The sequence below is a fragment of the Lynx canadensis genome, chromosome X, assembly GCF_007474595.2.
Source record: "Lynx canadensis isolate LIC74 chromosome X, mLynCan4.pri.v2, whole genome shotgun sequence".
NCBI classification, from domain to species: domain Eukaryota; kingdom Metazoa; phylum Chordata; class Mammalia; order Carnivora; family Felidae; genus Lynx; species Lynx canadensis.
This window is the reverse complement of record NC_044321.2, coordinates 76,050,505-76,122,593: the sequence shown is the minus strand read 5'-3', so window position 1 is coordinate 76,122,593 and position 72,089 is coordinate 76,050,505. Positions and strand designations below refer to the sequence as shown.

Sequence of the window (72,089 nt, the reverse complement as noted above, 5' to 3'; positions counted from 1 at the left end):
AGTATTTCCTTTCACATTGATCTGTTTCAGAGTTGAGTCATAAGGCACCATTATTCATTTAATTTGGTTGTCAGATCTAGATGTATGCCTTGATTCAACACATATTGGTTGTGTACCTCTGGTAGGCTAGGTTCCCATCTAGATATTGAAGATACAGTGGTGAATATCACTAAGGCCCTTTTCTGGAAGATGTTGCATTTGAGTGGTGGCAATATTTAATGGATACCAGTAGTTCATTTGTCTTTACAAAACTGGATTTTCTACCTTAATGGCTTTAAGATAATAGTCAAGCATTTTATTATTGGTTTCTATTGTTACTTTTATGTATTTTTAAGTTGGAAGATTTATAAAAACCCAAATACTTTGAACTGCTACATTTTAATGACATTGAACAGTGCATAGGATACTGAAGTCCAGCAAATGGTTGACCAATTATTATAATTTCTCCTTATATTTGCTGTGGTGGGAAATATTAGGTAATACCACACACTCAATTTTCCACAATATTAGCTATCATCATAGCCACTGCTTTTTTTAACCACATTGAGTAATTACTTTATTTGGCTATTAATAATCAGATATATTAATTTCTGCAGCATATTTTTATAATTATTTTATAAGATGCTCAAATGTAGAGTTGATTTTGGTTCAAACTCTGTTGTTATCCTGCCTTCCATACAGTATGGACACCACTGGCTAAATATAGTCTGATAACATATTTTTGAAATGGAAATCTCTTGATGATATAGCAAATGTTTAGGAAACTGTCTTGTCACCAAAACATGATTAATCCCCCAGATTAATAAAATATCTGAGCTGTTCTTATGGGAAAAAAAATGACCACCCCAGGTACTGACATTATTTTTATATCTGTTAGCTTCAACATCACTTTGTTCCCACTGTCTATAGATTCCTTGTAGTTTTCCTTTGTTTTTAAATATTTTCTTTGGCTTTTATTTGTTTGCTTTAGAGAGAAGTAGGGAAGGAGTTCCATCTTTGCTAAATTGATTTCCATCTGATAAATAGATATAGCAAAAACTTTGTTGCATGCATTAATTTTTACTATACTGGTTCTGAAAGAGATTTGAATATGATGCAGCTTATATATTTCTAAAGAGAGATAATGAAGACTACATGTGCATTTCTTTACACCTGTGTTTTAATGCTGGAGATTTTTGAAGATGATACAGACACACACTGAAAATTCAACAGATGACCCTAAAGTGTACTAACATTTCAACTGACATTTTTCTACATGATTTATACTTTGCCCAGTGGTCAGACAGTGAATCAGTCAAGCTGTCTTATGCTGATTTATGAAAAGGTGAAAAGGTGTGTTCTCTGTGATTCAACACCTTCCCTCAGGTGATTTTGAAAACAGTTTTCAAAGATGTACTCTTTCTAAAGATGATTCTAAACTTCAAAGCTCTGAAAACAAAGAAATAAAAACAACAAAATGATAAATAATATTTGGTTATATTTGTAAAACATTTCTTCAAGACCAGATGGTATTTTTAAAATTCATTATCTCTTTCTCTCCAATAAATATGTGCATTTTTTATTTATTGCAAGAACTGGTCTAATGACATTTTTCCTTCATAGTTTGGATACAGGCTTGGAAATTATGCACATATTTGGCAATCAGAAAATATTTAGAATTCCACAAAGATTACTCAAAAAAAGGAGGTGCAAAATAATTTGGTGTTAGAAAACAAAGTAACTTATTCCTAGGAAGAAGTAGAGAGCACCAGGAGGATGAAAACTCAAATACATTTAACTGTAAAGAAGACTTTATATTTTTCACTTTTACAAAAAGAATTTAATCCAGACAGCAGCTATAAATAACAAGGTCATTTACTTAGGTGAGAGAAGCCAATTTATTTTCTCTGAATAAGCACACACATGCAGCTACTCTTGCCAAGTGCAAACGCTTTGGGCGGTATATGCAGAAAGAAGACAGAGGCTGTCCTCGCCAATAAGAACCTCAAGAGTTAGAAGCTCCACAGTCTTCAGGAGTAATGAAAAATGTATTTGCTACCCTGAAAGAGTATGTAGGTTCATTAATAAGAGTTCATTAGTCAAGATCATATAAAGTCCTTACAAGCCTTCTCTTCCCCTCTCCTAGGGGCGGGATTCACTGTGGGGTGGCGTGGCCCGTCTGGGCTACTTGCACACTGCCAGGCTTGTGATGCTGGGGATCTGGCGTATTAGCTGGGGTGGGAAGGCAAGGTGCACGGCGGCAGGGGGGGCAGGCTTAGCTCGCTTCTCCTTAGGTGATCCACTTCAGGAGGGGCCCTGTGGCAGCCAGAGAACAAACTGAGGGTTGATGGGGGGTGGGAGGGAGGGGAGGGTGGGTGATGGGTATTGAGGAGGGCACCTTTTGGGATGAGCACTGGGTGTTGTATGGAAATCAATTTGTCAATAAATTTCATATATATAAAAAAAATAAATAAATAAAAAATAAAATAAAATAAAATAAAAAGAAAAAAAAAGAAAATGAAAAAAAAAAAAGTCCTTACAAGCCAATGGAAAAAAGACTGTATTATGTCAAAGCGAAATCTAATGAAACGAAAAAAATTTTCGAAAAATGAAAGAAAAAAAAGCTCTAAATCTATAAACAACACACGTAACAGAACAGCTAAAAGCATACAAGAAAAAAAAAAACAATTTTCCCCCACATCACCTATATGACCTTAGGATTGGAAAGCAAAGCAATATACAGCACTTGCTTACTAGAATGTGTTATGGTACAGTTCATTGCCATAAAAAATAGCAGCAATCTACCTCATCATTGAAATGAAATAGAGATCAGTAAATAGGGTTCATAATATCAAAGGGTTTCAATAAGTGGATTTGGATGTCCACTGAATATCAGCTTTTTAGGGTTTAACTGATTATATACATTTAATTGGGCAGCATGTTTGGGCTTGAAACACATTTCAGGTTTAGTCCATTCCTCATATTTGATAGGGGACATCAATTTCATTAGATATATTCTATTTTTTAAAGAAAACTAGCAATAGTGTTTCAAATGATAGTGAACGCTTATTGTAATTTATCACTCTATCAGTATGTAAGGACTGTAACTTTTTGTCTTGGTGATAAAATTCAGTCTTATGTTTACAACAGAAATGGAGACAACATTGCATTATGAAAGAAGTAATGTCAATGGCTTTTTTTCACTCTGCAACAGAATCATAATTTCAGAGTGGAGAGTAGGGGTGCCTGGGTGGCTCAATCAGTTAAGTATTGGAGTCTTGATTTCAGCTCATGTCATGACCTTGTGGTCATAAGATCAAGCCCCACATAGGGCTATGCACTGCGAGTGGAGTCTGCTTAAGATGTCCCTCTCCCTCTGCTCCTCCCTGGATCAAACTCTCACTGTCTCTCTTTTAAAAAAGTGTAGAGTATATGGGGTTCCTGGGTGACACAGTCGGTTAAGCGTCCGACTTCGGCTCAGGTCATGATCTCATGGTGCATGAGTTGGAGCCCCGCGTCGGATTCTGCTGATAGCTCAGAGCCTGGAGCCTGCTTCAGATTCTGTGTCTCCCTCTCTCTCTGCCCCTCCCCCGCTCATGCTCTGTCTCTCTCTAAAATAAATAAACTTTAAAAAATTAAAAATAGGGGCGCCTGGGTGGCGCAGTCGGTTAAGCGTCTGACTTCAGCCAGGTCACGATCTCGCGGTCCGTGAGTTTGAGCCCCGCGTCGGGCTCTGGGCTGATGGCTCGGAGCCTGGAGCCTGTTTCCGATTCTGTGTCTCCCTCTCTCTCTGCCCCCCCCCCCGTTCATGCTCTGTCTCTCTCTGTCCCAAAAATAAATAAACGTTGAAAAAAAATTTTTTTTAAAAATTAAAAATAAATAAAAAATAAAAAATGTAGACTATATCTCTGATTGTTGATACAAGTCTTTTACTAGACAGTTGCTTTGAGCTATAGGCAACATGGGTTAGCAAAGGGATTGGGGGGAGAGAAAGCAATCAAATATCCAAATAGTGAAACATTGTAGAAATTACTGTAGAAAACATGGAAATATCAAGTTGATACCTGACTTCCATTTCTCAGAAATGGCGATTCAGGGTTTATTACATATAAAACCATATTTTTTTTATTTGGCATGGAGGAAATACTATTAAAAGACATTTTCCTCAAAACCCAAATTGTTTTAGGACATCAGGTACCTATAGAATCTATTAATGTTACTATTCTGTGACTCTATTTTCATCTTCAGATCCCAAACAAAGAAAAAAAGGACAAGTTTGGAATAATTTCTTCTCAGTTTAGGAATATGAAGGCTAAAGACAGAAAACAGCAGCTTTATTAGTAATTGAATCTTCAGTCTTAGGAATCATGAAAGCCAAGATTTTTTAAGTTTCAAAGCTATTTTCTATGGTATTCGACCTGGTTCATATACAAAATGGTGGGTGTGATGAAAAACATAGAATAGATCAGATGTAGCCAAAGGATAAAACCCAAGCCTGAGAAAGAAAAATGAACAGAATAACAATGTAAGTCAGCCAAACTGAGCTTAATTTTTATATCAAAGTTGTATGCTTTAGATAGGTCACACGAAGCTTAAATTGCAAGGGCATAATCTTGAATATCAATAATTTATATATTAGTAATGAATTTTGAATCTTCCATAAAGTACACTCTTCTTTTCTTTCCTATTTCATATTGTGGTCTCTGGAAATAGACTGCCTATGTTCGAATCCCAACTCCACAACTTATTGGCTCTGCAACCCTGGAAAAATCACATAATTTCTGTGCTTCAATTTCATAAATATGGGAATACAAGTTTTGTTCTGAGTGTTAAATGATTTAACATACATAAAACACTTAGAATAGTGCTTGACCTATAGCACATAATTTATATATATATATACACACACACATATATATATTACATATACATACATACTATATATATTATATATATATAATATATATACTATATATATTATATATATATATAATTGAAGTCTTGATTTCAGCTCGGGTCATGACCACATGGTCATAAGATCATTAATGAACCTTTATACTCTTTCAGGGTAGCAAATACATTTTTCATTTCATATATATATATACATATAAATTTGTGTTACATATATATACACATACATAATATATATCATATATATCATAATATATACATACATAATATATATCATATATATCCAATATATATCATATATATAATATATCAAATTTATCATATATATATACATACATAATATACAATATGTATACATGTATACATGTATACATACATATTGTATATTATGTGTATATATATATATATATTATATATATGTGTATATATATATTATATATATGATAAATTTGTGTTACAATTGCTAGCAATATATCCATTAGAAGGGTAGATAGTAGAAGAAAAGTAAGAATAGATTGAAATATAAGTTTATATTCATTAATTTAACATTTTCTGAGGTCCTAGTGTGTACTAAATGTGATATTAATGGCCAAGAATACATAGGGTCAATGGAATATTACTAAGCTATAACTAAGAATAAAATCTTACCATTTGCAATGGCATGTACGGAGCTAGAGGGTACTATGTTAAGGAAAATAAGCCAGAGAAAGACAAATGCCATATGATTTCACTCATATGTGGAATTTAGGAAAAAAAACAAATTAGCAAAGGGGAAAAAAAAAGAGAAAAATCAAGAAACAGAGTCTTAGTTATAGAGAACTGATGAATACCAGAAGGGAAGTGGGTGGGGAGATGAGTTAAACAGGTGATGAGATTAAAGAGCGCACTTTTTGTGATGAGCACCAGGTGTTTTATGGAAGTGTTGAATCACTACACTATGTTGTACACCTGAAACTAATATTACACTGTATGTTAACAAACTGGAATTTGAATAAAAACGTAAAAAAGCTGTCAGGAGGGTGGAGGATAGTTTGAAGGTAGAGTATAGGGGAGCAAAATTAAAACCTGAAGTTGGAGATGAGGCCATTTCCATAATAAAGGTATAAAATGACAAGGGTCTAAATTAAGCAATGATTATAGGGATAGAAAGAAAAAAACTAAAGAGATGTTTAGGAGACATAATTCATAGGATTTGGAGATCAGTTTGGATTGGTGGGAAGTGTGAGGGAAAAGTATTAGTGAAAGATGACATCAAGAATTCTACCTCAGGTAAATGAAATAGAGAATATAGGATGAAGAGGAAATTCTGGAGAAGAAATTCACCATTCATTTTAGGTCATGTGAGTTTAAGTTACACATTAAAATATTCACATACTAGACAGTTCTATATATGAGTCTGAATGTCAAGAAAGAAATCTGAGTTGTATATAAAGACTTGAAAACTGACAGCATGTGGTGATAGCTGAAGATAAGAGAAAGTGTGGGTTTAGCTACAAAGAAAAAGAAAAAATTACTTGAGAAATAACACTTAATTGGATACATTTAAAAAGAGGAAATCTGAGAGCGAGGAGGGGTATACAGACACGTAAAGAGAAATCCCCCGGTTTCTCTTAACTTTGTTAAGAGAGTCAAAGAAATAAAAAATTATATAAAAGGTTGAGGTGGCAAATGATGCTATGGTATTAAATAATGCTAATTCACTTCACATGCATTTACTGAGTACAAACAAAATGCCAGATCCTGTTGTAGAGATACAGAAGACAGAAAGAATCCATTTGGTTCATAGATGACCTTCACTAAAGCAGATTTAGGATTTGAGGGCCACATAAAGGTGGTACAAATGTCAATAGGCCAAGGAGAGAATGGTACTAAGGCAGTGGATATAAAACAGAACAATTCTGGAACCTTGATGGACTAACTTAGCATGGAAGGCTTCATACCATAAATACCTAAGAAGACTGGATAAAAGATAATCAGAATTTTAAATATATGTTTAGATATCTATTTTCCCAAGAAACAAAAGGAAATCCCTATGTGCCAGAAGAAATTGAAATGTAGATTAGTAAATACACAAAACCATACTTTGCCAGCCATGTAACATGGGCTAGGATCTTCATGGGATGAATAAGCAGGGAGTAGAATAAAAAAGAGCCCATACTAGCTAGGCAATTTTGTTTTAAATACCCACAAAAAGGACTGTAAACACGACCTTGGGCCTACTCAAGGTGGAGGCAACAGAACTAAGATGTGTCTGATTCCAGAAGGCATAGAAAATCAGAATAGACCAGTAAAGAAACTGAACATGCCATTTAAATACCTACCCTTCCACATATAAACACAATAATGAGCATTATCAAAAATAATGACATGGTTTTAAGTTTTTTACCCACACGTCAATGTGTGTCAATGAGGAATGGATGACTAAGATAAAAGACTTATACACTGGAGATCTCAAGACTAAATAAAGTTTAGCACAGGTGTTAAATGGATGAGTACATAAAAATTGTGTTATTACTTTTAGCGAATAATTATAGAAGTTTGATAAAATGTATTAGGATGTATTGACCTATTACCTAGATTCAGAATGTTGAAGTACCAGAAGTCATGCCTATTGCATTTGTTTTGAGGGGTTACATACAAACACAAAGGCATGCAGAATGAAAAATTTATTGCATTTAAAAAACATTGAAGTCCTATACTAGATAAGTGTATTTTACCTTCAGTTGTAATAATAAAGAAGAGAATTAAGCTGTGCTAATTTTGTTGAAAATTAAAAAAATTTGCTAGCTCTTAAAAATTGTCTTCTAGTCCATTCTATTCGCAGACTATCCCACTTAAATTATAAAGGAAGACTACAGAATCAAAGAATCCTGTTTTAATACCTTTCCATCATCATTTGCTAACTCTAAGCACATGTTTATCTGTAAAATTTATTCCCACTCTATTTATGTGGATGCTATACCACTGATCTATTCAGAATATTAATCTCACAAGCTATAAATACTATAACAAAGGAGATAGTAAGTGTAAATCATGAAATTTTCCTCTGATTGGAAATAGTCTCAAATAACGCCCACATATTAAAATGGAATAAACAAACTGCCTCCAGTCTTATAAGAAAATTTGTATTAAAAAGCACAGAAATAAATTAGACTATTCCTAAGACTTGTTAAATGAAGTGCATAGTGGGATGTATTTGGAATAGTATGAGCTCTATTAAAAAGAGCTTGTTGCTGCAATAGTAGCTATTTACAGTAAATATTTTAGGTGAGAGTCTGGGATTGCAGTGTTTTACACTTCAGAACATATATAAAATAATTATTTTCCTGATACCTTGACATCAGTGATTTTACTTTGGTTTCTTGAATCAGATTTTATACCTTGTGACTAAGTAGGTGGTAGTCATAGACTTAAATAGTTATATACCTCTCATAAGGGTCAAAATCACCCAAATTTTACTAGTTCCTGCTCCATTGAAAGTAGTTTATATGGTATTATGCATGACTCTTGGGGCTTGGTTAAGTGGATTTCCAAATAACTTCTGTTTAACCCCATAAGCACCAATGATTTTTTTATTTTTTTACGTTTATTTATTTTTGACAGAGAGAGAGAAAGAGAGAGCGCAAGCAGGGGAGGAACAGAGAGAGAAGTAGACACAGAATCCGAAGCAGGTTCCAGGCTCTGAGCTGTTGGCACAGAGCCCAAAACGAGGCTCAAACCCACGAACTGTGAGATCATAACCTGAGCAGAAGTCTGATGCTTAACCGAGTGAGCCACCCAGGTGCCTCTTATTTTGTTTAACCTACTTATTCTGAGATGGATACTTTCCAAAATATATTGCATTCTATAAAATTATGTGAAACAATTTAATCTTCTATTAATTGCTTTGAGTTATCATTATCAAATATATGACTACAGATATATATTCAATTGCTCAATAACATTATATAAGTACTGAAGCTAGGAACTCACTGTCTTGAAAAGTCACTTTTATTGGACTGAGTTTTGGTCATTTTTCTCTTTCTCATAAAGTGAAAGAAAAGATTGTACAACTGTCTGCTCTGTGGGGGTAGCATTATCATCGTTCCTTAAGGTGATCAAAATCCAAAGAAGCCTTCTCCTAAGTCATTGCTTTACTTTCCAGAAATCTTTACTGTTGCCTCAAGCCACTTTTTGACTTGTCAGCAGAATTCTGAACATTATCTGCTAATTTTTAGACACCACAATGTATGAAAGTTTGCTTTTTCATTAGAACTATAGCTCTTCAAATTGAAAAAAAGAAGAAAGTCCTATGACTGATATGCGTACACAGTGATGTACCTAAGGACTATTGAGATATATGTGGCTGTCCACCCCTACACACACACACACACACACACACACAGACTTCTATCCCTGCCAAAGAACCTGCTGTCTTAGTGTTTACAGATCTCTTGAGAACTATTGACAATGAAATGGCTGGTAAACTCAGAAGACTACAGAGCATGTAACAATATGATGTCTATTACCTTTTTGTGACTGGTCTTCTTTGGTGTCAAAGTCTCCACCATTTGTTTTCCTTTCTATGTTAATGTTTTCTCCATCCTTTCCTTATGACTTCTATTTCTTTTTTTCAGATTCTTTACCTGAAATATAGATTGTTTTTTCACCTGATGAAGTTTATTCTTTATTGATGAACCAACCAGTAACAGTATGAGGGGGTGACTTGTTCTTGGCTCTTTGCTGCATTTATTCCTGTTTATTGCACAAAGGCTATTCTTTTTCTGTAAAAGACATTTTCTTTCAGCACCCTTTTAGATATTTACAATTTATAGATGTCAGTAAAGCATTTCTCTATTTTCAAATTTATTCCCCCTTGATATTGTGTATTCATTTAAAAGTATTTATTAATTTTCTACCATGTGTCATGCATTATGTTAGATATTGGAGATAAAATCGAGGCCAAGTTAGTCATGATGATTTTTTTCATAAAGCTTCCAGTCCCATGCAAAAGATAGAAAAACACATATTGGCACTAAATTATAACACTGCATGTACCTTTCTTCCTTTCTTATGCTAACAATAAAATAAGTTGTCTAAGAGTGATAAAGAGTTGCCACACCTTTGATACAGCAGCTCAGAATTAATTTTCACATTAATTTACAGGAGATTTTTGTTTTGGTTTTATCAGAAATGCTGGACATAACAAACTTAAAGAAACTCATTGGTAATAATAAAATAATAGTAAGGGTATTTAACACTCCACTTATACCAATGGATAGATCATCTAAGCAGAAAAATCAAGCAGGAAACAATGGCTTCGCAGGATACACTGGACCAATAAGACTTAACAGATATATCAGAACATTTCATCCTAATTAGCAGAATACACATTCTTTTCAAATCCACAGACAACATTCTGCTGAATACGTCACAAACTGGGTGACAAGTCAGCCCTGAACAAGTACAAAAAGATTGAGGTCATACCTTACATATTTTCAGTCCACAATCCTGTGAAACCTGAAGTCAACCACAAGAAAAGATTTGGAAAGGCCACAAATATATGGAGGTTAAAGAACACCCTATTAAAGAATGAATGGTCTAACTAGGAAATTAAAGATGAAATAAAAAGTACATGGAAGAGTTTAAAATGGAAACACAACAGTCCAAAACCTGTGGGATGCACAAAGACAGCCCTAAAAGGAAGTATATTGCAATACATGTCTACCTCAAGTAGCAATAAAAGTTTCAAATACACACCCTAACCTTACATCTACCTAAAAGAGATAGAAAAGAAGGAGCAAATAGCCTACAGTCATCAGAAGAAGAAAAATAATAAAAACTAGAGCAAAATAAATGATATAGAAACAACAACAATAAAAAACAGTACAACAGATCAATGAAACTAAGAGCTGGTTTGCAAAAGAATTAATAAAATTGAGAAGCCCCTACACACACTTATCAAAAAGAAAAAAAGACCCAAGTAAATAAAATCACCAATGAAAAGGAAGATATCAAAACCAACATCACAGAAATACAAACAATGATAAAAGAATATTATGAAAAAAATATATGCCAACAATCTGGGCAATCTGGAGGAAACAGATATATTCCTAGAAATATACAAGCTGAAACAGGAAGAAATACAAAATTTGAACATACCCATAACCAGTAAAAAAAATGAATCAGTAATCAAAAATCTCCCAGCAAGCAAAAGTTCAGATACATACGACTTCCCAGGGAAATTCTACCAGACATTTAAAGAAGAGTTATTACCTATTCTTTTCAAACTATTCCACAAAATAAAAATGGAAGGATAACTTCCAAACTCATTCTATGAGGCCAGAATTACCTTGATTCCAAAACCAAAGACCCTACTAAAAAGGAGAATTACAGGCCAATATACATGATGAACATGGATGTAAAAATTCTCAACAAGATACTAGCAAATCGAATTCAACGGTACATTAAAAGAATTATTCATCATGATTAAGTGGGATTTATTCATGGGGTGCAGGGGTGATTCAATATTTGCAAATTAAACAACATGATAAAATGCATTAAAAAATAATAAAGGGTGCATGGGTGGCTCAGTCAGTTTAGCATATGACCCTTGATTTCAATTCAAGTCATGATATCACAGTTCTGTGATCAAGCACTGTGCTGGGCTCTATTCTGGGCATGGAGCCTTCTTAAGATTCTCTCTCTTCCTCTCTTTCTGCCTTTCCCTACTTGCTCTCCCTCTCTCAAAAGAAAAATAATAATAAAAGAAAGAATAAGAATCATATGATCGTGTCAATGGAGAAAGAAAAAAAACATTTGATAAAATACAGCATCCTTCTTGATAAAAACTGTCAATAAAGTAAGAGTGGTGGAACATACCTCAACATCATAAAGGCCTCAACATCATAAAAGCCATATACAGAAGACTCACAGTTTTATCCTCAATGGGGAAAAACTGAGAGCCTTTCCCCTATATTCAGGAACAAGACAAGGATGTCCACTCTCACCATTATTTGACATAGTACTGGATGTCTTCCCTCAGTAAGCAGACAACAACAACAACAACAACAACAACAACTAAAATGCATCCAAATTGGCAAGGAAGAAATCAAACTTAGTCCTCAGAGATGGCACAATACTCTATGTGGAAAACCTAAAAGACTCCACCAAAAAAATTGCTAGGATTGATACACGAATTCAGCAAAGTCACAGGATATAAAATCAACATACAGAAATCTGTTGCACTTCTATACACCAATAATGAAGTAGCAGAAAAATAAATCAAGAAATAGATCCCATTTGCAATTGCACCAAAAACCGTAAGATAACTAGGAATAAACCTAACCAAAGAGATAAAAGGTCTGTACTCTGAAAACTATGCAACACTTATGAAAGAAATTGAAGATGACAGAAAGAAATGGAAAAAATATTCTATGCTCATGGATTGGAACAACAAATATTATTAAAATGTCTATATTACCCAAAGCAATCTACACATTTCATGCAATCCCTATCAAAATGCCACCAGCATATTTTGCAGAGATAGAAAAAAAATCCTAAAATTTGTATGGAACCACAAATGACCCTGAAGGGACACAGCAATCCTGAAAAAAAGAAAAGCAAAACTGGAGACATCACGGTTCCAGATTTCAAGTTATATTATAAATATGCAGTCATTAAAACAATATGGTACTGGCACAAAAACAGACACATAGATCTGTGAAACAGAATAGAAAACCCATAAATGGACCAACAACTATATTGTCAAGTAATTTTTGACAAAGCAGGAAAGAGCATTCAATGGAAAAAAGACACTCTCCTCAACAAATGGTGTTGGGAAAACTGGATAGCAACATGCAAAAGATTGAAACTGGACCACCTTCTTACACCATACACACACAAAAAATTCAATATGGATGAAAGACCTAAATGTGAGACAGGAAACCATCAAAATCCTAGAGGAGAACACAGGCTACAACATCTCTGATCTCAGCTGGAGCAATTTCTTACTAGTCATGTCTCCAGAAGCAAGAGAACCAAAAGCAAAAATGAACTATTGGGACTCCATCAAGATACAAAGTTTCTGTACAGCAAAGGAAACATTCAACAAAATTGAAAGGTGGCTTCAGGAATTTGAGAAGATATTTTCAAATTACAAATCTGATAAAGGGTTACTTTCCAAAAGTTATAAAGAACTCATCAAACTTGACACTTAAAAATAAATAATCCAGTGAAGAAATGGACAGAAGACATGAATAGACACTTTTCCAAAGAAGACATCCAGATGGCTAACAGACACATGAAAATATGTTCAACATCACTCATCATCAGGGAAATACAAATCGAAACCATGATCATATACCACCTCACACCTGTCAGAATGGCTAAAATTAAAAACACAAGAAACAGCAGGTGTTGACAAGGATGCAGATAAAGGTGGACCCTCTCTTGCACTATTTGTTTGAATGCAAACTGGTGTAGCCACTATGGAGAACATATGGAGGTTCCTCAAAAGTTAAAAATAGTACTACCCTACAGTCCAGCAATTGCACTACTAAGTATTTACCTAAAAGGCACAAAAATATAGCTTCAAAGGGGTACATGCACCCCAATGTTCATAGCAGCATTATCAACAGTAGCCAAACTATGCATAGAGTCCAAATGAGGTACATCAAGTACATCAATTAATGAATGGATAAAGAGGTTACACACACACACACACACACACACACACACACACACACACTGGGATAGTACTCAGCTATGATAAAAATTAAATCTTGCCATTTTTAACTAAGTGGGTTGAGCTAGAGTATATTATGCTAAGTGAAATAAGTCATCCAGAGAAAGACAAATTCCATATTATTTCACTCATATGTGGAATTTAAGAAACAAAACAGATGAACATATAGGAAGGGGGAAAAGAAGGAGGGTAACAAACCATAAGAGACTCTCAAAGATAGAGAACAAACTAAGGTTGATACTGGGGGATGGCCTGGATGGGTGAGGGGTATTAAGCAGAGCACTTACTGTGATGAGCACTGGATGTTGTATGTAAGTGATGAGTCACTGAATTCTACTCCTTAAATCAAAATTTAACTGTATTTAACTAACTGAAATTTGAATAAAAATTTGCAAAGAAAAAAAATAATTAAAAAATATTAAAAAAAAGAAAAAAGTCCTGAATCGAAGTTTGATATGTCTTTATTCATTAGAAAAGTGAATATGCCCATACATAAAGTCTTGCTTTTAACCTTTCTTTCTACTCTCATGTGTTTCAGGCACTTGTCATAGAGATATTTATTTCCAGGCATAATTTTTAATGTTTGCGTTTTATGGCCAAAAAAGCAGGTAATAGGTTTTGAAATAATTTCTGGAGAACCTGAAAATTATATTCCTGAATACATGAGCAGCTTGATGAATTTAAAAGAAGAAAAGTAGCGACGCTGAACATCTTTTCATGTGCCTGTTGGCCATCTGGATGTCTTCTTTAGAGAAGTGTCTATTCATGTTTTCTGCCCATTTCTTCACTGGGTTATTTGTTTTTCGGGTGTGGAGTTTGGTGAGCTCTTTATAGATTTTAGATACTAGCCCTTTGTCCGATATGTCATTTGCAAATATCTTTTCCCATTCCGTTGGTTGCCTTTTAGTTTTGTTGGTTGTTTCCTTTGCTGTGCAGAAGCTTTTTATCTTCATAAGGTCCCAGTAATTCACTTTTGCTTTTAATTCCCTTGCCTTTGGGGATGTGTCGAGTAGGGGAAGGGAAAAAAAAAAAAAAAGAACAGAGGTTAGAGTGGGAGAGAGCCAAAACGTAAGAGACTGTTAAAAACTGAGAACAAACTGAGGGTTGATGGGGGGTGGGAGGGAAGGGAGGGTGGGTGATGGGTATTGAGGAGGGCACCTTTTGGGATGAGCACTGGGTGTTGTATGGAAACCAATTTGTCAATAAATTTCATATAAAAAAATAATAAAATAAAAAAAAAGAAGAAAAGTGTTTATAGTTCTTCTCTGTAAAAAAAAATAACAGTGTATAAATAAAATTGATGTATCTTATGGATGGTTTTAATATCACCTATTCCTTAATTCTAGAGTCTCTTTGTCAAATCAAAAAGTCAATGGAAATACTAGCAGCTTAGTATATTATTAATTATAAGCCTTTGGGTAGTAACTGAATCAAATAAGTATTTATTGAACATCCATTGTATATCTGTGGCAGCCTATTGTTAGGAACTATGAATGATCAAGGATAAGATGTCTGGTAGATGATGCAATCAGAAATGTAGTGACCTGAAAGACAAAACTAAAATTGATGAAGCATTTATATATTATCTAGATTCTGCTCTAAATCTACAGCTTGGATTTAAAGATAACCATATTCAATTTGACCTACTTGTGACTTCCATAATTTTAGGAGTATAGTTGACAGAAAAGTATTGAACTTGTATCTAGAGACCTGAATTTCAGTTGCAACTTTCTCTAATTTGGGGCAGTTCACTCCAGCTCTTTGAGCTTTAGTTCCTTTGTCTTTAAAAGAGGGAAAATATAACTTGCCCTGCAAACCTCACAGGATGGCTCTGAGAATCATATAAATGAAAGTGCTTTGTGATCTAATGTTATGTCTATGAATGTAACATCTTCTTTTCATATATTTATTTGTTAACAAGTGTATTGTGGTTACTTTGGAGTATTTACTTGAGACGAAACAAATGTGGAACTCTCTTGTACTATTTATTATATAGCCATTCCATCCCTTTTGCAAATTTGATCAAGCTTGTCATATTCTAGAATTCATAATGGACACTACACTGCTATGTACTTTGTACTTTAAGGAAAATACCTACAAAAATGATTTCACATTTGAATTATAGTTTCAAGTTTTTATTTTTTTCTAATTAACAGAGAGGTGCTTCAGTGCCAAACACGTGTGTGTTTTTTAAGCATAAAGTGAATGTGTCATAATCCTCCAAAAGTAGCCAAAATGCGATTTTTTAAAAGGTAAGGCCTAGTGGTGTTCTCTGCCCACAAGAATATGTATTGCTATTTAATTGCTAACAAATTGTCAACCTCTGTCTCTGTGCATTTTTTATCCTGAAAAACTATGTGCATAATTTCCTATGTTTAATGGAAGTTATAATACTAATCACTAAGTGTTTTGATGCAAGAGTATAATTTACCCATTTTCCAGCCATATAAATAAATAAATATCCTTTGACATTTGTGGTCTTCCTTTTATTTACTCTTTTTCCTTTTTTTGGTGTTCTTTTTCTTGTTAAAGTTATCTTTTCTGTAACCATCCCACCCTCCCCCATGCCCCAGCCACTCCATGATATTTTTCAGTTTCATGTTTTATTGTGTTTACTAAATTTAATTCTTCTCCAGTGTTTTCTACAATAGGCTTTTCTTTTCAAAATAAGACTTTAATTAAAATTAGATTGTCTTCTGGGCAGTAGGGGTTTGCTTCATTCTACTTGGATTTGTTTTGCTGGATGCATTTGTCAAGAACATGCAAGTTGGGAAAATTAAACCAAATAATTTCCCCATTAACATTATCTACTATTTAATGTTTTCTCACTCAAATGATTCGAGTCTCTTTTACCTTCCTTCCTTCCTTCATTCCTTTCTTCCTTCCTTCCTTCCTTCCTTCCTTCCTTCCTTCCTTCCTTCTCTCTTTTTTTTGCATGGGGGAGGAAGAGAAGAGGAAAAGAAAAGGAAAGTAGGATTGCGAAGGATCAAGTGGGGCCAAGGAATGCAACCCACTGCAATGGAATGCTGACCACTTCGCCACCATTCTAGCAAAGAAGGGCCAAGACTCCCACAGAATCAAAAATCTAGGGTTCGTTCATTTTGTTTCCAATATAATTTTCATAGAAGAAAAATAAGGTGAAATATGATCTCTGACATAACTCCCTTCTTTCCCCACATCCCCAAAACTATATTGGCAGTAGTTACATTATTATATAATGTCAGATTGTTTCCATAGGAGTGTCCTTGCTTCATGCAGTGATGCCCTACATAACTCAACCTATCCAGGTAATAATTTTACAGAGCTCTTCATTTAAAGGCTGCCGTGGATATGGCTATAGCAAAGATGGTATAGTTTCTAATTGAGATTTGCTTTCTGAATATATTGTTGGTATTTATTTCACTAGGCAAGTGTGATCCTTCACAGTAGGAAACATTTTTTGAATGCCATTTTGAAAAATGATATAAAGTTCATTTGCACAGTTTATATTCTCAACAACATCTTTTTGGAATATATATATAAGTGCAACCATGTATATGGACATTTGAAACAATTTGGGGTTAAACTGCCTGCCAAGGACATTTGGAGACATGAGAGACACAGAAATAAAAACCAAGAAAGGAGTAAGTATGTTTAAGTGACTCAAAAATTGAGTAGCCATCTCTCTTTTTTTTTCTTTACAAAAAGAAAGAGAGGATATTCCATTAATATTTCTCCTAAGTAAATAAAGTCTTTGGTATTGGCACCCTCAAAGCACAGACAATTGCGTGTGTGTGTGTGTGTGTGTGTGTGTGTTTCTAAAATGGATTCTGGTTCAGTCTGTCTCACTAGCTTGTTTCCCCTTTCTCTTTCTTTGAAAACACACACACACACACACACACACACACACACACATTCCTTTTAAAGATATAGTTTCTTCCTCCCATGTGCCAGAATAAATCTCTAGTTTGGAGAAATATTTTAGTACTGATTTTAAGTCTCACTGTCCCCATAGGTTCTGCTCCCCTGACTTGTGCTAGATAACACAACAATGACCTGAACTCAAAGTTTTAAAACCCATAGAAATTTCTTCTGGCTGTGAATTACTGTCACTGACATTTTGATGCTGATATATTGTAGGTGAAATCCGTAAATGCAGTCCTAAATTTCAGGCATTTGGATTTGTCAGTTTAATTCAGGCATTGCCTTAGTTAATGCTCAATGTACTGTATTTATGCAAAAAGAGAGGGGGAAGACGGTAGCAAAAGACATTTTCATTCTGCTATGAATATTATCAGAGTTTTGCGGTATTATAATCAGTGCATGCAGAATAGTACCACTCCAAACAGTAAGCTGGAGTTGCAGTCTGGCAAAATAAGCCATTAAAAGCTCATGAGCTTACTGCTATTCACCTGGTGGATTCTCTTCATCACAAAGTTGAGTGAGTCCATTAAGCTTATGTAACACAAGCTTCAAGGTGATATGGAAAGCTCTTAAAAAATAAACTAAATTTCTAAATCAGGAGTATGCATTATGTGCCATACACTGAAATAAGCCAACAGTTCTACCTATAGTGGTACAATAATGATAATCACATTCACATTTTTATTTTATTTTATTTTTTTTGAAATTTATTGTCAAATTGGTTTCCATACAACACCCAGTGCTCATCCCAAAAGGTGCCCTCCTCAATACCCATCACCCACCCTCCCCTCCCTCCCACACCCCATCAACCCTCAGTTTGTTCTCAGTTTTTAACAGTCTCTTATGCTTTGGCTGTCTTCCACTCTAACCTCTTTTGTTTTCCTTCCCCTCCCCCATGGGTTTCTGTTAAGTTTCTCAGGATCCACATAAGAGTGAAACCATATGGTATCTGTCTTTCTCTGTATGGCTTATTTCACTTAGCATCACACTCTCCAGTTCCATCCATGTTGCTACAAAGGACCATATTTCATTCTTTCTCATTGCTACGTAGTACTCCATTGTGCATATAAACCACAATTTCTTTATCCATTCATCAGTTGATGGACATTTAGGCTCTTTCCATAATTTGGCTATTGTTGAGAGTGCTGCTATAAACATTGGGGCACAAGTGCCCCTATGCATCAGTACTCCTGTATCCCTTGGGTAAATTCCTAGCAGTGCTATTGCTGGGTCATAGGGTAGGTCTATTTTTAATTTTCTGAGGAACCTCCACACTGCTTTCCAGAGCGGCTGCACCAATTTGCATTCCCACCAACAGTGCAAGAGGGTTCCCATTTGTCCACACCCTCTCCAGCATCTATAGTCTCCTGATTTGTTCATTTTGGCCACTCTGACTGGTGTGAGGTGATATCTGAGTGTGGTTTTCATTTATATTTCCCTGATGAGGAGCGACGTTGAGCATCTTTTCATCACATTCACATTTTAAAAGCAAAACATTTAAAAGTACATTTCCTTCACAGTACTACACACACACACACACACACACACACACAAACAAAATCAGTATTCCAGCTTTGCTTTGAAAGAACTGAACTGAAACTAGCAGTCAGGAAGTGCTGTATGGTTTGCAAGTGTTGTCATCAATTATAAATCCTAATCCAGCCCTTGATAGGCAAGTGAAGAAGAAATTGAGTTTTTCAGGTGTTTTGCTATAATGAAATGCAGAATGTAAGAAATGTAAGCATGTACCAATATTTTCATAGATATAGGATCTCATCTATTTTAGTACCCAGTTTAGTGCAAGGAAAATACAGTACATTCATCAAAAGTAGTAAAGGGTGTTAAAAATGAATATGTGGACCTATGACATCATTGAACACATTGATTAGTGCTGGGTTTTTTTTACATGCCTGAGCACTTTAAAAAGCAATCCAGCTATAGGCCCAGTTTAGAAGAGTAAAGTGAAGTAAACAGTTACTCCTTTTACTTCCATGCAGTGTGTGTTTTAATGGACACTAGAACAAAGACTTAACCTGATTCAGTCAAACTATGAAATGTCCAGTGCTGTGACTCCAAGAGTGTCTGAGTTTGCAGCCAAGTGTAATTGAGTGAACCATTATTCCAAATGTCCTTTAAGCTGTACCTAATTTTGATCAAAATGGTAGTAAAATTACCCAAGAGGAAGAAACTAGTATTTTCCAGATTAATCCTAGCTTTCATAAGAAACTTCATTGCCGTTAATAAAAATTAAGCTTCTTCTCAACAGACCATGGATACCTATGTTTTTCCTTTTTGAAAGAGGTATCTTCTGAGCTTTCATCTGTTAAACAGCAGTTCCTCCTTGGAACCTGACCACTAGTTCTATACAGTTGTGCGTGTTTAGGGAAATGAATAATTTGCTTCAGGAGAAAAGTTGTTTCTTATCCTGTTATAACATGAGCTTGAGCTTTGTTCTCCATAACCCAGATTCCCATGACAACAGCAATAGTGACCTTGCCTTAAGGTCCAGGAGCATATGAAGCAATCAAATAAAATGAATTCAGATTTCTGGTGGATATTTTCAGGTGCATTTTAATGTTTTAGCCTCAAATTTCTCTCTTACCAAACTGATGATTACAATCCTGAAAAAGGATATCTATAAATAGTATTCCTTATATAAGATCCACTCAGGGGCGCCTGGGTGGCGCAGTCGGTTAAGCGTCCGACTTCAGCCAGGTCACGATCTCGCAGTCCGTGAGTTCGAGCCCCGCGTCAGGCTCTGGGCTGATGGCTCGGAGCCTGGAGCCTGTTTCCGATTCTGTGTCTCCCTCTCTCTCTGCCCCTCCCCTGTTCATGCTCTGTCTCTCTCTGTCCCAAAAATAAATAAAAAACGTTGAAAAAAAAATTTATAAGATCCACTCAAACAGAATGACATTTTTTTTTCCCATTGGGACAAGCGGCCAAGGGAGTGACAAAAAATTAGTTTGTAGGGACTTTGGCACCAAATACATTCCAGGAAATTACTCCAAACCTCACTATTGTAATGGACTCTAAATTTTCAGCAAATGAAAACCACACTGCACCAGCCAATTGGTAATAAATTTAAAAAAAAAAAAACAGAAGATGATTTCAGAGAAAGAAATTGTAGCCATGGAACAACATATTTATTTCTAAGATCAATGGGACATATCTGTCTTACCAGAATAGGATACATTTCTGGAAAATAAAGTAATGATCTTAGAAGGTGGAACAGAGACTCTTTTTAATATCTTCCTCCTACTGCTTCTTAGAGGAATGAGATGAGAATTAAATGCTGTAGGTCTCTTGGAGGTTTTAAGATGGAAGCTAAAATATAGCATTTATAATTCAAATCTTTCTGACTTTCAAATCTTTTGAATTTATGAAAAATGCATAGCATTTATATCCACTCAGTATACTATATTTATAGCTTATGTATTTGAGAAATTCCCATTACAAAACAATTGTTTGTGTTTCTTTACATTATGCATGCACAATAGATAAGCATTAACACATGAAAACAAAATACATCCTGGTTATCTAGCACAAGTACAATAAACATTGATAGATTCTGTAACAGGTCAATAAACCAAGGTTTGCTAAAACCTTGGTTTGCTTACGAGAGCAAAGAGATTCCAATGTCAAGAATACTTTTGGAGAAATACCATGTTTTTCCTTTAAATTTTCAATCACATGAAGATAAGGGTGTTCTTGTTTGCCCCATCATTTCTACAAAAGAGCTTTTTTTTTAATATATGAAATTTATTGTCAAATTGGTTTCCATACAACACCCAGTGCTCATCCCAAAAGGTGCCCCAGAACTAGACCCACAAACATATGGCCAACTAATCTTTGACAAAGCAGGAAAGAACATCCAATGGAAAAAAAACAGTCTCTTTAACAAATGGTGCTGGGAGAACTGGACAGCAACATGCAGAAGGTTGAAACTAGACCACTTTCTCACACCATTCACAAAAATAAACTCAAAATGGATAAAGGACCTGAATGTGAGACAGGAAACCATCAAAACCCTAGAGGAGAAAGCAGGAAAAGACCTCTCTGACCTCAGCCGTAGCAATCTCTTACTCGACACATCCCCAAAGGCGAGGGAATTAAAAGCAAAAATGAATTACTGGGACCTTATGAAGATAAAAAGCTTCTGCACAGCAAAGGAAACAACCAACAAAACATAACTTTTTTAAAGGTTTTATTCTACTTACATTTCTGCTTCCGTATGCATTTAACAGGTATATGGGTAGTTTTGAATAATATACAACGTGTAATATTTTGACAGACAATAATCTGTCATTTATTCCTTGTAAATTCACTAAGTCTATGAAAGCAAATCGCAATTTTGGATTTCTGTCAAACCCTTTGCATATCTTCAGGGCGCCTGGGTGACTCAGTCAGTTGAGTGACCAACTGAAGCTCAGGTCATGATCTCATGGTTTGTGAGTTCCAGCCCAGCTTTGGGCTCTGTGCTGGCAGCTCAGAGCCTGGAGCCTGCTTCGGATTCTGTGTCTCCCTCGCTCTCTGCCCCTGCCCCACTCATGCTCTGTCTCTCTCTGTCTCAGAAATAAATAAACATTAAAAAAAACCCTTTGCATATTTTCATAGTAAATCAGAACTTGGGTATTTAACACAGGTGTTTCTGTAATAGCACTACTTTAGGAAAATTCAGTGCTCAATGGTTCTCAAGCACTTCCACCTGTCCAGTGTATTTGGTCCATTATTAGTATAGCGAGTGAAATTATAAAATGTATAAAATGTTAACTGGTTAAAGACTACGTTTTGCTTATTCTGATTCTGATTAGGTTTTTCTTATCACTTCATTCACGTTAAGCACATTTTACCACCCTGAAAAAATGTTGAAGTTGTTAACGATATATTTAGCAAGACATACAGATGTTATATATTCAATAAGACTTTTTGAATTTAAGGATCAAATAGTTTTATATGTTATAAATCTAATTTTGAACACAAATGAAGCAAGATAGAAAGCCAGTGGACTATTGCAGGAATATAGTTCCATGCTATACTGTTCCAAACAATGCTGAGATGATAGGTCATTGCAAAGTGTTAAATGATTCTAAAAATCATTCAAAAAGCCTTTTTTGAGCATAAGTAGCTATGGAGAATGAGAGGGTGGTGCTTAGCATTGTGTTATGAGAAAATGCAAGGTCCTTGCCCCCTCAAAAAAATTTACCATTTAGTTTGGAATGCAAAACTAACATGGGAAACAATTAGGGAACAAGTAGATGCTAAAGCTTCACAAATGAGGTGAAACTGGAGGTTAACTTTAGAAAACTTGCAAAGAAAAAAGATGATCTCAAGGTTGGAGGGGACAACAATTAGCACTAGAAAATGTATGAAGGCAAGAATAAACATGAAGAAAGTCTTGAAAATAATAGCTTGAGGGACTGGAAAAATGAGCTACCATCTTTGCTATACTCAAAATGACCTGAACTGAAATAAAAGGTTGGACGCTTGACTGAGCCACTCAGGTGTCCCTCATATATAAGTATTTGGCTGAAGCTTTTGAGGGCCTAAATTTGTTATCTCTAAAGGAAATAGTGAGCTACGGGTTTTAAGTCTATTCAAACTGCCCTTCAAATGTAAATTCTATAGACAAAATATATCAGTTGTGGAAGAGGTAAGACAATAAAACATATGAACTTTTCTTAATGAACTTACAAGATAATTACCTCAAGTCAACCAAGGGATGACTGGAGAAATTACAAGAAAAGGCAGTCAGTAAGAACTGAAAATATTTAACACTATGCCTAAGTCTAAAACCAGACGGTGGAATACTGAGAAAGTGTACAATGAAAATTATATATATCCAAATAATGATAAAATAATAAAACTAAAAGAAATCAGGAGAACAGAGAAAGAATGTAGAGTCAAGGGGCAGAACTGATTCACTGATTGCCTTATCTGTAACAGCATGAATGAAAGAATATCATTTAAAACTTGGCAGGGCAAGTAATAGAACACAGTAGTGTATGTGAATAGTAGGAGTATTTCATTTATGTCCTTGCAGGAAGGAGTATTATATCACTGACATAGTTTAGAATTTCTAGTGCATGGTAATTATAAAAGAGATATATTCAGGAAGTTTTATTATTGTTTTAAAATTCCTTATAGACAATGTACTCCCTTATTTCTGTACTAAGGATGGACCACTTCCATTGTTTCCCCTTGATATGCCACCAGTTGGAGTGTAAGCATAACAAACACTATGTAAATAAACACCAAGAAAAATAATATTACTGACTAAAATTGATTGATGATAAGATGATAAGGAAATAATAAGTAACAGGAGATATGCTAATTTTATTATTGCTTTCAGTAGGAAACTAAGAGATACTAATTTGAAGAAACAGAGAACCAAGGTATTATGTAAAATCATATATACAGTAAAACATTGGATTGTGAGTAACTTGTTCTGTGAATGTTCCACAAGATGAGCAAACATTTCTAACAAATTTTAACTTGATAAGTGAGTGATGTCTTTTAACTTGATAAGTGAGTCTTGCAATACGAATATTTGTGATGCTGAACATCACATGATCACAACTGAGCTGGTGGTTCATATCTCTCACTCTCGCTACAAGATTGTGGGTGATCTTCTCCCATGCTCGGATACTTAGTCTCAGGCCATGGTGTTTGGAAAATCAATGATTTTTCAGAATGTTGAAAGGTGCCCATAACTGGCACTAGTGCATTTTTTATCACTTCAACTCACCTATGGACAGTCCTTTGCTTTTACATACAAGAGTAAGCTTAGGAATGCTTTGCTTCATTCTAGGTCATGCTGCCTGAAAATATGGACCCTTTCCTCTGCTGTCTTATCGCCAGTTACATTAAATATAGTATATGGCAAGAATTTAATAATACTGTACTGTAGTCAACATACAGTGAGTGTAGGGGCGCCTGGGTGGCACAGTCGGTTGAGCGTCCGACTTCAGCCAGGTCACGATCTCGCGGTCCGTGAGTTCGAGCCCCGCGTCAGGCTCTGGGCTGATGGCTCGGAGCCTGGAGCCTGTTTCCGATTCTGTGTCTCCCTCTCTCTGCCCCTCCCCCGTTCATGCTCTGTCTCTCTCTGTCCCAAAAATAAAATAAACGTTGAAAAAAAAATTAAAAAAAAAAACATACAGTGAGTGTATACAATGGCCCCCATGCAGAAAAAAAGATTGAAAAGAAAGGTGGCAAGAAGAAGGAGATGATTATGGTGGAAGCTAAGAAGGAAATCATCAAGAAGTATGAACAAGGTGTGTGAGTGGCTGAAATTACAAGACTTTGTAAGAAGTCTACATTGACCATTTGCACAATATTAAAGAATAAAGAAGAAAGAAGGCTAGATGCAGCAAAATGAGTCACAAGACTATCAAAGCAATGGACATGTGTTCTGGAAGATGTAGAAACGTTCTGGTTTGGAAAAACAAGAAGCAACTAGCAGGTTATATTGTGACCCAGAACTTGATCTACGAGAAAGCAAAAGCTTCATACACCGACCTTGTAAGTAAACTGCCAGATATGGCAACAGAAAATGAAGAAGGCTTCAAGGCAAACAGGTAATGGTTTGATAATTTTAAGAGAAGTGGCATCCATAGTGTTGTGAGGCACGAAGAGGCTGCAAGTTTGGATGCTAAAGAAGCTGGGGTGTTCACTACAGAGTTCCAGAAGCTCATGTTTCCCAAGTGTTACCTGCTGGAGCAAGTTTTTAACTGTGATGGAACATGGATTTTTGGAAAAAGATGCCAAATAGGACCTACATTACAGAAGAAGAGAATGCAATGCCCGGTTACAAGCCCATGAAAGACTGTCTCAGCCTCTTGTTTTGTGCTAATGCAAGCGGGGATTTCAAAGCCAAGACCCTACTCATGTATCATTCCAAGAATCCATGAGCCTTCAAGAAATGCAATGTGAAGAAGAGCCACTTAAACATTATGTGGAGGTCCAACAGAAAGGCTTGGGCCACTCATATCTTGTTCATTGAGTGTATCAATGAGGTCTTCAGTCCTGCAGTGAAGAAATACCTTTTAGATGAGAATCTGCCACTCAAAACCTTGCTGGTTATGGATAATGCTCCTGTTCATCTTCCAGGCTTTTAGGAAGTCTTACTAGAGTAATTCCAGCTCATTAAGAACAAGTTCCTTCTTCCCAACATCACTCCAATCCTCCAGCCCATGGATCAGCAGGCCATTTTAAACTTTAAAATGGTTTACACCAAAGCACTATTTCAGCGATGCTTTGAGGTGGCTTAAGGAACAAACTTTACCCTCCGAGAGTTTTGGAAAAATCATTTCCACATTGTGAACTGCCTCAAGATCATTGATAAAGCCTGGGATGGGGTCACCAAGAGAACCTTCATTTCTGCTTGGAGAAAACTTTGGTATGATTGTGTTCTTGGACATGACTTAGAGGGGTTTGCTCAGTAATAAGAACTGCCAGTTGTAAATGAAATTGTGTCCTTGGCAAAGACCATGGGAATGAAGTTGAATGAGGATGACATTCAAGAGCTGGTGGAGAAACATGGCCAGGAGCTGGCCACCAAAGAACTGATGGATCTGCTTTGGTAGCAACACTAAGAGGTTATGGAGGAGATCTTGTATGCAGAAGAGGAGGAGAAAAAGGTGGAGGAATACCTCACTTCAGATGATATTAGGGAGATGTGTAAAATGTGGGAAACAGTGCAAAATTTTGTAGAAAAGCACCACCTGAATAAGGCTGTAGCAGTGTGAGTGATGAATCTGTTAAATGACAATGCAAGGTCACATTTCCACAAAATCCTCAAAAGGAGGCAAAAGCAAGTGTCATTGAATAGGTTCCTTTTTAAATTTGCACAAAAAGAAAAAGATTCCATTGAGTCAATAGATAGTAGTAATTCCATCAGTGATAGTGGAAGTTGTCCTGCACAATAACCTTCCTCTCTCTTGTCTGCCTCATACCAGCCACGAAGGTTTTCAAAGGTAAGTTCAGGTTAATTTGTTTATTTCTCTTTATATTTTGCATTTTTTTATTATTTTGTATTATACTACAGTATTGTAATCACTTTTATATGAATATTTTTTGGTTATGGAAGAAATCATCTGAGTTTCCATTATTTCTTTTGGGGAATTTCACTTTCATATGCAAATGCTTTGGATTACAAGCATGTATACCAAATGAATTATGCTCAAAAACCAAGATTTTACTGTAAATATAATTACTTGAACAAAATTTCAAACTTCTTTAAGTGTCAAAGTATTAATAAAAAATAAAGGCAAGTTGATCACATTTTTAAAGACTATTTTAAAACAAAAAAATAGATATAAAATACTATGATATTATAATATATCCATTATGTCACTACACGTAAGTTGGCTAAATTTACAAATTAAAAGAGAAACTATTTCTTATTTTATTCAAAAGATAAACCCAACTCAACATTTACACAAGAAATATACATCCAAGTGAATGAGATAGATTGAAAATAAAAGGATGAATAAACTCATCCTGGGAACAAGCAAACAAAAAGAAAGCATAGCTATTGATCTTACTATTAAACAAGATGACATTCAATTTCAGTTGAGATGTAAAATTGGAATTCAAGGGGTACCTGGGTGGCTCAGTCGGTTAAGCATCCAACTTTGGCTCAGGTCATGATCTCGCGGTTTGTGAGTTTGAGCCCTGTGTTGGTCTCTGTGCTGACAGCTCAGAGCTTAGAGCATGCTTCAGATTCTGTGTTTCCCTCTCTCTGCCTCTCCCCTGCTCATGCTTTGTCTCTCTCTGTCTTTCAATAATAAACATTAAAAATTAAAAAAAATGGAATTCAAGATTATAGGGAGGTTAGAAGAAAATTTCTTAATAGTTAAGAAGTAAAGATAAATATAACCATGTATTTCAGGTGTTTAGGCTGAATAAGAATTTTAGTCTTATCTAGAAAATATACTTGGGCCAAGTGACAAAGTAACTGAACAATTATGGGACACCATCAAGTTCTTATTTCTTCCTCCTTTCTTTTTCCAAATACTTACTGAATATCAAGCACTGTTTTAGCACTTGGAAATCAGCAGTAAATAAAACACATAGAAATCATGGCTTTTGCAAATCTGCATTTTAGTGGAAGAGACTTCCAATAAAGAAGTAAAGATAGAATATACTCCAATAATAGATATAAGTATCAAGGAGGAAATTATAGCAGAAGGTATGACAATAAAATGTAGAGGACACTGCAATTTTAAATAGGGTATTCAAATAAGTCCTTGTCAGCAAGGTAACATTTGAGCAAAGATCTATGGAAGTGAAGAACAAAATCAGCTACAGACGTCTAAAGGAAGTGTGATGAAAGAAGTGGGAACAATAGATGCAGCCTCTATGATGGGTGTATGTCTGACAAGTGTGAAGACTGTTAAGGAGGCTAGTATGGCTGAAATTGAGGGAATAAAGTCAGGTTCAGAAGGAGATGAAGTCAGAGAAACAATAGGGAATGTGCAGCATAAACTGCAGGACCTTGCAAGCCATTATAAAGCCATTGGCTTTTACTTTGAGTAAGATGGATAGCCTTTAGAGGGCTTTAATTAAAAGTGGCATAATATCTTGCTTATAAGCAGAAGAGTAAAAGAGGGACAATCAAATGGTAAATAGAGAGGGCATAATTAATTTTCTATGTTATAATGCACTTAAAGCCAAAGCTTGCATTTTTATGCCCCATTAATAAAGCTATTGTACTGTCTTTATAATACATAGAGTACAATATTTATAAAATGCTTATTCTATGATGAATTAAGTTTACAACTGCTGAAAATTAAATGTGACATTGTAGAACAATTATCAAACTTTAGAGTGCATCAGAATCACCTGGAGGGCTTGTCAAAACATAGATTTTGGGGTTCTACCCACCGAGTTTCTGATTTAGTCCTGCTGAGGTAAGACCTAAGAATTTGCATTTTTAACAAGTTCCCAGGTGATTCCTGTGCTTCTGGTTCAAGGCCTGAACTTTGAGATCCACTGCTCTAGACTACATAATGCATATAAGTATTGCAGAGATGATCTGAGAATTATTGACATTTTTAGTAATCCTTCTGAGGAAATAACTCTGTGTTTTGGCCTCCAATAGTTAGAACCTCCAAGTCTTACTTTCTCATGGCTACATATGAAAATAAAATGATTGGGTCCTTTCGGTGTTTATTTATCTACCACATATTAATTAAAAAAGTAAATAAGACAGCTATAAGCTTTCTTTTTGTAAAAACCTGCTTAATTTAAAAAAAATTCTGTAAGTGATAATATTGAATTTTTGGAAGAGGTCAGCATATTTTGCTATTAAGCTAAATGTATTCATACTAGAAAATAATTAAACCAGCTAATTTCTATTATTATTAAACCTAGTTTTTTATTGTTCCTCTGACTCTTCAGAAATTTATTAATAGGATTACATTTTTATTGTAATTACACCTTCTCTGTTCTGAAGAGGAAATCTGCAATAAGGGTTTATATGATATGTCATCTTGACAGTGTTTTTTTTATTGTTAGTTTGTTTTTACTAGTTATTACCTTTTTTAGACTAAATGTGTAAGAAACCAAGTAAACTTTTCCAAGGAGCTTTAGCTGTAATTTTAAAAACTGTGTGCCTTGAAACAGTTGACTGTTACTGTAATATTAACGGTATTGAGTGGGATTGATAGGCTAAAGTTTTCAGTGCAAGAATCTTTCATAAGTATTCTTTTCTATCAGCAAGGTGAATGGGAAAAGCTTTTGGTATTGATAATTTTTTTAAGGATTTGTTATTGCCAAAGGACATTTATTCAGTTTTCTGGCTTTACAGATTTTTCAGCTAACTAGTGAGGTTTCACATGTTAATTTGGTGTTTAGAAAATCTGCAGGCAAGTGAGAAGCAGGAACAAAACCAACACAGTAAATATGGGAAAATGGGTGAATATTTTTTAATAGTCTTACAAGGTTTGTGAGCTTATTAATTTCTTCCTGCAAGAAATGTTGACAATTGAAGCATTATGCCCAGAAAATTAAAGGTAACTATATTTAGTTACAAGTATATTTGTTTTCCATATTCCAAAGAAAACATAAGACAAAATAAGTCAAATAGACTCAGAATATGTGGTCAATTAAATCTGCCAATTTGGTGAAAGACAGCTTCAGGATGCAGGTATTTGTGACTGTGTTTGAAGTGAAAGAGGAGACAAATCAATTGGACTTAGATTATTCCAAACCACTTTATTTTTTTAATATAATTTATTGTCAAATTGGTTTCCATACAACACCCAGCGCTCATCCCAACAAGTGCCCTTCTCAATACCCATCACCCACTTTCCCCTCTCTCCCACCCCCATAAACCTTCAGTTTGTTCTCAGTATTTAAGAGTCTCTTATGGTTTGCCTCCCTCCCTCTCTGTAACTTTTTTTTTCCCTTCCTCTTACCCATGGTCTTCTGTTAAGTTTCTGAATACTACTTGGCAATGAGAAAGAATGAAATCTGGCCATTTGCACCAAACCACTTTATTTTTAAATGATGCTTTTGGGAAGTTTTAAAAAATATTTTTGTTTAAGTCTGAGGACCCCTCACAAAGAAGATGTGTAGAAAATAACATGCTTTTATTTTTACTCTTGGTTTTCTTTTTATTTGCACATTTACCTTTGAACTTCTGAAAGTATATTTATTATCTTATTTTTAATTTTATTTAAATTTTAGCTACACTGCAATACTGGCTTCAGGAGTAGAATTCAGTAATTCATCCCTTACATACAACACCCAGTGCTATCACAAGTGCTCTTCCTAGTACCCATCACTGATCTAGCCTATTTCCCTCCCACCTCCCTGTGTCAATCCACAGTTTTTTCTCTATCATTAAGTCTCTTTTGATTTTTTCCCTCTATTCTCTCCCTCACTTCTCATATGTTCATGCTTTGTTTCTTAAATTCCACATTTGAGTGAAATCATATGGTATTTGTCTTTCTCTGATTGACTTATTTTGCCTAGAATAATAGATTCTAGCTCCATCCATGTCATGGTGAATGGCAAGATTTCATTCTTTTTGATGGGTGAATAATATTCCAGTGTGTGTGTGTGTGTGTGTGTGTGTGTGTGTGTACACACACATCACATATTTTCTTTAAATATATTTATTTTTTTTATTTGGGAGAGAGAGAGAGGGAGAGAGAGAGAGAGAAAGGATGAGTGGGGGAGAGGGACAGAGGGAGAGAGAGAGAATCTTAAGCAGGCTCTACACTCAGCATGGAGAATGACACAGGGCTCAATCCCACAACTATGGGATCATGACCTGAGCCAAAATCAAGGGTTAGACACTCAACCGACTGAGACACCCAAGTGCTCTTATACCATATCTTTACCCACGCATCAGTCAATGGACATTTGGACTCTCTCCACAGTTTGGCTATTGTTGTAATACTATTGTAAACATTGGGGTGCATGTAACCCCTTTGAGTCTGTATTTTTTTATCCTTTGGATAAATACCTAATCATGCAATTCCTGTATCATAGGGTAGTTTTATTTTCAGTTTTTTGAGGAACCTCCATACTGTTCTCCAGAGTAGCTGCACTAGTTTGCATTCCCACCGATAGTGCAAGAAGATTACCCTTTCTCTTCACCTTCACCCACACTTGTTATTTCTTGTGTTGTTAATTTTAGCCATTCTGACAAGTGTGAGGTGGTATTTCAGACACATGAAAGGATGCTTAATATCACTTATCATCAGGGAAATGCAAATAAAAAAACCACAATGATTATTTTAAAAATATAATTTCCCCAACATAAAAACAATTTTAAACTGTCCATATTTGCTCTATTCCACGTGTAAAATTATTGCAGCATATGAATATTTTAGATTATATTCATTGCTGATTATAATTGGTTTTTTTGTTTTGTTATGTATATTTAGGTAAATTTGTTAATTACTAGTAAAACTAGGTATATATTTTCACTAACAAGATTTGGGATCTTCATGAATATGAGCCTTACTACTAAAATCTGAATGTTTCCAGGTATCTGGGAAGATGCTATGAAACCTAAAGATTATCTTTATTCTTTGTATTTTCCCTATATCTTACACATAGCAAGCACCAACCATAAAAGATTGTGGAAAGAATGAATGCAAAAAATTTCAAATACTTAAAGGATAAACTTTAATAGACTTTAATACAATGGTGCTGTTACTTTTTTAAATTATTTATTATTTATATGAGGTGGTAGATCAGGCAGGAGAACATATAACATTTAACCAACATTTGTGCATTGTGCAATATGTGTGCTTTACAAATGTTAATTTGTTTAATCCTTATAACAACCATGTGAGGTGACTACTATTGTCTCCATTTTTTCAGATAAGGAAGCAGAGGAATAAAGATTAAGAACATTGCTGATGCTAGGGTCAAAACCCATCTGGCTTCAGAGAACATGCTGTGAATCATTTAGATACACCGATTCCTTTCAAATTCTAATATGTCCTTCCTTTATTGTTCAAGTCAGAGTGAGGACATTGAGAGTAAAAAGTAGATGGCCCCTATTTTGGATAGCAGGAGAGTAAAATGTAGCTAGTACAATCATTGTTTCTACATAGAGGTGAGGTCAAGGGATTTTGGAAAACTATATAGCCTAAGATTTATTGAGAGAGATAGAGAGAGAGAGAGAGAGAGAGAGAGAGAATAAGGTAGCTGGGAAAACTCATGCAGAGGACAGAATGATGAGAAAACTTCCAGAACAATGGAATTAGCAAAGAAAGGCCCTTTACACTTCCATTAACAACAACATTATCATCATCATCATTATTGTGTGTTTTAGAAATGAAGGAGTATGCCAGCAGAAATCTGATCCTTTTATTTTTATTTATTTATTTAATTTTTGCTGATTTTTTTAAAAAATTTAAATCCAAGTTGTTTAACATATAGTGTAATAATGATTTCAGGAATATAATTTAGTGATTCGTCACTTAACTATAACATCCAGTGATCATCCCAATAAGTGCCCTCTTTAATGTCCATCATCCATTTAGCCCTTCCCCCAGCCCAACACCCCGCCAGCAAACCTCAGTTTGTTCTCTGTATTAAAAAGTCTCTTATGGTTTGTCTCCCTCTCTGTTTTATATTATTTTTGCTTCCCTTCCCCTATGTTCATCTATTTTGTTTCTTAAATTCCACATATGAGTGAAATCATATGAAATTTGTCTTTCTCTGACTGACTTATCTCATTTAGCATAATACACTCTAGTTTCATCCATGTTGCTGCAAATGGCAACATTTCATGCTTACCGATTGCCGAGTAATACTCCATTGTGTGTGTGTGTGTGTGTGTGTGTGTATGTGTATGTGTGTATATATATATATATATATATATATATATATATATATATCTTACATCATTATCCATTAATCAGTTGATGGACACTGGGCTCTTTCCATATTTGGCTATTGTTGATAGTGCTGCGATAAATATTGGGGTGCACATGCACCTTTGATTCAGCATTTTTTTATTCTTTAGATGAATACCTAGTAGTATAATTGCTGGATTGTGGAGTAGCTGTATTTTTAATTTTTTGTGGAACCTCCACACTGTTTTCCAGAGTGGTTGCACCAGTTTGCATTTTCACTAGCAGTGCAAAATGGTTCCTCTTTCCCTGGATCCTTGCCAACATCTGCTCCCTGAGTTGTTACTTTTAGTCATTCTGACAGGTGTGAGGTAACATCTCATTGTGGTTTACAGTAGTATTTCCCTGATGATGAGTGATGTTGAGCAACTTTTCATGTGCCTTTTAGCTATCTGGAAGTCTTATTGGAAGTTTCTATTCATAGATTTTGCCCATTTCTTCACTGGATTGGTTTTTGGGTGTTGAGTTTGATAAGTTCCTTATAGATTTTGGATACTAACCCTTTATCTGATATGTCATTTGCATATATCTTCTCCAATGTAATCCTGTGCCTTTTAATTTTGCTGATTGTATCTTTGCTGTGCAGGAAATTTTTAACTTGATGAAGTCCCAAGAGTTCACTTTTGCTTTTGTTTCCCTTTCCTTCAGAGACATGTCAAGTAAGAACTTGCTGCATCTCAGGTCAAAGAGGTTGTTGCCTGTTTCCTTCTCTAGGATTTTGATGTCTTCCTATCTTATGTTTAGGACTTTCATCAATTTTGAGTTTATTTTTGTGTATGGTTTAAGAAAGTGGTCCAGGCTCATTCTTCTGCATGTCACTGTCCAGTTTTCCCAACACTGTTTGGTGAAGAGACTTTTTTCCATTGGATACTATTTTGTCAAAGATTACTTGGCCATATGTTTGTAGGTCCATTTCTGTGTTCTCTATTCTGTTCCATCGATCTATATGTCTGTTTTTGTGCCAGTACCATACTGTCTTGATGATTACAGCTTTGTAATACAGTTTGAAGCCCACAATTTTGATGCTTCCAGCTTTGGTTTTATTTTTCAGGATTGTTTGGGCTATTTGGGGTCTTTTCTGGTTCCATACAAATTTCAGGATTGTTTGTTTTAGCTCTGTGAAGAATTGTGGTTGATATTTTGATTCTACATTGAATATATAGATTTCTTTGTGTAGTATCAACATTTTAACCATATTTTTCCTCCAACCAATGAGCATGGAATGTATTTCCAATTTTTTTGCGTGTCTTCTTCAATTTCTTTCATAAGCTTTCTATAGTTTTCAGTGCATAGATTTTTCACCTCTTTGGTATATTTATTCCTAAATATTTTTTGGGTTTTGGTGTAATTATAAATGGGATCCATCCCTGGATTTCTGTTTCTGCTGCTTTGTTATGGCTGTATAGAAATAGAAATGCTACTGATTTCTGTACATTGATTTTATATCCTGTGATTTTTCTGAATTCATGTATAAATTCTAGCAGTTTTTGGGTGGAGGATTTTGGGTTTTCCAAATAGAATATCATGTCATCTTCAAGAGTGAAAGCTTGACTTCATCTTTGCTGATTTGGATGTCTTTTATTTCCTTTTGTTGTTGGATTGCTGAGGGTAGGACTTCCAACACTATGTTGAATAACAGTGATGAGAGTGGACATCCCTGTCTTGTTACTGATCTCAAGGGGAAAGCTCTTAGTTTTTCCCCATTGAGGATAATATTAGCTGTGGGTCTTTCATATATGGCCTTTATGATCTTGAGGTATGTTCCTTTTATCCCTACTTTCTTGAGGGTTTTTATCAGGAAAGGATGATGTATTTTGTCAAATGTTTTTTTTATGCATCTTTTGAGAGGATCATGTGGTTTTTATCCTTTCTTTTATTAATGTGATGTATCAAATTGATTGATTTGTGGATATTGAACCAACTCTGCATCCCAGGAATAAATCCCACTTGATTGTGGTGAATAATTCTTTTAATGTATTGTTGGATCCAATTTGCTAGTAACTTTTTGAGAATTTTGCATCCTTGTTTCTCAGGGAAATTTGTTTGTAGTTCTCCTTTTCAATGGGGTCTTTTGTTTTGGAATGAAGGTAATGTTGGCCTCAGAATGAGTATGGAAGTTTTATTCCAATTTCTATTTTTTGGAACAGCTTCTAATAGATAGGTGTTAACTATTCTTTAAATGTTTAATAGAGTTCCCTTGGAAAGTCATCTGGTCCTAGACTCTTGTTTATTGGGAGATTTTTGATTACCAATTCAATTACCTTACTGATTATGGGTCTGTTCAAATTTGATATTTCCTCGTGTTTCAGTTTTTGTAGTTTTTATGTGTCTAGGAAGTTGTCTATTTCTCCCAGACTTCCCAACTTGTGGAAAGATAATTGTTTGTAATATTCTCTTATTATTATTTGTATTTCTGTGGTATTGGTTATGATCTTTTTTCTTTCATTTGTGAATTTATTCATTTGGATCCTTTTTTTATCAGACAGGCTAGGGGTTCATCAATTTTGTTAAATCTTTCAAAGAACCAGTTCCTGGTTTCATTGATATGTTCTACTTCTTTTTTTTTTTTTTTTTTTGATATCATTGATTTCTATTCTAATCTATTATTTCTCATCTTTTGCTGGTTTGGGGCTTTATTTGCCCAATGAGCCCAGCTCTTTTAGGTATAAGGTTAGGTCGTGTATTTGAGACCTTTATTCCTTATTTAAGAAGGCCTGGATTATTGCCATATACTTCCCTCTTATGACAACCTTTGCTGCAACCCAAAAGTTTTGGACTGTCGTGTTTTCATTTTAATTGGCTTCCAGGTACTTTTTAATTTCCCTTTTAATTTCTTGTTTAACCCACTCATTTCTTAGTAGTATATTATTTAGTCTCTAATCATGGTCTTTCAAAAATTTTCTTGTGGTTTATTTCAAGTTTCATAGTATTATGGTCTGAAAATATGCAAGGTATGATATTGATATTTTTCTACTTGTTGATGGCAGATTTGTGACCCAGTATGTGATCTATTCTGGAAAATGTATCATGTGCACTTGAGAAGAATGTGTATTCTGCTGATTTAGGAAGAAATATTCTGAACATATCTGTTAAGTCCTCCCTATCTACTGTGTCATTCAAAGCCAAAATTTCCTTGATTTCCTTGTTGATTTCCTGCACACCTGATCTGTCCATTGCTGTAAGTGGTGTGTTGAAGTTGTTGAATAATTATGGTATTATTATTCATGAGTTTTCTTATGTTTGTTATTAATTGATTTATATATTTGAGTCACCAGGTTTGGGGCATAAATGTTTACAATTGTTAGATCTTCTTCATGTGTAGCTACTTAATTATGATATAATACCCTTCTCCATGTCTTGTTATAGCATTTATTTTAAAATCTACTTTGTCTGAGATAAGTATTGCTACTCCAGCTGTCTCTTTATGACCATTGGCATGATAGATGGTTCTCCAGTCCCTTATTTTAATCGGCAGGTGTCTTTAGATCTAAAATGAGTCTCTTGTAAGCAGCATACAGATGAGTCTTGTTTTCTTACCCATTGTGATATCCTATGTTTTTTTATTGGAGCATGTCGTCCATTTACATTTAGAGTGAGTACTGAAATATGAATTAATGCTGCTGTGTTGCCTGTAGAGTTGGTATATCTGGTGATGTTCTCTGGTCCTTTCTGGTCTTTGTTACTTTTCGTCTTTTTTTAATTTTGTTTGTCTTTTCTCCATCATAGAGACCCCTTAAAATTTCTTCCAGGCCTGCTTTAGTGGTCACAAACTCCTTTAGTTTTTGTTCATCTGGAAAACTCTTTATCTCTCCTTTTATGAAGGGCAGCCTTGATGAATAGAGAATTCTTGGCTGAATATTTGTCCAATTCAGTATGTTGAATATATCCTGCCACTTTTTTCTGGTGCCAAGTTTCTGTGAGTAGGTCTGCTGCAAACCTTATCTGTCTTCCCTTATTGGTTAAGGATGTTCATTCCCTGCTGCTTTCATAGTTTTTTTCCTTGTCTGTATTTTGTGAACTTGACTATGATATTTCTTTTTTTTTTTTTTTACATTCTGTGTGATTTTCTTTTTTTTTTATATATATATGAAATTTATTGACAAATTGGTTTCCATACAACACTCAGTGCTCATCCCAAAAGGTGCCCTCCTCAATACCCATCACCCACCCTCCCCTCCCTCCCACCCCCCATCAACCCTCAGTTTGTTCTCAGTTTTTTTTTATATGAAATTTATTGACAAATTGGTTTCCATTCAACACCCAGTGCTCATCCCAAAAGGTGCCCTCCTCAATACCCATCACCCACCCTCCCCTCCCTCCCACCCCCCATCAACCCTCAGTTTGTTCTCAGTTTTTAACAGCCTCTTATGCTTTGGCTCTCTCCCACTCTAACGTCCTTTTTTTTTTTTTCCTTCCCCTCCCCCATGGGTTCCTGTTAAGTTTCTCAGGATCCACATAAGAGTGAAACCATATGGTATCTGTCTTTCTCTGTATGGCTTATTTCACTTAGCATCACACTCTCCAGTTCCATCCACGTTGCTACAAAAGGCCATATTTCATTTTTTCTCATTGCCACGTAGTATTCCATTGTGTATATAAACCACAAATTCTTTATCCATTCATCAGTTGATGGACATTTAGGCTCTTTCCATAATTTGGCTATTGTTGAGAGTGCTGCTATGAACATTGGGGTACAAGTGCCCCTATGCATCAGTACTCCTGTATCCCTTGGGTAAATTCCTAGCAGTGCTATTGCTGGGTCATAGGGTAGGTCTATTTTTAATTTTCTGAGGAACCTCCACACTGCTTTCCAGAGCGGCTGCACCAATTTGCATTCCCACCAACAGTGCAAGAGGGTTCCCGTTTCTCCACATCCTCTCCAGCATCTATAGTCTCCTGATTTGCTCATTTTGGCCACTCTGACTGGCGTGAGGTGATACCTGAGTGTGGTTTTGATTTGTATTTCCCTGATAAGGAGCGACGCTGAACATCTTTTCATGTGCCTGTTGGCCATCTGGATGTCTTCTTTAGAGAAGTGTCTATTCATGTTTTCTGCCCATTTCTTCACTGGGTTATTTGTTTTTCGGGTGTGGAGTTTGGTGAGCTCTTTATAGATTTTAGATACTAGCCCTTTGTCCGATATGTCATTTGCAAATATCTGAAAGATATGATTTTTATTGCCATTATGATGCTTGTACAGTTGGAGTTTCTGGTGGTATTCTGTGGCCCTTTCTAATCTTTTGTTACTTTTGGTATATATATATATATATATATATATATATATATATATATATATATTTTGTTTTTCATATATATATATTTATATATATGTATATATATATACATATATATATAAAAAAAAAAATATATATATATATATATATATATATATATATATATATATATATAAATCATTTCTCCCCTCAGAGAGTCCCCATTAAAATTTCTTTCAGGGCTGGTTTAGTGGTCACAAACTCCTTTAATTTTTGTTTGTCTGGGAAACTTTTAATGTCTCCTATTTTGAATGACAGTCTTGATGGATAAAGAATTCTTGTCTGCATATTTTTCTGATTCAGTACACTGAATATATCCTGACACTCCTTTCTGGCCTGCCAAGTTTCTGTGGATAGGTCTGCTGCAAACCTGACCTGTCTTCCCTTGTAGGTTAGGGACTTTTTTTTCCCTTGCTGATTTTTATGATTCTCTTCTTGTCTGAATACTTTGTGAATTTGACTATGATATGCCTTGTTGATGGTTGGGTTTTGTTGAATCTAATGGGAGTCCCTGTGCTTCCTGGATTTTAATGTCTGTGTCTTTCCCCCCAGGTTAGGAAAGTTTTGTTCATATAACCCTGTTACCCCTATTTCTCTCTCTTCCTACTCTTGGACCCCTATGACTCTGATGTTGTTCCTTTTTAATGAGTCACTGATTTCTCTAATTCTTAAATCGTGCTGTTTTGCCTTAATCACCCTCTTTTTTTCTGCTTCGTAATTCTCTATAAGTTTGCCCTCTATATTGCTGATTCTCTCTTCTGCCTCGCCCATCCTTGCTGCCGCTGCATCCATCCATGATTTGCAGTTCAGTTATAGCATTTTTTACTTCATTCTGTCTATTTTTTCCTTCTTTTATCTCTGCAGAAAAGGATTCTAATTTATTTTCAACTTCAGCTAGTATTCTTATTATTGTGATTCTGAATTCTGGTTCAGACATCTTGCTTGTATCTGTGTTGGTTAAATCCCTGGCTGTCGTTCCTTCGTGCTCTTTCTTTTGGGGTGAATTCCTTTGTTTTGTCATTTTGAAGGAAATGGAATTAATGATGTAGAAAAATTAAAATTAAAAAAAATTAATATTAAAAATATTAAAATCAAAATTAAACACACACACACAAATTGCATACATGATGCTAGAGCCTAGGTTTGTTTTGTTCTGGCTGTTGAAAGTGCTCTGACAGATTAGAGAAATGAAAAAAAAAAGGGGGGAGAAAGAAAAGGAAATCGCTTGAGAATTTGAAAAAATGAATACATTAATGTAGACTAAAATGAGATGATGTGGGTAAAATAGAATTTTAAAAAATATACACAAAGCAGACAATATAATAGAAAAAAGTTAAAAAATATTTTAATAAAAATTAAAAAGGAATATGAATTTTTTTCATTTTCTGTATTTAAGAGAAAAGAAAATAAACGAAAAAGATAAAAAAGATAAAAAAAGAAAAAAGAAGAAATCGTTTGAAAATTCGAAAAAGTGAGTACACTGTAGTGGACTGAAATAAAATGATGGGAGTAAGATAGTTTGAAAAAAAATTACATAAAAGTAAAAAATATAGTAATAAAAATTAAATAAAATTATTTTTAAGAGAAATTGAAAGTAAAAGTGAGGTTTTTCTCTTTCTGCATTCAAGAAAAGGAAAATAAATGAGAAAGAAAAAAAGAAAAAGAAAAAAGGAAGTTAAAAATTTGAAAACGTGAGTACACTGAAGTAGACTAAAATAAAATGATGGAAGTAAAGTAGAATTTGAAAAAAAATACACAAAACTAAAATATATAGTAATAAAAATAAAAGACAGATTTTTTTTCAATATATGAAATTTATTGTCAAATTGGTTTCCATACAACACCCAGTGCTCATCCCAAAAGGTGCCCTCCTCAATACCCATCACCCACCCTCCCCTCCCTCCCACCCCCCATCAACCCTCAGTTTGCTCTCAGTTTTTAACAGTCTCCTATGCTTTGGCTCTCTCACACACTAACATCTTTTTTTTTTTTCCGTCCCCTCCCCCATGGGTTTCTGTTAAGTTTCTCAGGATCCACATAAGAGTGAAACCATATGGTATCTGTCTTTCTTTGTATGGCTTATCTCACTTAGCATCACAGTCTCCAGTTCCATCCACGTTGCTACAAAAGGCCATATTTCATTCTTTCTCATTGCCACGTAGTATTCCATTGTGTATATAAACCACAATTTCTTTATGCATTCATCAGTTGATGGACATTTAGGCTCTTTCCATAATTTGGCTATTGTTGAGAGTGCTGCTATAAACATTGGGGTACAAGTGCCCCTATGCATCAGTACTCCTGTATCCCTTGGGTAAATTCCTAGCAGTGCTATTGCTGGGTCATAGGGTAGGTCTATTTTTAATTTTCTGAGGAACCTCCACACTGTTTTCCAGAGCGGCTGCACCAATTTGCATTCCCACCAACAGTGCAAAAGGGTTCCCGTTTCTCCACATCCTCTCCAGCATCTATAGTCTCCTGATGTGTTCATTTTGGCCACTATGACTGGCGTGCGGTGATATCTGAGTGTGCTTTTGATTTCTATTTCCCTGATAAGGAGCGACAGTGAACATCTTTTCATGTGCCTGTTGGCCATCCGGATGTCTTCTTTAGAGAAGTGTCTATTCATGTTTTCTGCCCATTTCTTCACTGGGTTATTTGTTTTTCGGCTGTGGAGTTTGGTGAGCTCTTTCTAGATTTTGGATACTAGCCCTTTGTCCGATATGTCATTTGCAAATATCTTTTCCCATTCCGTTGGTTGCCTTTTAGTTTTGTTGGTTGTTTCCTTTGCTGTGCAGAAGCTTTTTATCTTCATAAGGTCCCAGTAATTCATTTTTGCTTTTATTTCCCTTGCCTTTGGGGATGTGTTGAGTAAGAGATTTCTACGGCTGAGGTCAGAGAGGTCTTTTCCTGCTTTCTCCTCTGGGGTTTTGATGGTTTCCTGTCTCCCATTCAGGTCCTTTATCCATTTTGAATTTATTTTTGTGAATGGTGTGAGAAAGTGGTCTAGTTTCAACCTTCTGCATGTTGCTGTCCAGTTCTCCCAGCACCATTTGTTAAAGAGATTGTTTTTTTTCCATTGGATGTTCTTCCCGGCTTTGTCAAAGATGAGTTGGCCATATGTTTGTGGGTCTAGTTCTGGGGTTTCTGTTCTATTCCATTGGTCTATGTGTCTGTTTTTGTGCCAATACCATGCTGTCTTGATGATGACAGCTTTGTAGTAGAGGCTAAAGTCTGGGATTGTGATGCCTCCTGCTTTGGTCTTCTTCTTCAAAATTCCTTTGGCTATTCGGGGCCTTTTGTGGTTCCATATGAATTTTAGGATTGCTTGTTCTCGTTTTGAGAAGAATGCTGGTGCAATTTTGATTGGGATTGCATTGAATGTGTAGATAGCTTTGGGTAGTATTGACATTTTGACAAAATTTATTCTTCCAACCCATGAGCAGGGAATGTCTTTCCATTTCTTTATATCTTCTTCAATTACCTGCATAAGCTTTCTATAGTTTTCAGCATACAGATCTTTTGCATCTTTGGTTAGATTTATTCCTAGGTATTTTATGCTTCTTGGTGCAATTGTGAATGGGATCAGTTTCTCTATTTGTCTTTCTGTTGCTTCACTGTTAGTGTATAAGAATGCAACTGATTTCTGTACATTGATTTTCTATCCTACAACTTTGCTGAATTCATGTATCAGTTCTAGCAGACTTTTGCTGGAGTCTATCAGATTTTCCATGTATAATAAATATCATGTCATCTGCAAAAAGCGAAAGCTTGACTACATCTTTGCCAATTTTGATGCCTTTGATTTCCTTTTGTTGTCTGATTGCTGATGCTAGAACTTCCAACACTATGTTAAACAACAGCGGTGAGAGTGGGCATCCCTGTCGTGTTCCTGATCTCAGGGAAAAAGCTCTCAGTTTTTCCCCATTGAGGATGATGTTAGCTGTGGGCTTTTCATAAATGGCTTCTATGATGTGTAAGTATGTTCCTTCTTTCCCGACTTTCTCATGGGTTTTAATTAAGAAAGGGTGTTGGATTTTGTTAAAGGCCTTTTCTGCATTGATTGACAGGATCATATGGTTCTTCTCTTTTTTTTATTAAAGTGATGTATCACATTGATTGATTTGCGAATGTTGAACCAGCCCTGCATCTCAGGAATGAATCCCACTTGATCACGGTGAATCATTCTTTTTATATGCCGTTGAATTCGATTTGCTAGTATCTTATTGAGAATTTTTGCATTCATATTCATCAGGGATATTGGCCTGTAGTTCTCTTTTTTTACTGGGTCTCTGTCTGGTTTAGGAATCAAAGTAATACAGGCTTCATAGAATGAGTCTGGAAGTTTTCCTTCCCTTTCTATTTCTTGGAATAGCATAGCTTGAGAAGGGTAGGTATTTTCTCTGCTTTAAACGTCTGGTAGAACTCCCCTGGGAAGACATCTGGTCCTGGACTCCTATTTGTTGGGAGATTTTTGATAACCGATTCAATTTCTTTGCTGGTTATGTGTCTGTTCAAGCTTTGTATTTCCTCCTGATTGAGTTTGGAAGAGTGTGGGTGTTTAGGAATTTGTCCATTTCTTCCAGGTTGTCCAATTTGTTGGCATATAATTTTTCATAGTATTCCCTGATAATTGTTTGTATCTCTGAGTGATTGGTTGTAATAATTCCATTTTCATTCATGATTTTATCTATTTGGGTCATCTCCCTTTTCTTTTTGAGAAGCCTGGCTAGAAGTTTGTCAATTTTGTTTATTTTTTCAAAAAATCAACTCTTGGTTTCGTTGATCTGCTCTACAGTTTTTTTAGATTCTATATTGTTTATTTCTGCTCTGATCTTTATTATTTCTCTTCTTCTGCTGGGTTTAGGCTGCCTTTGCTGTTCTGCTTCTATTTCCTTTAGGTGTGCTGTTAGATTTTGTATTTGGGATTTTTCTTGTTTCTTGAGATAGGCCTGGATTGCAATGTATTTTCCTCTCAGGACTGCCTTCGCTGCGTCCCAAAGCATTTGGATTGTTGTATTTTCATTTTCGTTTGTTTCCATGTATTTTTTAATTTCTTCTCTAATTGCCTGGTTGACCTACTCATTCCTTAGTAAGGTGTTCTTTAACCTCCATGCTTTTGGAGGTTTTCCAGACTTTTTCCTGTGGTTGATTTCAAGCTTCATAGCATTGTGGTCTGAAAGTATGCATGGTATAATTTCAATTCTTGTAAACTTATGAAGGGCTGTTTTGTGACACAGTATGTGATCTATCTTGGAGAATGTTCCATGTGCACTCGAGAAGAAAGTATATTCTGTTGCTTTCGGATGCAGAGTTCTAAATAGATCTGTCAAATCCATCTGATCGAATGTATCATTCAGGGCCCTTGTTTCTTTATTGACTGTGTGTCTAGATGATCTATCCATTTCTGTAAGTGGGGTGTTAAAGTCCCCTGCAATTACCACATTCTTATCAATAAGTTTGCTTATGTTTATGAGTAATTGTTTTATATATTTGGGGGCTCCGTTATTTGGCGCATAGACATTTAAAATAGTTAGCTCTTCCTGATGGATAGACCCTGTAATTATTATATAATGCCCTTCTTCAGCTCTTGTTACAGACTTTAATTTAATGTCTAGTTTGTCTGATATAGGTATGGCTACTCCAGCTTTCTTTTGGCTTCCAGTAGAATGATAAATAGTTCTCCATCCCCTCACTCTCAATCTAAAGGTGTTCTTAGGCCTAAAATGAGTCTCTTGTAGACAGCAAATAGATGGGTCTTGTTTTTTTATCCATTCTGATACCCCATGTCTTTTGGTTGGTGAATTTATTCCATTTACATTCAGTGTTATTATAGAAAGATACGGTTTAGAGTCATTGTGGTGTCTGTATGTTTTATGCTTGTAGTGATGTCTCTGGTACTTTGTCTCACAGGGTCCCCCTTAGGATCTCTTGTAGGGCTGGTTTAGTGGTGACAAATTCCTTCAGTTTCTGTTTGTTTGGGAAGACCTTTATGTCTCCTTCTATTCTAAATGACAGACTTGCTGGATAAAGGATTCTTGGCTGCATATTTTTTCTGTTTAGCACACTGAAGATATCGTGCCAATTCTTTCTGGCCTGCCAAGTTTCAAAAGAGAGATCGGTCACGAGTCTTATAGGTCTCCCTTTATATGTGAGGACACGTTTATACCTTGCTGCTTTCAGAATTTTCTCTTTATCCTTGTATTTTGCCAGTTTCACTATGATATGTCGTGCAGAAGATCGATTCAAGTTACCTCTGAAGGGAGTTCTCTGTGCCTCTTGGATTTCAATGCCTTTTTCCTTCCCCAGTTCAGGGAAGTTCTCAGCTATTATTTCTTCAAGTACCCCTTCAGCACCTTTCCCTCTCTCTTCCTCCTCTGGGATACCAAATTATGTGTATATCATTTCTTTTTAGTGTATCACTTAGTTCTCTAATTTTCCCCTCGTACTCCTGGATTTTTTTATCTCTCTTTCTCTCAGCTTCCTCTTTTTCCATAACTTTATCTTCTAGTTCACCTATTCTCTCCTCTGCCTCTTCAATCCGAGCTGTCGTCGTTTCCATTTTGTTTTGCATTTCGTTTAAAGCGTTTTTCAGTTCCTCGTGACTGTTCCTGAGTCCCTTGATCTCTGTAGCAAAAGATTTTCTGCTGTTCTCTATACTGTTTTCAAGCCCAGCGATTAATTTTATGACTATTATTTTAAATTCACTTTCTGTTATATTATTTAAATCTTTTTTGATCAGTTCATTAGCTGTTGTTATTTCCTGGAGATTCTTCTGAAGGGAATTCTTCCGTTTGGTCATTTTGGTTAGTCCCTGGAGTGGTGAGGACCTACAGGGCACTTCCCCTGTGCTGTGGTGTATAACTGGAGGTGGTGGGCGGGGCCGCAGTCAGAGGTGATGTCTGCCCCCAGGCCACTGCTGGGGCCACAGTCAGACTGGTGTGTGCCTTCTATTCACCTCTCCTAGGGGCGCGATTGACTGTGAGGTGGCGTGGCCGTCTGGGCTACTTGCACACTGCCAGGCTTGTGGTGCTGGGGATCTGGTGTATTAGCTGGGGTGGGTAGGCAAGGTGCACGGGGGCAGGAGGGGCAGGCTTAGCTCGCTGCTCCTTAGGTGATCCACTTCAGGAGGGGCCCTGTGGCAGTGGGAGGGACTCAGATCTGCTGCAGGAGGTTTGGCTCCACAGAAGCACAGAGTTGGGTGTTTGCGTAGAGCGAGCAATTTCCCTGGCAGGAACTGGTTCCCTTTGGGATTTTGGCTGGGGGATGGGCGAGGGTGATGGCGCTGGGGAGCGCCTTTGTTCCCCGCCAAGCTGAGCTTTATCGTCCGGGGGCTCATCGGCTCTCCCTCCCTTTGACCTCCACCCTTCCCGCTTTCCGAGCAGAGCTGTTAACTCATGACCTCCCAGACACTAAGTCGTGCTTGCTGTGGGAACACACTCTGTCCGGCCCCTCTGCTTTTCCCAGCCAGACTCGGGGGCTCTGCTTGGCCGGCAGGCTGCCCCTCCGCCCCGGCTCCCTCCCGCCAGTCCGTGGAGCGCGCACTGCCTCGCCGCCCTTCCTACCCTCTTTGTGGGCCTCTCCTCTCCACTTGGCTCCAGAGACTCCGTTCTGGTAACCCTCTGGCGGTTTTCTGGGTTAGTTAGGCAGGTGTAGGTGGAATCTAAGTGATCAGCTGGACGCGCGGTGAGCCCAGCGTCCTCCTACGCCACCATCTTCTGGGAATCCCAAAAGACAGATATTTTTTTTCTTTCTTTTTTTTTTAACGTTTATTTATTTTTGAGACAGAGAGAGAGCATGAACGGGGAGGGGCAGAGAGAGAGGGAGACACAGAATCAGAAACAGGCTTCAGGCTCCGAGCCATCAGCCCAGAGCCCGAGGCAGGGCTCGAACTCATGGACCACAAAAGCGTGATCTGAGCTGAAGTCAGACGCTTAACCGACTGAGCCACCCAGGTGCCCCAAAAGACAGATATTTTTAATAAAACTTGAAAATAAAAATGAGTTTTTTCTCTTTCTGTATTCATGAAAAAGAAAAGAATTGTAAAATCGAAAAAGGAAAAAGAGAAGAAAAAGAGAAAAATTCAATAGATGAACTTGCTAACAGATTGAAGCAGGACTGAAATTGCTTTGATTTCCCCATGTAGCTTGTTATAGTCCATACATTAAGCCGGTGGTGAGGTTTGTGTTCTTGAAGAGCAAAGTTGGTTCAGTTGGTCGGGGCTCAGTGTAACAGCTCCAATCTCCACTAGATGGCGCTGCTAGCCTACTGGGGTGGATTGTTGCAGTGCTCATTGGTGCGCATGCACGGGGAGCGGTGAAAATGTCACCACCCAGCTACCCAGTCTGTTCTCCCAGATCAGCAATCGAGCACTGGTCCTCCATCTTCAGCTCTCGTCCACTCCCTGCTTTTCCACTCTCTGTGACTAGGCCCCAGGCAATACCTCTCTCCCAAGTTTTGTCTCAGATGTGGCTGTTTTCCCCGGCCCCTTACTTCCAAAGGACTATGGCTTTGACCCGTTCTGCCCCTGCAGGAGGGTCTCACTGAGCAATGGCCGAATGTCAGTGGCACACAGGAACTCCCAATGGTCCCTTCTGTTGCCAATGCCCTGAGACTGCGGCCAGGTGCCAGCCCAATCCCAAAAAAGATCGCGAGACAGTGTAGTATCAGCGTTTCACGGATTATGGAAAATCTCAACACACATCTGGCACCCGGCTTCATCCTCAATGACTTTACCCAAGCACCAGTGAATGTGGCTGCCTTCTGCTGGGACCAGGTGGCTTCAACGGTTTCTACCAAATGTCCTTTTAGCAGTGAAACCGCTTTTCCCTGTGTCACCCGGAAACCTCCCAGACCCCACTCTGTTCCTGGGGATTCATCCTTCCCACCAGAGCACCACCAGGTATCAAGCTGCGGAGTTGCAGCCTTTGTGCTCCCCTTGTTTACAGTCTTAATGGAATTTAAATGCTCTCCTTTCTCCTTTCTCCCTTTTTACTTTAGTCCCTGCAGCTATTTCCAATTTTCCATTTTCTCTCCAGCTGCTTTTGGTGAGGGGTGATTTTCCCATATGCTCCACCCCCTCCCCAGTCTCTGTCCTCTCTCAGCCCACAAAAGGGGTTCCCTAGCTTTTGCGGCTTCTTGCTTCCCAAGTTCAGCTCTTCATGTCCTTTCCATAATTCTTCTTTATCTCTTTTGTTCAGCTTCATTATTTTGCATTACTTTTTTTCTATATCACTTATTCATTCCTCTCCCTCTATCCTTGTGTTCATTGCATCAAGCCTGTTTCTAATTTCATTTATTGCATTCTTCATTTCCGACTTTGTTAGCTTTTCTATATCTGTAGTATGTCTCTGAAGTCTTCCATTCTGTTCTGAAGCCCAAGGAGTATCCTTATGATTGTTGCTTTAAATTCTCCATCAGTCATGTTACTTATATCTGTTTCACTTAGATCTCTGCCCATGACCTTTTTTTTGTTCTTCCATTTTAGGATGAATTCCTCCACCTTGGCATTTTGTCTAAGTCTTATCTTCTTCTCTGTGTTAAAAAAGGCTGTTATGTTTCTTGGTCCTGAGAGTAATGGTTTTATGAACAAGAAGTCATATAGTGTCTAGGTCCTGTTGCTTCAGGGAATGTCTCTCAGGTGTGCTGCCTGAGATCTGCTCTTGTGTTGTGGCTGGTCTATACTTCATGCCAGTTGTCTGTAAAGGTTCTCCTTGCCTGTAGTGGACAGTATTTGGTCTTTCGTCAGAATGTGTAAGGTTTTAATAAGGCATGCTCTGGTATGCTTATTAAATGAGACTTGTTACTACTTCCACTAGAAGTAAAGCCCTGAAAAATTCTTTGGTCAGTAGATGTGGTGTAGGCATTGTTTTCTGCTGCTTTTTGGGGGAAGGCATCCACTGTGCTGGGACTAAGGCAAGCTTGACCCAAGAAGCCAGTCCCACCAGAGCACAGGCACAGGGGTGTGGGACTTGGTGTAAGCAAGTTAGGCAGTGTCCAGAGTTAGTGCTTCCCTGCTTCCCACCTGTGGTTCTGTATTGATGCTGAGGAGCAGGGGAGGGAAATGGTGCTAGCTATCTCCTTTGCTCCCAGAGAAGTGTCCCAGTTTAAGCTGCGTCTCAGTGATTTGCTCCAAGAAGAGCAAATAATCTCCCCACTGTGTGTCTCTGGCATTCTTCAAATCACTTTTCCTACACTGGCTGCTCCATGTTGTTTGCCTGCTATCTCTCTCCAGGTGTACGGCAGTGCCTCTGGGCCCTATTTGCATCAACCTTGCTGACTTTAAAACTCCAGGCTTTAAGCTCCGCTGGCAGCAAGAACTCGTGAAAGTCAGTCCTTCTCCTTTTCCCAGACAATGACTGGTGAAGTGTTCCCCTTGTGTATTCCCCTGTATGCTCCTCTCTCTCTCACCTTTCTCTGGGACAATGATTCTTTCCCCTCCATAGCACGCATGATCCATTTCTTCCATAAACCACATCTCCATGCTTCTTACCTTCTTTGATGTGGCTTCTCCCCTCCTTTTAGTAGTGGAGTTTGTTTTGAAGGCTTCAGGTTGATTTTGGGGGTATTTTGAATGATTTGGTTATCTTGTGGTCGTGGGATAAGATAAGCCTAGGGTTCTCATACTTTAACACTATTATCTCTCCATATTTTTAACTTTTTAAGGAACCTCCATAGTGTTTTCCACAGTGGCTATCCCCCGTGTGTACTCCCACTAACAGTGCAAGAAAGTTCCCTTTCTCCACATCTTTGCCATCACCTGTTGTTTCTTGTGATGTTGATTTTAGTCATTCTGAGAGGTGCAAAGTGATATCTCATTGTAGATTGTATTTGTGTTTCCCTGATGATAACAGTGATTTGAGCATCTTTTTATGTGTCTGTTGGTTATCTATATTTCTTCTTTAAAAATGTCTTAATAAACCTCAACACCCCAAAATTAATAACTCTATTTGATTAAAAATTTTCCAAGTTAGGGGAAGCTTACGGGCTTAGTTAAGTGTCTGACTTTGGCTCAGGTCATGAGCTTGTTCGTGGATTCAAGCCCCACATTGGGCTCTGTGCTGACAGTGTGGAGCCTGTAGCCTGCTTCAGATTCTGTGTCTCCCTCTCTCTCTCCCCCTTCCCCACTTATGCTCTGTCTCTCTCTCTCAAAAAATAAAAATAATAAAAATAAACATTAAATAAATATATATATATATATATATATATATATATATATATATATTTGCCTAGTTAATGATGTTGAAATGAGGTGAACTGAATGAATGTGTGATCTAATAGGAACAGGGTTATTAGCAGAAGGGAGAGGGTGTAAAAGTCTATAAGGAACATTAGGAAGCAAGAAGTATACCAATGTTGACATCTGAGTTTTATGGAATATTTTTTTTTGAGAGAGAGAGAGAGAGTGCAGCAAATCAGGGAGGGACAGAGAGAGAAGGAGAGAGAGACTCAAGAAGGCTCCAGGTTCAGAAGGAAGCCCAACACAGGGATTGATCTAATGACTGTGTGATCATGAACTAAGTCAAAATCAAGAGTTGGATGATACTTTACCAACTGAGCCACCTAGGCAGCCCTAAGTTTTATGGATTATGAAAGGAAAACAAAACAGTGCCTACTTAGGATTATGGAGTCAAAAAGAAAAAAATGTTTTCAAGAAATCATCAAGTTTCAGAGTAGGTAGGCAAATGAAAAAAACATTCAGAGAAGCACTGGATGTAGAGGAATTTTACGATAAGGGGCCAAGAATTTCCAAAATCAGATTGGTAAGTTTATAAGGAACCACTCCCAGTGGCTAAGGAGGGTCTTCTAGACATCTTCAATGTTCAGTGAAAAGCAATTTTCCTAATAATGTCTATAGAAGTATGCCAGAGCTGATACACTTTGGGTTAGAAGTTCAATTGCACATAGGTAATAAGTGGCAGAATTGGGAAGACACATAACCTCTTTAAATCTACATTTCCTTATCTCTGTAGTGCTCTTGTTAAGATTGATGGAGGTCACACATATATAAAATACCAAACAGAGGTCCTGACATATAGTAGACATATATAATTGTGACATTAGCTTCTTTTTCTTTTTCATTTCAGATGAAATGAATAGGACATTTGTATCCTCAGAATGGTTCATTGACATGTAGTAAAGATTTCTTTGACACATCCCAGTTAAGTCTGCCTTTATTTCTTTCCTGGCACAGGCTGACGTTTAGGGCTCTTCCTTCTTAATTACCTTTCATAGATGTAGTCTCCCTTTCTTACCTTCACTTTCATTTGCACTGGAAGGTATCAGAAGACTTAAATCTGGGTGTGAACACCGTCTTCCCCGTTGATATCACCTTATTGCCCAGTTGGCTATAATGATGTCTTTTTCCATAAATGGATATGGGAACACCTCAGTCTCTTCCTCCAATATTTTCTGCTATAGAAAGTATAGAAAGGTAGGAATTTGCCTTTGACTTGAAATTCCCAGAGGCAATGATCTAGATATACATGTCTACATTGCTTTGCCTTCAAAATCTAAAATCTTCCAAGGTTTACAGTGCAATAGTGAAAGGTTTAATATTAATAATTAAGTTGAGTGGCAATTTTAAAGACAGTTGAGTATAAAACAAAAAGTTCTCTATTTTGGAGACTTATGGGAGAGACATTTCAATTTTTTAAATGTTTCTCCTACATTTACTTTTACTAGTATCATAGTCAGGGTATGGGTGATCAAAGCCACTCCATATTGAATTGACAAGGTGAAGTTTATTAGGTATCATTGCTTTGCTGATATATCCACTGTTCAGACTTTGACAATAGCTGGAAAAGGTGAAAGACACCCTGGGAATATTTCTAGAAGCTCAAATGAGAAGTTTTTCCTTGAATGTGATATATGTTGTTTATAGATCCCTTGAGGACAAAATATCTCTCTCAATATGACTTAAATGCTTAATCTGTACTATGCTGAAAACACTGTCCAGGCTAAACAAATAATGTCTTTTTATTTTATTTAAATGCAACTGAACAAAGAATTGTTACTGTAACAGCATTTAAACATTTAAACCTGACATATCCCCATGAAGCAATGTCTCTATTACCTGAAGGTAATATAGTTATGTAATATAATCATGTATGGTTTTTGTAGTCTCTCAAGATAGAAGGGTGTTGAGTTATGCCAAATGAATCAATGTAAAGCATATACAGATTTTTGCTAAATGGCTAATTGTCAGGTACTAAAATTCAGAGGAATGAAAGGGCATAATAATTTGATATTTGCAAAATCCCTTTTTTCTACTTGTTCACATCCTTCTAAAGTAAGTATATATATTGAACAGATTCATAGCATAGCAGTGTTAGCTGTAAGTCTTAATGCATTCTGAATTTCCATTTCCCATCTATTTTCACAGATTGCTTAGGATTTGTGGGGAGTGGCTCACTTGGTTTTGAGAGTAGAATAAGAGTTTATTTTCAGTGAGTGGCTAAGTGCACAGGGGCTGGAGGTAGGGGTTATGGAGCAAAGAGGAAGAAAGTCAGAGTAAAACACACAGTAATGGCATGTTTGTTGGGATTGACTGTTGGTTTACAGTAACCTAGCTTCTAAATTAGAAAAGATAATAAGGGCACATTGTATCAGGCAAAAGAATGATGAGAAATGCATTACATTATTTCTAAGACACACAAGCTTTTGCTTTTTTTTCCTTTTCTTAAAAATTCATCCAAATCCAATAAGCTAACCTCTGCATGAATTTCCTTTTACTGTTATTCTGAATTATGAATTACAATAAAGTACCAAATGCTAAGTCAGAGAGAAGTGCCCTACTGATGATAACATGTTGAACAACAAAGCTCTTCAGAGTGGGTTGGATTTTTTCTATGCAAACTGTTCATTCTATTTAGTAACATCACCATATTGCTATGATGTAGAGTGGTATTTTTCTCACTGAAGTACTAGCATTTTTATACAGCTTACTGCTGGCTGGTATCTCATAAAATGGTCCCTGGTTATCATATCTCAAGATAAAAAACATTACCCTGGAATAGAAGCTTGAAAAGTTAAAAAGAAAATTAAAATTCAAAACCTTTACCATATTCGGGCCATACTTTAACTTTCTCCATGTCACCATGAGCAGAGAATGTTCTTCAAAGTTTACACAAATAAATGTCCCTGAAAATGCCTAATAAAACAAAGGGAACACACCAGCAAAAGGTTTTCATCCTTGCCAATTATAGAGTTAATCTGGTTTATTACTTTAGTAATTTGAATACAGAGTTCTCCTTTTCATTATGTGTTTCTCCTTTGTCCTCTCTAAAATGACAATAATTAAACCACCTTAATTTTAAGCAAAATTTAACATTAGTAAAGGTTTCTGGAACTTAGCAACAAAAAAGTAAAGGTTTTTTATGAGTATTACTTGCTGAACATAGCAGCTCTCATGCTTTATTGTGTGGAAGCAATGAAATAACAAAGCAGTGAAGTGCCAGAATGCTCATCATAATAAACAATGAATTCAAGGTTACAAAGGACATTAATCTCAGATTTCTCCTTGTATAAATTAGATAATTTCTGATCTCTTAGTCTCCTGAAAATTGTTTCCCAGTTTCTGTTACTAGATAATACTGAAAGAAGAACTAGAAACTGTTTTATTTGACATTTTTCTTTTTTAGAATCCACATAAGTAGAACTCAGTGTAGAAGTACAGAGAAAGTAAGTATGAGAAGAAAAGTTAAATCTCCAAGGATCACCCATAATGCTCTTTTCTGGCTTGGCTTAATGAGGTATTTTTTAGCATTGTTTTAACTCATTTGGAGGTTGCAGGATTAAAAGACAATTTATTTTCAATATATCTTAGGTTATTAAGTCACAAAATGACATCCAGTGATTATCTGCATAAGATTCACTTGGGATGCTGGTTAAAAATAAAAACTTCAGAATGATATCCAAGAACACTTGAAAGAAAATCTAAATAGGGCAAAGAAACCTTTATGAAAGTGGTGAAGAAAGAAGCTGACCCAAATTTGTAAAACAGTGCTTTGATAAGATAGAGTTAAGCTAAGTACAAAACAAAACAAAAACTACTAAATCTCTAGATTGTAATTAGTAAATTTGTTTCTCACAATAAAACAGGTAATCACTCCTGAAACTACATGTATATTATGTTTGAACAAATTAGTAAATATATTGTAGATGATATGAGTCAGGTTTCACACTGTCAGAAAAAGAAGTTTAAAAAAAATAAAGGAGGAATTTTAGGATGAATACTGTATATATATATATATATATATATACACATATATATACACTGTATAAATAGATAAAAGGATAAATATGAATGTGTATGTATACATGGGTTAGCATGTCTACAAACATTTCCTAGCTCTGTCTCTGAAAGGCAGTAACACCCAAGTCACGATGAACATAATTAGCAAACAGATCTTAGTTTCTAAATATTATTATTCAATAAAAGGAGCCATGGATACTTGGTAAGTGGCTGATTCTGCAGCAAGGAAAATAAAAGATACCCTTGTATCATCTTACAGTCCATGAAAATAAGGAAGTATTCAAGGAAAAAAAAAAAGAAAACAGTATTCAATCTAAAAGAACTCCCAGTGACCAAACCCAGAATAATTTGAGTAACAAAATAAATACTAATATGGGTTATGACCCAAAGAATAAAATAAAAATCAATAATCCACTCTGATATAGCTGATCATATAAATAATGGAAAAATGGAATAAATCTAAATAGTTAAGTAAAGAAGCAATGGGAAAATGGAATAAATCTTCTCTACAGAAGATCTACAATTGATAAATGTAGAAGAAATGAGGAAACTAGAAAATATCCTTAGAATACCACAGTAATAATTCCTGCAGGCAATATCAATGGATAGATGCTAAAATTAGTGTGTGAAAGATTAAAGAAAAAGAGGATGTTTGTATAGTCTCAAAGTATCATCCGTCAAATATTAATTACTGTAGTATTTTTCTAACACATGCACACAAATTCATTAGTACACAGCATGTGGAATTTACTTTTCCCCTACGTTGAGTGTCTGGTTTTAGTGGCTGATTTCTAGTGAAAATAGTATGGAAAGGGAAAAATAGTAACTTTTGTGTGTAGAAATATAGCAGACACCACTTTAACCCAGTAATCACAGTTAAGATCACCACTAGTAAGTTATATTGATATTACTGGCCTCCTTATATGATGCAATGAAAATGTAACATCACCTGTTGAATATACATCACCCAAATCCATAACCTCAAACCAATCCTGAGAAAATATCAGACAAAAGTCAAGATGAGTCAACATCATTAAAGTTTGTGAAAGACAAGGAAAAACTGATAAACTGTTACCAACTAAATGATATTTAAGAGACATGACAACTAAATGCAACATAATATCCTGGATTGGATCCTAGAATAGGAAAAGGATATTAATATAAAAACTGGGTAAATCTAAATAAATTCTATAGTGTAGTTAATAGTGTTATATCAATATTAATTTATTAATTTTGTTAAGAAAATAATGTACCATGATTATGTAAGATGCTAGCATTGGGATATCTGGGTGAGGAGTATATGAGAAATTTTAGCCTTAGTTCAGGCTGCCATAACCAGGTACTATAGACTGAGTGACTTAAGAGACATTTAGTTTTTCACAGTTCTGTAGGCTGGAAGTTTGAGATCAAAGTGTCAGCATGGTTGGTTTCTGGTGAGAGCTTATAGATGGCCACCTTCTATGTCTGCACATGGTTTTTCCCAGGTGCATGTGTGTGGGCTTATTTGGAGGGAAGTGGTGGGGGGGGGAGAGAGAGAGAAGAGGAAGAGAGAGAGGGAAATGTAGCATGATAATTTCAATGGAAGCATTATGATGATTTTTCCTCAAATATATGATAACCTGGTTTGTTGTTTATTTAGAATAGCCAACTAAGATCCTCAACATTTGGTTGTGACAACTTGAGTTTTCATAAACACTAATCTGTCCACAAGCGTTTTATATGTGTGGTAGTATAGCAGAAATATGACTTTAGTTGTGAAACACATAAGTTTGTAATAAAGAACTGAGAACTGACATTTACTCCTGCTGCCTTTTCATCTTCTATTTTAAAAAAATGACACAAGTAAAAATACAAACTAACAAATTCCAGTGGTTTGTTAATCGTTCTGCAGTGAATTAGACCTGAATTCATTCTGTTTTATGTTTCTGGCAGCTTGGAACTCTATATATTTTAGTTTTTGTCTATTCCCTAAATGTATATTGCTTGATGGTGTGTAAAAGAACTAATTAGATATAAATACCAACCAGCGCCCAAAAAACAAGAATCATAATGATCATACAGTGAACAGCTGCGCCACTCGATAAATTGGTATCTTTTCTAATATTGCAGCAATGCAAACATTTTCTAGGTTCAAAAATGTTTTTCCTTTTTATAGTCCATATTCGATTAAAAAAATAAAAGTTCTGCTAATGCAGGACTTTAGAAGGCCAGAAAAATCCGAGGCTTTGTGAACATTTTTTACAAAAGCTGCACAGAATTCTTATTGAATCTGGCCTTCTCTGATTTCTTAACAGCACAACAACATATAAGGAGTAATGCTTATGGGATCAGTGCAAGGAGGAAATAAAGATTATAACTGAGGATTGAGAAATAAATAGCTGCCTTCTGTAAAACTGAACCTTGTTTTGTTTTGTTTTTCCGTTTTCTGTTTTGATCTACCATCGAAAAGTTTTGGGGGCGTGTTTCAATATCACTTTAGACTGACAAGTCTAAATTCAATTTAATCCAATACATATTTATTTAGTGCCTCTTCTGTGCCTGGCATTATTTTAAGTGCTGGGAAACCTGAGAGACATTTGTTCCCTCCTTTCTTCAAGCAGCTAACAGTCTAGTTTGGGGGAAAGTCCACAAACCTCTTAATATTATAAAAAAAAATAATACAAATTGTGATATATGTGGGGGTAAAAAGAGATGAGGCACTGCCCTAGGAAATCATGGAGAACTGAGGAATTACCTGAGATAAATAGTTTAGTACAACTTCTCTGAGGAAGTGACATTTAAGCTGAGACCTAATTTAACCTGATGAAAAGGGAACACTCCATGCTTCTACAAATCAGGAAGCAAAACAGTCATGCTACTTATTTTGTAGTCATATCTCAGTCTTATTTTGAAACTTCGAAAAACAGCTGCCAACTTCTAGCTAAAAATGGTTCTTGAATGCCTTGCCACCCTCCTAAAACTCCATTAAAATGATAATCAAATGATTAAAGCTTGAAGGAAGCATAATATTAATAACATTAATAGGACCAAAAGCATAGGAAAAGAGACAACAGGAAACAAAATTTTGCAATGCACAAAGCAGATGGATGGATAGAAACTGACTTGGTACACTCAGGAAAGCTAAATCCTTATAGTGGAGAAAGCCAAGAACCAAGCCATTTAAATCACCTAAAAACCTTAGGGAGAGTAGTACCAAGAACCACTGAAAAATGAACAAGGAGCTGAAACACAGGAATATTGGTTTAAAACATTTACTTGAGTTTCCTTGAGAAGTTAGTATCCTCATATATACTGCCCTTTCCCTATCTATGGGCAAATAATGGCAGTCAATTCTCTGGTGAAAGTAAAATAAAGTGACTTGGAAAGGGAGAAACTAAGTATAATTAAAGACTAGGCTACTGTATTAAAATGGGATTGTGTGAAAGTTCATATGTTGAATATGAAAAACCATATAATTTTTCCCCCACTGAGGTTCCAGTATGCTAGCATCCAGGTTTATACTTTATAGTAAGGATATTAGAAAATCCAAGTATCATCCAAGGAAATTATTTAGCCAGATCACACTACCGTGAAGCCAGTCAAGAAAACTTATCTTGCATACAGAACTTCCAATCCACTTTTTAGTGCCCAACACTTAACTATGAAGTGCCACTCAGGGATTACTAGGCATTTGAAAAAGTGTCCAATGGACATAAAAAATAGACATAACAAAACAACTTGGAGGAAACAAAGACTATGAATGAAAACTAATACAAAAATTAATATCTTCAGAGATATGAGAGGCTATTAACTCATGAAACAAGAACAATTTGTTATAAAAAGGAATATTAAAGGACAATGGGTTTTAAAAATTGAAAATAGCTTTTTATATATGAAAACTCAATAAAGAGTTAAAAGGTAAAGTCCAAGAAATATTCCAGAAAGTAGAGTAAAAAAGCAAAGAGGTGCAAAATAAAAAAGACAGAAAAAGTAGAATACCTATCCAGGAGATCCAAGATTCCAATAATAGGAGTTGAGGAAACGGGTAAAATAGAAATCAAATGGAAGGAAAGAATCAAATAATTGAATAAAATGTTCCAGGTCTGAAGGACATGAGTTTCCATATTGAAAGAGCTCATCAAGTACCTAGCACAGTGGATAAAAATAGGCTCATCAAAACACATCATCATAAAAATTTAGAACTCTGGAGGAGAGAGAAAGTTCCTAAAAGAATCAGGGAGAAAGAACTTCCTTTGCACAAAGAATTATATCTCAGAATGATATCAAACTTCTCAGAAATACTGGAAACTAGAAGAGAATGAAAATGATTTCAACATTTGACAAAAAATTAATTTTAACCTAGAGTTCTATGACTATGAACTATCAATCAAGATAAGGATAGAATAAAAACTTTACAGATATGCAGGGTCTCAAAAACTATGCCACCCAGGCACCCTCTCCCATGAAGCTACTAAAGGATATACAACTCTTAAACCAGGGAAAATAGAAAGGGGAAGGAAAAAAAAAAGACTCCATCATAGTCACCAAAAAACTGGCTCTTGGAGGAACATTAAGAAGATAAAATTGTGCTTGAATATATGAAAGATTTATACAACAAGGGAGAGTTTGGGTCTAAATTAGTGATAAATACACAGAAAACTAAGCAATCAAAACCAAAATAATTGTTAACTGAGGGGAGAACCAAAAGTTGAGTAGGAAAGGACAAGTACACATAGATTACTACAAACTCAGCACAGTTAAGCATTTTCTTAGTCATATTCAGGTAAATATTAAATAATAAGTGAACTATGTTGAGAGGATGGGACAAAGGAAATGTAGTGGAGTTTGTGAAAAAGAACTACTCTTCATACAATAAGAAAGAAATAGATAATACTAAACAATTAGTAACAATATTAAAATGTAGCAATATAAATATATTATATGACAATATGAAGGTATGTACCCAAATGATCAGTTAAAAGAATAAGATTGGTTGTCTCTAGGTGGCAGGAAATATGGGATAGAGGGAGTCTGGGAAATGCTCTTCATATGCCTCATAGAATTATTTGGCTATTTAAATCATGCACCTGTATAACTTTGATAAAATAAAAACTAAAACAAAAATGTAAAAAGCTGCCAAAATAAAGGCTTGCTTGCATATTCAGGGTAAGTCTACATTTATATAAACATTTATACAAATATTCTACTTACTTTGAAATAGAGTTATATGATTTATCTCTTGTTAATCCTTAGTGAATCCAAATTCTGTAGTAGTATTTGACTCCACTCTTTACTTGCTGGCCCCGCAACTAGAGTGTGATACACAGTTGGTGCTCAATAAATGTTAATTTCGTCATTTCTCTTTTAAGTATTGTTTTCCCTATATCCTCTTCCATTGGTTCTCCTGATTTCTTGTTGTGTTAGTTTCACTTGTGTGTTTGTCTGAGCTTCTCAACTGTACACTAACTATCCCACAATCCAATTTCATCCCCAACTTTCCCAGCCCTGCACAAAAAACAATCTGGGGGAATAATACTACTAGACCATAATATTTCTAAAGCATTTGTAGATTTTGCTCATTTGAAGTTTCAGGATCTTAAAACACTTATTTACTTCCAGTACTGAGATTGTGTTTTTCTTTCCTTCTTTTTTTAAATTTAGATTCAGATGCTAAATGGTTTATGCTCACAAAAAAAGAAGGCTAATTAATGGCAAAATATTCCATGGGGTGTGTGAGTGTTTAGTGGCACTGCTCTTGGTTTTATTAACAAAAAAGGTGTTGAAATCTGTGCTAAGATATACTTTAAAGGTCTTAAGTTCTAATTCTTATTTCTAGGTCTTCTAAGAAATGCAAACTGTTATCACTCAAGAATATTCACATGGGGTAGTAAACTGCTACAGGAGCAAAGGAGTCTGTGGCATGGCCAATAAAGAACTAAAGGATTCATGTATCAGTTACCTCATTAGCACCAAATAAGTCTTTCCAAAAAGATGTTTTTTCAATATATGAATATTATTGTCAAATTTGTTTCCATACAACACCCAGTGCTCATCCCAAAAGGTGCCCTCCTCAATACCCATCACCCACCCCCCTCCCTCCCACTCCCCATCAACCCTCAGTTTGTTCTCAGTTTTTAACAGTCTCTTATGCTTTGACTCTCTCCCACCCTAACCTCTTTTTTTTTCCTTCCCCTCCCCCATGGGTTTCTGTTAAGTTTCTCAGGATCCACATAAGAGTGAAACCATATGGTATCTGTCTTTCTCTGTATGGCTTATTTCACTTAGCATCACACTCTTCAGTTCCATCCACATTGCTACAAAGGGCCATATTTCGTTCTTTCTCATTGCCATGTAGTACTCCATTGTGTACATAAATCACAATTTCTTTATCCATTCATCAGTTGATGGGCATTTAGTCTCTTTCCATAATGTGGCTATTGTTGAGAGTGCTGCTATAAACATTGGGGTACAAGTGCCCCTATGCATCAGTACTCCTGTATCCCTTGGGTAAATTCCTAGCAGTGCTATTGCTGGTTCATAGGGTAGGTCTATTTTTAATTTTTTGAGGAACCTCTGCACTGTATTCCAGAGTGGCTGCACCAATATGCATTCCCACCAACAGTGCAAGAGGCTTCCCGTTTCTCCACATCCTCGCCAGCATCTAGGGTCTCCTGATTTGCTCATTTTGGCCACTCTGACTGGCATGAGGTGATATCTGAGTGTGGTTTTGACTTGTATTTCCCTAATAAGGAGCAACATTGAGCATCTTTTCATGTGCCTGCTGGCCATCCGGATGTCTTCTTTAGAGAAGTGTCTATTCATGTTTTCTGCCCATTTCTTCACTGGGTTATTTGTTTTTCGGGTGTGGAGTTTGGTGAGCACTTTATAGATTTTGGATACTACCCTTTGTCCGATATGTCATTTACAAATATCTTCTCCTATTCCATTGGTTGCCTTTTAGTTTTGTTGGTTGTTTCCTTTGCTGTGCAGAAGCTTTTTATCTTCATAAGGTCCCAGTAATTCATTTTTGCTTTTATTTCCCTTGCCTTTGGGGATGTGTTGAGTAAGAGATTGCTACGGCTGAGGTCAGACAGGTCTTTTCCTGCTTTCTCCCCTAGGGTTTGGAAGGTTTCCTGTCTCACATTCAGGTCCTTTATCCATTTTGAGTTTACTTTTGTGAATGTGTGAGAAAGTGGTCTAGTTTCAATCTTCTGCATGTTGCTGTCCAGTTCTCCCAGCACCATTTATTAAAGAGACTGTCTTGTTTCCATTGGATGTTCTTTCCTGCTTTGTCCAAAAATAATTGGCCATACGTTTGTGGGTCTAGTTCTGGGGTTTCTATTCTATTCCATTGGTCTTTGTGTCTGTTTTTGTGTCAATACCATGCTCTCTTGTTGATTACAGCTTTGTAGCAGAGGCTAAAGTCTGGGATTGTGATGCCTCCTGCTTTGGTCTTCTTCTTCAAAATTCCTTTGGCTATTCGGAGCCTTTTGTGGTTCCATATGAATTTTAGGATTGCTTGTTCTCGTTTCGAGAAGAATGCTGGTGCAATTTTGATTGGGATTGCATTGAATGTGTAGATAGCTTTGGGTAGTATTGACATTTTGACAAAATTTATTCTTCCAACCCATGAGCAGGGAATGTCTTTCCATTTCTTTATATCTTCTTCAATTACCTTCATAAGCTTCGTATAGTTTTCAGCATACAGATCTTTTACATCTTTGGTTAGATTTATTCCTAGGTATTTTATGCTTCTTGGTGCAATTGTGAATGGGATCAGTTTCTTTATTTGTCTTTCTGTTGCTTCATTGTTAGTGTATAAGAATGCAACTGACTTCTGTACATTGATTTTGTATCCTGCAACTTTGCTGAATTCATGTATCAGTTCTAGCAGACGTTTGGTGGAGTCTATCGGATTTTCCATGTATAATATCATGTCATCTGCAAAAAGTGAAAGCTTGACTTCATCTTTGCCCATTTTGATGCCTTTGATTTCCTTTTGTTGTCTGATTGCTGATGCTAGGACTTCCAACACTATGTGAAACAACAGTGGTGAGAGTGGGCATCCCTGTCGTGTTCCTGATCTGAGGGAAAAAGCTCTCAGTTTTTCCCCATTGAGGATGATGTTAGCTGTGGGCTTTTCATAAATGGCTTTTGTGATGTGTATGTCCCCTCTATCCCGACTTTCTCAAGGGTTTTAATTAAGAAAGGGTGCTGGATATTGTCAAAGGCCTTTTGTGCATCGATTGACAGGATCATATTGTTCTTTTCTTTTATTAATGTGATGTATCACGTTGATTGATTTGCGAATGTTGAACCAACCCTGCATCCCAGGAATGAATCCCACTTGATTGTGGTGAATAATTCTTTTTATATGCTGTTGAATTCGATTTGCTAGTATCTTATTGAGAATTTTTGCATCCATATTCATCAGGGATATTGACCTGTAGTTCTCTTTTTTTACTGGGTCTCTGTCTGGTTTAGGAATCAAAGTAATACTGGCTTCATAGAATGAGTCTGGAAGTTTTCCTTCCCTTTCTATTTCTTGGAATAGCATAGCTTGAGAAGGATAGGTATTTTCTCTGCTTTAAACGTCTGGTAGAACTCCCCTGGGAAGCCATCTGGGTCTAGACTCTTATTTGTTGGGAGATTTTTGATAACCGATTCAATTTCTTTGCTGGTTATGTGTCTGTTCAAGCTTTCTATTTCCTCCTGATTGAGTTTGGAAGAGTGTGGGTGTTTAGGAATTTGTCCATTTCTTCCAGGTTGTCCAATTTGTTGGCATATAATTTTTCATAGTATTCCCTGATAATTGTTTGTATCTCTGAGAGATTGGTTGTAATAATTCCATTTTCATTCATGATTTTATCTATTTGGGTCATCTTCCTATTCTTTTTGAGAAGCCTGGCTAGAGGTTTGTCAATTGTGTTTATTTTTTCAAAAAACCAACTCTTGGTTTCGTTGATCTGCTCTACAGTATTTGTAGATTCTATATTGTTTTTTTCTGCTCTGATCTTTATTATTTCTCTTCTTCTGCTGGGTTTAGGCTGCCTTTGCTGTTCTGCTTCTATTTCCTTTAGGTGTGCTGTGAGATTTTGTATTTGGGATTTTTCTTGTTTCTTGAGATAGGCCGGGATTGCAATGTATTTTCCTCTCAGGACTGCCTTCCCTGCGTCCCAAAGCATTTGGATTGTTGTATTTTCATTTTCGTTTGTTTCCATGTATTTTTTTAATTTCTTCTCTAATTGCCTGGTTGACCCACTCATTCTTCAGTAGGGTGTTCTTTAACCTCCATGCTTTTGGAGGTTTTCCAGACTTTTTCCTGTGGTAGATTTCAAGCTTCATAGCATTGTTGTCTGAAAGTTTGCATGGTATAATTTCAATTCTTGTATACTTATGAAGGGCTGTTTTGTGACCCAGTATATAATCTATCTTGGAGAATGTTCCATGTGCACTCGAGAAGAAAGTATATTCTGTTGCTTTGGGATGCAGACTTCTAAATATATCTGTCAAGTCAATGTATCATTCAGGGCCCTTGTTTCTTTATTGGCCGTGTTTCTAGATGATCTATCCATTTCTGTTAGTGGCGTGTTAAAGTCCCCTGCAATTACCACATTCTTATCAATAAGGTTGCTTATGTTTGTGAATAATTGTTTTATATATTTGGGTGCTCCGGTATTCGGCGCATAGACATTTATAATTGTTAGCTCTACCTGATGGATAGACCCTGTAATTATTATATAATGCCCTTCTTCATCACTTGTTACAGCCTTTAATTTTTTTTTTTTTTTTTTTTTTTTTTTTTTTTTTAATTTTTTTTTTTTCAACGTTTATTTATTTTTGGGACAGAGAGAGACAGAGCATGAACGGGGGAGGGGCAGAGAGAGAGGGAGACACAGAATCGGAAACAGGCTCCAGGCTCTGAGCCATCAGCCCAGAGCCCGACGCGGGGCTCGAACTCACGGACCGCGAGATCGTGACCTGGCTGAAGTCGGACGCTTAACCGACTGCGCCACCCAGGCGCCCCACAGCCTTTAATTTAAAGTCTAGTTTGTCTGATATAAATATGGCTACTCCAGCTTTCTTTTGGCTTCCAGTAGCATGATAAATAGTTCTCCATGTCCTCACTCTCAATCTAAAGGTGTCCTCAGATCTGAAATGAGTCTCTTGTAGATAGCAAATAGATAGGTCTTGTTTTTTTATCCATTTTGATACCCTATGTCTTTTGGTTGGAGCATTTAGTCCATTTCCATTCAGTGTTATTATAGAAAGATACGGGTTTAGAGTCATTGTGGTGTCTGTATGTTTTATGCTTGTACTGATGTCTCTGGTACTTTGTCTCACAGGATCCCCCTTAGGATCTATTGTAGGGCTGGTTTAGTGGTGACAAATTCCTTCAGTTGTTTTTTTTTTTTGTGGGGGGGAAGACCTTTCTCTCTCCTTCTATTCTAAATGACAGACTTGCTGGATAAAGGATTCTCGGCTGCATTTTTTTTTCTGTTCAGCACATTGAAGATCTCGTGCCAATCCTTTCTGGCCTGCCAAGTTTCAAAAGAGAGATAAGTCACGAGTCTTATCGGTCTCGCTTTATAAGTTAGGGCAAGTTTATCCCTTGCTGCTTTCAGAATTTTCTCTTTATCCTTGTATTTTGCCAGTTTCACTATGATATGTCGTGCAGAAGATCGATTCTAGTTACGTCTGAAACGAGTTCTCTGTGTCTCTGGGATTTCAATGCCTTTTTCCTTCCCCAGTTCAGGGAAGTTCTCAGCTATTATTTCTTCAAGTAAACCTTCAGCACCCTTCCCTCTCTCTTCCTCCTCTGGGATACCAATTATGCGTATATTATTTCTTTTTAGTGTATCACTTAGTTCTCTAATTTTCCCCTCATACTCCTGGATTTTTTTTATCTTTCTTTTTCTCAGCTTCCTCTTTTTCCATAACTTTATCTTCTAGTTCACCTATTCTCTCCTCTGCCTCTTCAATCCGAGTCGTCGTCGTTTCCATTTTGTTTTGCATTTCGTTTAAAGCGTTTTTCAGCTCCTCCTGACTGTTCCTTAGTCCCTTGATCTCTGTAGCAAAAGATTCTCTGCTGTCCTCTATACTGTTTTCAAAGCCAGCAATTAATTTCATGACTATTATTCTAAATTCACTTTCTGTTAAATTATTTAAATCCTTTTTGATCAGTTCATTGGCTCTTGTTATTTCCTGGAGATTCTTTTGAGGGGAATTCTTCTGTTGGTCATTTTGGATGGTTCCTGGAGTGGTGAGGACCTGCAGGGCACTGCCCCTGTGCTGTGGTGTATAACTGGAGTTGGTGGGCGGGGCCGCAGTCAGACCTGATGTCTGCCCCAGGCCACTGCTGGGGCCACAGTCAGACTGGTGTGTGCCTTCTCTTCACCTCTCCTAGGGGTGGGATTCACTGTGAGGTGGCGTGGCCGTCTGGGCTACTTGCACACTGCCAGGCTTGTGGTGCTGGGGATCTGGTGTATTAGCTGGGGTGGGTAGGCAAGGTGCACGGGGGCAGGAGGGGCAGGCTTAGCTCGCTGCTCCTTAGGTGATCCACTTCAGGAGGGGCCCTGTGGTAGCGGGAGGGTGTCACATCCGCTGCAGGAGGTTTGGCTCCACAGAAGCACAGAGTTGGGTGTTTGCGTAGAGCGAGCAAGTTCCCTGGCAGGGACTGTTTCCCTTTGGGATTTTGGCTGGGGGATGGGCGAGGGAGATGGCGCTGGTGAGCGCCTTTGTTCCCCGCCAAACTGAGCTCTGTCGTCCTGGGGCTCAGCAACTCTCCCTTGCTTTGTCCTCCAGCCTTCCCGCTTTCTGAGCAGAGCTGTTAGCTTCTAATCTTCCAGATGTCAGGTCCCACTTGCTGTCGGAACACACTCTGTGTGGCCCCTCTGCTTTTCCCAGCCAGACTTGGGGGCTCTGCTTGGCCGGCAGGCCACCCCTCCGCCCCGGCTCTCTCCTGCCAGTCTGTGCAGCGCTACCACCTCTCCGCCCTTCCTACCCTCTTCCATCGGCTGCTCGTCTGGACTTGGCTCCAGGGACTCCATTCTGCTAGTCTTCTGGTGGTTTTCTGGGTTAGTTAGGCAGGTGTAGGTGGAATCTAAAGGATCAGCAGGATGCACGGTGAGCCCAGCGTCCTCCTAAGCTGCCATCTTCCCTACCTCCCGTCTGGATGGCTTATTTCACTTAGCATAACACTCTCCAGTTCCATCCATGTTGCTACAAAGGGCCATATTTCATTCTTTCTCGTGCCACGTAGTACTCCATTGTGTCTATAAACCACAATTTCTTTACCCATTCATCAGTTGATGGACATTTAAGCTCTTTCCATAATTTGGCTATTGTTGAGAGTGCTGCTATATCCAAAATCTATAAAGAGCTCACCAAACTCCACACCCGAAAAACAACCCAGTGAAGAAATGGGCAAAAAACTTGAATAGACCCTTCTCTAAAGACATCCAGATGGCCCAGAGGCACATGAAAAGATGCTCAACATCGCTCCTCATCAAGGAAATACAAATCAAAACCACACTCAGATATCACCTCACACCAGTCAGAGTGGTTAAAATGAACAAAACAGGAGAGTATAGATGCTGGAGAGGATGTGGAGAAACAGGAACCCTCTTGCACTGTTGGTGGGAATGCAAATTGGTGCATCCACTCTGAAAAACAGTGTGGAGGTTCCTCAAAAAATTAAATATAGACTTACCCTATGATCCAAATAGATTTTTAATAATACATCTGGTGTACAAAAGAATAAAGGTCACATTTAAAGGGTGCAAGTTGATAAACTTTGTGTTATTAGATTTACTAGGATTACAGGTATGTACATTCATTTAAGTCTGAATCATATTATCTCAAAGGACAAATTGTACATTTTAATTTAATGTACTGTCATTTCATAAAATAACACGTTTTTATTATTATATAAGTAAAATAGAGAAATTGTAATATAGAAAAACACAGCACAAAGTAAATACAAAAATCACATGTAATACCACAATCTAAAAGTAAACTTTGTTAATATGTTGTCAGGTTGATACATATCCTTATAGTCTTTTTTTATAATTGTATATAATTTTTTTACAATTGTATAATTGCATATTTGTTTATGCACACACATTTTTATTTTTCCCCAAATTTAGATAATATGTTATGCATTATATTTTAAATTGTTTTAAAATATTTAATGATATATTATATGCATTTCCTATGTCAATAACCTTCTATGGGGCGCCTGAGTGGCTCCATGGGGTAAGCGTCTGACTTCAGCACAGGTCATGATCTAGCAGTTTGTGAGTTCAAGCCCCACATTGGGCCCTGTGCTGACAGCTCAGAGCCTGGAGCCTGCTTCAGATTCTGTGTGTGTCTCTCTCTATGCCTTTCTCCCACTCATGCTCTGTCTCTGTCTCAGAAGTAAATAAGCATTTAAAAAATAAATATAAAATACAATAAAATATAAAATAAAAATAAAATAAATATAAAAATTAAAATTAAATAAATAAAAAATAAGTAAATGAAATAAATAGCTTCCTGTAATATAATGTTTTAACGTTTATTTTTGAGACAGAGAGAGACAGAGCATAAACGGGGGAGGGACAGAGAGAGAGGGAGACACAGAATCTGAAACAGGCTCCAGGCTCTGAGCTGTCAACACAGAACCCGACGCGGGGCTCGAACTCACGGACCGTGAGATCATGACCTGAGCCGAAGTTGGACTCTTAACCGACCAAGCCACCCAGGCGCTCCTGTAATATAATTTTAAATGTAGCATATAAGTCAATTACATATGAATATCCCATCATTTACATACTGAGTCTCCTGTTATAAGACATTTGTTTTCATGTTTTTTTTAATTATAAATTAAGCTGATATGAACATTATTGTGCATATACTTTTGTACCTATCTCAGATTTTCCTTTAAAATAAATTTCTAGGCGCATCTATTAACAAGGCATTTCAGGGAAGATAGCAACATAGGAGGGTGCTGGGCTCACCTCGTCCTGCTGATCACTTAGATACCACCCACATCTGCCTAAATAACCCAGAAAACCACCAGAAGACTAGCAGAACGGACTCTCCAGAACCAAGCATAGACAAAAGGCCCAGGGAAGAGGGTAGGAAGGGTGGATAGGCTGTGCATGCTACACGGACTGGTCGGAAGGAGCCAGGGAGGTGGAGGGGCACCCCGCCAGGCAAGGCAGAGCCCCCAAAGTCTTGCTTGCAAAAGCGGAGGGGCTGGACTCCATGAGTTCTGACAGCCAGGGGGACTTAGCATCTGGAATGTAAAAAGTCAACAGCTCTGCTCTTGGAGAGCAGGGAGGATGAAAGGACGCAGGGAAGGAGAGTTGTTGAGCTCCGGAAGACACAGCTCAACTCAGCAGAACAAAGGCACTGGCAAGCACCACTTCCCTCTCCCATCCCCCAGCTGAAATTCCAAAGGGAACCAGTTTGGGTCACCGAACTTGCTTGCACCCAGCAAATGCCCAACGCTATGCTTCTGTGGATCCATCCCACTGACGGGCCTGCCTCCCTCCCAGTGTTGCAGGGCGCCTCTTTCAGGGGACCACTGAGGATGAAGCGAGCTAAGCCTGTCCCTCCTGCCCTGTGCACTTTGCGGATCCACTACATCTAATATGCCCCTGGCCAGATCCCATCAAAGCAGCACCACAAGCCTGACAGTGTCCAAGAAGCCCAGACAGAGGCCACACCACTCCCCAGTGATTCCTGCCCCTGGGAGAGGGGAAGATAAGGTACACACCAGTCTGACTGTGGCCCCAGCATGGGCTTGGGGCAGACATCAGGTCTGACTGTGGCCCCGCCCACCAACACAAGTTACTCCAGACAGCACAGGGGAATTGCCCTGCAGTTTGAAGCTACCACAGGGACTAGCCAAAATGATGAAATGTATGAAGTCTCCTCAAAAGAAACAACAGGAAGTAGTGACAGTTAATGAATTTATCAAAACCGATTTAAGCAATATAATGTAACAAGAATTGAGAATAGTCATAAAAGTAATAGCTACGCTTGAAAAAACATAAAGGACAGCAGAGAATCTATTGCTACAGAGATAAAGGGACTAAGAAATAGTCATGAGGAGATAAAAAATGCTATAAATAAGGTACAAAATAAAATGGAGGCAGCCATAGCACAGATTGAAGAGGGAGAGGAGAGAATAGGTGAATTAGACAATAAAATTATAGAAAAATAGGAAGCTGAGAAAAAGAGAGATAAAAAAAATCCAGGAGTGTGAGGGTAGAATTAGAGAACCAAGTGATGCAATAAAATGGAACAATATCCATTTCCATAGGAATTCCAGAAGAAGAAAAGAGAGACAAAGGGGTTGAAGTTGTACTTAAACAAATCATAGCTGAGAGCTTCCCTGATTTGGGGAAGGAAAAAGGCATTGAAATCCAAGAGACACAGAGAACTCCCTTCAAAATTAACTTGAATTGATCAGAATGGATAAAAAAAAAAAAAACAGGACCCATCTATTTGCTGTCTACAAGAGACTCATTTTAGACCTGAGGGCACCTTCAGATTGAAAACTAGGGGATGGAGAAATACCTATCATGCTACTAGAACTCAAAAGAAAGCTGGAGTAGCCATACACATATCTGACTACACTTTAAAGTAAAAGCTGTAACAAGAGATGAAGAAGGGCATTATATAATAATTACAGGATCTATCCATCAGGAAGAGCTAACAATTACAAATATCTATGTGCTGAATACTAGAGCCGCCAAATATATAAAACAATCACAAACGTAAGCAAACTTATTGATAACAATGTGGTAATTGAAGGGGACTTTAACGACTTACAGAAATGTATAGATCATCTAGACACAAGATCAATAAAGAAACTAGGGCCCTGAATGATTCATTGGATCAGATGGACATGACATATATTTAGAATTCTGCATCCCAAAGCAACAGAATATACTTTCTTCTCAAGTGCACATGGAACATTCTCCAAGATAGATCACATACTGGGTCACAAAACAGCCCTTCACAAGTATAAAAGAATTGAGATCACATCATGCACACTTTCAGACCACAATGCTATGAAACTTGAAATCAACCACAGGAAAAAGTCTGGGAAACTTCCCAAAGCATGGAGGTTAAAGAACACCCTAGTAAAGAATGAATGGTTCAAGGAGGCAATTAGAGAAGAAAATTTAAAAAATATATGGAAACAAATGAAAATGAAAAGACAACAGGGAGAGAGCCAAAGCATAAGAGACTCTTAAAAACTGAGAAAAAACTGAGGGTTGATGGGGGTAGGAGGGAGGGGAGGGTGAGTAATGGGTATTGAGGAGGGCACCTTTTGGGATGAGCACTGGGTGTTGTATGGAAACAAATTTGACAGTGAAACTCATTAAAAAAAAAGACAACAATGCAAACGCTTTGGGATGCAGCAAAGACAGTCCTGAGAGGAAAATGCATTGCAATCCAGGCTTATCTCAAGAAACAAGAAAAATCCCAAATACAAAATCTACACAGCACACCTAAAGGAACTAGAAGCAGAACAGCAAAGACACCCCAAACCCAGAAGAAGAAGAGAAATATTAAGAATCAGAGCAGAAATAAACAATATAGAATCTAAAAAAATAAAAAACCAAAACTGTACAACAGGTCAATGAAACAAATAGTTGGTTTTTTGAAAAAGTAAACAAAATTGATAAACCTCTAGCCAGGCGTCTCAAAAAGAAAAGGGAGATGACCCAAATAGATAAAATCATGATTGAAAATGGAATTATTACAACTAATCCCTCATAAATGCAAGCAATTTCCAGAGAATACCATGAAAAATTATATGCCAACACACTGGACAACCTGGAAGAAATGGACAAATCCCTAAGCACCCACACACTTCCAAAACTCAAACCATAACAAGCGAATAAATTGAATCAGTCATCAAAAATCTCCTGACAAATAAGTGTCCTGGACCAGATGGCTTCCATGGGGAATTCTGCCAGAGATTTAAAACAGAGATAATTCCTATCCTTCTCAAACTGTTCTAAAAAATAGCAAGACAGAGAAAATTTCCAGACTGATTTTATGAAGCCAGCATTCCTTGATTCCCAAACCAGACAGAGACACAGCAAAAAAAGGGAATTACAGGCCAATATCCCTGATGAATATGGATGCAAAAATTCTCAACGAGATACTAGAAAATTGAATTCAATATCATATAAAAAGAATTATTTACCGTGATCAAGTGGGATTCATTCCTGGGCTGCAAGGCTGATTCAATATTCACATCAAACAGTGTGATACATCACATTCATAGAAGAAAAGATAAGAACTATAGGATCCTGTCAATCGATACCAAAAAAGCATTTAAAAAAATTCAGCATCGTTTCTTCATAAAAACCCTCGAGAAAGTCGGGATAGAAGGAACATACTTATACATCATAAAATCCATTTATACAAAGCCCACAGCTAATATCATCCTCAATTGGGAAAAACTGAAAGCTTTCTCCTTGAGATCAGGAACACCACAGGGATATCCACTCTCACTGTTGTTGTTTAACATAGTGTTGGAACTTCTAGCATGAGCAATCAGACAACAAAAGGAAATCAAAGGCATCAAAATTGGCAAAGATGTAGTCAAGCTTTCACTTTTTGGAGATGACATGATACTCTGCATGGAAAACCAGATAGCCTCCACCAAAACTCTGCCAGAACTGATACATGAACTCAGCAAAGTCTCAGCATACAAAGTTAATGTACAGAAATCAGTTGCATTCTTATACACTAATAATGAAGCAGCAGAAAGACAAATAAAGAAAATGATCCCATTCATAATTACACCAAGAAACATAAAATACCTAAGAATAAAACTAACCAAAGATATAAAAGATCTGTATGCTGAAAACTATAGAAAGCTTATGAAGGAGATTGAAGAATATACAAAGAAATGGAAAAACATTCTATGCTCATGGATTGGAAGAATAAACATTGTTAAAATGTCAATACTACCCAAAGCAATCTACACATTCAGTGCAATCCCAATCAAAATCACACCAGCATTTTTCTCGAAGCTAGAACAAGCAATCCTAATATTTGTATGGAACCACAAAAGACCCTGAATAGCCAAAATAATATTGAAGAAGACCAAAGCTGAAGGCATCACAATCCCACACTTTAGCCTCTACTACAAAGCTGTAATCGTCAAGCGAGCATGGTATTGGCAGAAAACCAGACACATATACCAATGGAATAGAATAGAGACTCCAGAATTGGACCCACAAATGTACGGCCAACTAATATTTGACAAAGCAGTAAAGAATATCGAATGGAAAAAAAGACCGTCTCATTAACAAATAGTGCTGGGAGAACCAGGCAGCAACATGCAGAAGAAGGAAACTAGACCACTTACACCATTCACAAAAATAAACTCAAAATGGATGAAGGACCTGAATGTGAGGCAGGAAACCATCAAAACCCTAGAGGAGAAAACAGGTAAAAACCGCTCTGACCTCAGTCACTGCAATTTCTTACTTGATACATCTCCAAAGGCAAGGGAATTTAAAGGAAAGATGAACTATTGGGACCTCATGAATATAAAATCTTCTGCACCGCAAAGGAAACATTCAGCAAAGCTAAATGACAACCGAAGGAATGGGAAAAGATATTTGCAAATGATATATCAGACAAAGGGCTAGTATCCAAAA

The 72,089-nt window shown here is 36.8% G+C and overlaps 2 long non-coding RNA genes across 2 annotated transcripts; one reads left to right on the top strand and one right to left on the bottom strand.

The window, feature by feature from the left end:
- The first annotated feature begins 30,283 nt into the window (after nt 1-30,283).
- Nucleotides 30,284-46,306, top strand: LOC116737900. Its single transcript, XR_004343225.1, has 3 exons — nt 30,284-30,295; nt 42,509-42,515; nt 46,238-46,306. It is a non-coding gene; the product is annotated as an uncharacterized LOC116737900 (long non-coding RNA).
- Nucleotides 46,205-54,189, bottom strand: LOC115507260. Its single transcript, XR_003966595.1, has 3 exons — nt 54,179-54,189; nt 50,426-50,430; nt 46,205-46,298 (listed from the first exon to the last, which is right to left on the bottom strand). It is a non-coding gene; the product is annotated as an uncharacterized LOC115507260 (long non-coding RNA).
- Between the last annotated feature and the right edge of the window lie 17,900 nt (nt 54,190-72,089).